Genomic DNA, 60,948 nt, shown 5'->3' on the forward strand with positions numbered 1-60,948 from the left:
ATCCGGTCGGTTGGGCACTTCAAGTGAGAACAAGTTCACAGTAGAATGTCACTCGATCGGACAGCAGTTTGATCTGGTGGCATTCCCAGTGCATTGAAGATGTTGAAAAATCGATTAAGTGTTAAAGTTCAAATATCTCATGATCCGAAGAGTAATCCGATCGGATGGTAGTCCGATCGGACGGCAGTTCGTTCAATACTCAAACTTCAAGAAAAAGTAATTAAGTGTGGGACCCATAGTGCAAGCCGTTCGGCTGACCAGTCGATCGGGTGGCTGCTCGTTCGGACAGCAGTCCGATCGGACGACACCTCGTCCTGGTCGTCCTGTACGTCTTACGCTTTGGTTGTTTTGATTGTTTATCGTTTTATCAAGGCATTTAGATAACGTGTAAAACAACAGTAACTTTGTCACTACTTGATGCTCCTGATCGGACAGGAATCACCCAGATCCGGTCAGTTAACTTTTTGTGACGGTGTTCCATGTTTAACCCGAAATCGGTAAACCTCATGGCTAGAAACCAGATCTTGAGCCACACAACCACAAGAATGAGTTGTATGTCGATACAAGGTCCGATTCCACCGGTTTTGAGTGCATTGAGTGTAAAAGAGTTGAAAGAAAGTTGGAAAACCATCTTTCAATCCTTTTCCTTGTGAAAATGTTTAGATCTACTAGCGATCTTTGTTTGTTTATGTGGAAATCGGCTAGATCTAAGTTGTTCTTGGTGGATTGAGGTCAAAACATGAAGTTCTTCAAGAACACATGATGACATCATCCTAGAACACCTCAAATCGGGTGATTTCACGGTTACAAGTTAAGATTTAAAAGATAGAAAGGTGTAGGAGTGCGTGTAGATTAAGAAAGTACAAGATTTAGGGCGAGATCTTACCGGAATCGAGAGAAATCTGAGAAAAGGTGAGGAGGGCGTGCTGTTCGGTCAGAGAGTTTCCAGAAATGGAAAGTGTGAAAGTGACATGGGTATTTATAGGGTTCCAAAAGAGGAAAGGGCTGGCCGATCAGATGGCAGCTCGATCAGACAGCCTGTCGGATCGGACAGCAGTCCGAATGGACGGCTGGTCGATCGACTGGTTTCCTGATCGATCGGTCGCCTGTTTCGAGTGTTCGGTGCGATGAGTTTTGCTGTTTCGATTTCGATTCGCGAGCGTTGCGATGCGGTTGAGTTTCCTAGTCAAATTACTTTTAATCCCGACTACTCATATCGCGCGCTATCTCTTCTCCACTAATATCATACTATATCTACCTACAATCATCCTTAATTCGTATTCGTTTGCGTTTGCGATTCGATTGTGATGAGTTCGATTGCGTTTCGATTGTGATTCGATTGATTACCACACATAACATAAATAAGCATGCACAAGTAACACATAAGGCACACACACACACGTATAATAATCACCAAATTGCGTAGCTCGAGTTGCGAGCGCGATGTTGATTAGATTAGTTCGTTTAACGTTTAGTTAACTTTATCGCATTGTTACTTTCTATTATTCACAGTCGTAAAGCGATTCGTAATGATAAATATACTTCGATCACTACGATTATGCTTAATTACTCCACATAATACAACTAACATAAAACATAAAATAGACTATCTAGAGTCAAAGAAGTCAAAACAGGAATTGAGCAAGGAGAGATAGATTGCAATTAGCAATCTTTTCTTCCTTTAACTTCAATCTTGACTTTCGAAACACTGGGGTGTTACAAGTTATGATGGTGATTTGTGTTGGTTATGGTAATTAACGGTAGGTGATGTTTAGATGATGGTAAACGATAGGCGGTGTTCAAATGGTGGTAACTGATGGTGTTTGGATGGTGATGATTGTTTATTATGGTAAGGTTGCGGTGGTGGTGGTGCAAAGTGCAGCTCAACGGTTTCCATGGCATTTCATGGTTAGGATCAAGGTGGTGGACTTTTATTTGAGCACAGTGGTGACGGATGTGGTGAAGGTGTAGAGGGACGCAAAGTGTTAGGGGTTTTAATTTGGAGGGTTCAATGTGTTAAAGTTGCGAGATTACCAAAATACCTTTTGACCTAACGGTTAAACCAATGAGGACTTGACAGAAGGATGCAAGCTGAAGCGAAATGACAACCCCAAGTACACAAGTTTCCATTTTTTTTTCAAATAGGAACGCAAGTTGACTGATGATTACCATTGAGTGAACTAGCTGACACTAAGACCACACGATGTGGGCGTCGAAGCCACTCCACCGCAAGCTAACCACCCCATGTCGGGTGTGGAGCACGGCGTTGTGGTTGGGGCATAAGGATCTCCATCGGCGTGGGGGAAAATGTGTGGGTGAGATGGCGGCGTTTCATTGGTGGGTGGATTTTGGGTTTGTTTGATTGGTTAATGTTTAATATATTTTAATTTTTGTTTTTATAAAAACACCACTTTCTGCTCCTCCCTTTTTGCATCACGCCACTTTTTTAACGTATGCTGACATGAGTGTCACATGTTGCATAACGCCCTATTTTCATACCCCTCAACTTCGAATATTGTAATAAAGTAATAAGATTTCTTACAAGTTACAAATGTAGAATAGCTGGGGAAAAAATAAAATATGACAAATCATCATCAATTCATCAAACACTATGATGAAAATGACCATTTAAAGAAACAATATTTTCAAAATTAATATCGATCTTGACTGTCCAAAATGTCATATGAACTAGTTGGTGCCCCGCCCGCGTTGCGGGGCGATGACCGAATAATGAGCGAGTATTAGTCAGCTCATTGACACGGAAAACAATTAAATCGGGTCAACCAATTAAAACAAAACACTTCATAGTTTGTTTTGATAAAAAAAACTAAAACAATGGCAATATTGTAATTTTTAACTGAGGGAAAGTTGTATTTTTTTACTGAGGTAAAATCGTAATTTGGCAAAAGCTAAAGTAATGGCAGTACTGTAAATTTGAACCTGAGGCAAAATTGTAAATTTTTACAGGGGCAAATTCGTAATTTTTAACCTGGGGTAACAACGTAATATAAATTTGAACTAAGGGTACAATCATATGTTTAAGCTTGAGGCAAAAGCACAATTTTATTTTGAATCGAGGGAAAAATCGTAATTTTGACGTGGGGGCAAAAACATAATTTTATTTCGAACGGGGAAAAAACGTAATTTTGATTGAGGGCGAAATCATAATTTTTAAGTGGGGGCAAAAACAAAATTTTATTTTGAACCGGGGCCGAAAAGGTAATTCTGAGCTGAGGGCAAAACCACAATTTTATTTTGAGTGGAGGGAAAAATCGTAATTTTGAGCTGGGGACAAAAGCGTAATGTTATTTTGAGATGGGGGCAAAACCGTAATTTTAGAGAGGGACAAAAACGTGATTTTAGAATGGATATAAAATAATAAACTGGTTGGTCCAATGGGAGAGTGCAAGGCAAAGTCGTAAATATGAATTGAGGGCAAGATCGTAATTTTGAGATGAGGATATAAAGCGTAATTTTATTTTGAGCTGGGGGCAAAAACGTAATTTTAAATTGGATATAAAAGATTAAACGTGTTGGTCCAATGGGGGAGTGCCAAGCAGCTGCCTGGCACTATTCCCCCAATTGGTTTTTGTAGTAGTTAGAATAGAATAGAATTCAGTAACGCCAGCATCTGATTTTTAAAGAATTTAAATAAAAGTCCTCTAGTTTCACTGGGTTAATATATAACTACTATTTATTTATTTCTTTTTTTTTTCTTAGAGAACTTTTTTGGGTAAAATACCAAGTAAAAAAACAAATATATCAAGTTGAAGAAGTAGAAAGTTGTTAAAAACTAGAATCATTTTAGTTATATATAACTTTAATAAGCATATGTATAAAAATCTTTATAGAAGCCAAAGTTGTTTTAGACCTGACCGGCCATGCTTGATAAATGGTTTGCACAAAGAGGCACATTATATTTAACACAACTATCATGTTAGGAGGACTTCGTGAGCCTAAACACAACACATTTAACAAATTGTGTCATTTAATTACGGTAACACAAACATTCTTAATAAGCGGTTAGACGGTACAACACAACATGTGTAACACAATTTAATATAACTAGATCAATAACACAAATGACTTCGTAGTTGGTACTACATCACAAATAAATATAAAGCATTTCAATAAATGGAACTACATGAAACGTTTAACATGGCTATTGACATGATTTGCTTAACACAGTTAATAACTAATTAAGAAGACATTACTAACATGCTAAAATAAAGTTAACAAAAACTACGCCCGTCCTTCAAATTCTTAGCGAACTATGTTAGCCGATTAGTTGGCATAAATTATAAATCATATACTTAATTACTTATAAACTTATAAATATACATGTTAACATTCTAAATTCTCTTATATATTAAAAATACAAGGTTTTGAACAGTAAAGTTATAATAATAATAATAATAATATATATGATTTTTTAATAGTTTTATTATCTTCTTTACTTTTTAAGTTAGATAAGCTTTTGTCAACCGGTACTGGTATTAAAAATACAAGGTTTTGAACAGTAAAGTTATAATAATAATAATAATAATATATATATATATGGTTTTTTAATAGTTTTATTATCTTTTTTACTTTTTAAGTTAGATAATCTTTTGTCACCGGTACTGGTATCGAATACCAGTACGGTTATCGGTACATAAAGGTAAAAACCGACACCAGCCGGTTACAGAAAACACCAAAAGTCGGTTTCGAATTGATTTTGAAAATCTTTTAGTTCGGGAAATTCGGTACTGCTACCCGGTACCATTTGCTTATCCCTGATCACGGGTGTCGTTTGAAAAACAACGGTATCGTGCATGCAACTTTTTTTTCTTCAACTTCTAATGATTTCTTTTTTAGTTTCAGGGGTAGGGATGAGCTCGGTGCCAACCAATACCGAATCGGTACTGGTACCAAAAATACCAATTACGGTACCTGTATATGAAGGTAAAAAACGGTAGCGAACCGGTACCAGGAACGCCAAAAGTCGTACCGAATTGGTACTTAAGATCTTTCGGTTCGGGAAATTCGGTACCGGTACCCAATATCATTTGCTCTTCTCTAACCACAGGTTTCATACGAAGAACATTATTACCATACAACTTTTTTGGTGCGCAACGCGCTCGTAGTGATTTCAAAACACATGTAAACACAGACTAAATAACAAAAGACGTGTGCGGCGATAGTAAAAAACTAGTAGCGGCGATAGTAAAAAACTAGTAATCTTAAAACACAAGGTGGGTGGGGTTTCCCACCGGTAAACAAACCCCCTCAACTTTCATAAATGACAATTCTAACCCCAAGACTACTATTTCATTTTATAAATTTTACAAACTAACCCCTCCAGATTCTAATGCTCCAATTTTAACCCTATATCATATATAATATACGCTTTAAACCTATTAAAGTTTTTGCTAATTAAGTTTTTCTTCAATAACATTTGTTCGCTAATTTTATGTTTCGAAAAACTAATTTCTCGTTGTTTTTAATACTTTGTAAAATATCATTTTGATCCCCTCAAGTTTCTAAAGTTTCCAGATTACCTCTTTCGTTCCTTTACTCTAAAAAACTATTTTTTTATGTGCGTAATCTTATGGACATGTTGGTATAAATTTGAGTTTGTCTATGTTTCTACGTAAACTTATTTTCAAAATGAGTCAGGTCAAACATAATACGTTTTCGTAGTTATTCTATGTACGTTTCCAGTTAGTTTACATTTCGGTGTAAATTTTATTATGAACCGAGTGGGATAAAATATAATACCGTCTTATTCGATGGTATAAATTCGAGTTACTCTATGTTTTGACCCACCGCAATGCGCGACGGGTAAAATTTCACTTTCGAAACACTGATATTTACCCCCTGATGTGAATGTGTTTTCTGTTGTCCTTTTGCGGTTTCTTTTTTTTTTCTTTTCTTATAAGCTCTAATTAATCACTTTTAATTATACATGTCAATTTTTTTTCTTTATACACGTTTTTATGCTTCTTCTTTCTTTTGAGTACGTTTTCTATGTATCGCATATAAATATGTTATGACTATATCACACAATCACACAAATTCGATTTACTTTACGTTTTGATGCAACTGCAATGCTTAATAGGTTACATTGAGTTAAATGGATACGTTGAAACACGTGTTTTCATATGGTTAATGTATCACATAACGTTTGGACTAATCAATTCGATATTTACAACGAGCCCGCCGCGCATCACCCGCGGGTCACATTACTAGTATTTAACACAACTATCTAACCTAAACATAACACATTGAACTAAATGTGTCATTTACTCACACAGTAACACAAACATTTTTAATGAGTGGTTTAGATGGCACGACACCACAAACAAATATAAGCATTTCAATAACTGGAATGATACGACACATTTAACATGACTATTGACACAACTCACCTAGGCTGGAGGGATTAATTTCGTCAAAATCAAAAACTTCGTGTATGGAGGGACTAAAAGTGTTAACATGCCAAACTTGTGCCTATGATTGACCACACACGATGAATATATTCTTAAACGAGTAAATTATCGGACGTATGAAGCCATTTGTGAAAGTAATCGAAAGTTTACAAGATACAGGGGTTAAACGTGTCAACATGTTAATTCTTACCTCTGAGTGACCTTTTAACGAACTCGGGACTTCGTAATGTTTGATTATACTCTCAAGAATATATGATATCAAATTCACGAGGTTTCGATATCGTTATGTGTTATTTACGCAAATTCCCAAGAATAAGGGTTAAAAGCGTCAACGAGACGAAACTAGTGTTTTCAGTAATCGTTTAACGAAACCGGACCTAACGGTGTTTGGTTATACTCCCTAGATCATCTACAAACTAACTACAAGGGCCTATTGTGCTTAAAATGAAAGTTATTAAGCTTATAAAGGTGCAGGGACTGATTATGACAAGTTGGAAACTTGTTTGGCTGGTAACATAGGGGGTCGCGCTGCGCGAGCATGAACCACCTATGCCGTCGTGCGACGCGACGACTCATATTCGACAGAATTATGTTAACAGCTGCAGGTTCCATTACTTGTTCACCACACATACCACCTTCACTCTTAAATTCGAAAACAATGGATCTTAGCTGGTTTTTAACTCCTGGTTAGACACTTGGAATGATCTTAGAGGCTCTCTAACACATGGCATGATCCAAGGGACTCATGTTCATGTATAAATAGGAGCTCTTGGTGATCATTTTCCTTGCACCAAATTCATTTCCTTCTATCTTTCTCATATTGAGAGGATCCTGAGCAGTTGGGAACCTCTATTGGGTTCTTTTCAGTCCATAGGACCACTTGTAAGTGCTCCTTTCATGGCTAGTTATTTTGTTTGGCTTTTAAAGCCGAAAAGTCAAGCGTTTACGATAAACGCTTTGACTTTTAGTTAGACCATAAACGGTTAAGCCATAGTTCACAACGAACATGGCTGTGTGATTGTAATTAAGTAGGTGTTAATCCCTCAAAATGGCACCTCCTAAGAATCACGTTTGCTTGGTCAATTGACGAGTCAACGTAATGACACTTTAAAAAGTCAACGGGCCAGATTTTAAAATAATTATGTTTTATCACTTAAACAACTCGGTAATAATTATTAGAACATGTGTAAACATTTTCGGCTCGTCAATTCCAGTTTTAGGGTCGGTTCGCAACCGAAAGTCGCGAAGTTTGACTTCTGCTTTGACTTTCGTTTATGAACCGAATTAGAACTAGTATGCTATTGATTTAAGGTCCCGTTATGAGCGTATTATGATGTAGCATAATCCTCTGAGGTTATATTACATGATCATAATAGTAATCTGAGTTTTATGCGAGTTTCCATAAATATGCCATACTTTGACTATTTTGCCCTTTTATTTAAAAATGAGGTTTTAGACACCAATAAGCTATCAAACAACTTAGGTACTGATATGTTAACATGTTTAACATATTTCGATGTTACGAATCTGATCATAAACTGAGTTTGCGGATATCGTCGTAAATGCCATGAATTGACCAAAATGCCATTTAGGCGCATAGATCGGTTTTAAGCATAATTTATCACACCAAACTCATTGCCTACTGATGTAATATCATAATTAGATATTTTGGGATATCAATTCTGTTTATAGATTGAGTTTATGCACGAGTTCTTGAATTATGTCCTTAAATGACGATAATACCCTTTTCGCACCTAAAATGGTTTTGAAAGCATATTTTATATAAAATCTTTTTGACTACTGATATGTTATATTAATTAACATATATTGGATATATCTATACTTGATCATAACGTCATTTTTCCTAAAAGATCGCAAATATCATCATTTAATGACTTTAACGCCGTTTCGGCACGTAGTATGGTTTTAAACCATAACTACCAACTAAGACTTGTTACCTACTGATTTTATAAATCATTTTAAATATTTTTACAGTAGGTATATGTTATAAACTCATATTCCCAAGTTAGCCTTCGAAACTATGTGTGAAATTACCAAAATGCCACTACGGAGCATAGTTTAGTTTTAAATTATAAAACACACATATGTTTGTTATCATACTGATATTATATCATAAATAAAGTGTTTTCAAAGAATGTTTATGATCGTAACATCATATTGTACTCAAGTTCCTTTTATACGACGTAAAATGACCAAAACGCCCTTACGAGGCATAGTTTGATTTTAAAACCTAAACGGGCATACAAGTCGATATCTCACTGATATTATAACTTGTTTAAAGTATATTGGCATATGGAACTTGTTCATGACTCATCCGGTTACTCGTTATCGCTTGTACACGTACGGTTAGACTTACGTAACTAGTTTACGTAAGTTTGCTGAAACGGGTTTAACCTTATCGTTTTTACTTCAAAATCCAGAATGTACTTAATTTACCCAAATTATACAAGTCTTCGTACTTGTTGGGTCTAAATTACATTCTATTCCGGTCATCGATTAATCTAGCGAATCGTACCGTTTTAGATACTTTAAGCTAGCCGGTCTAAGTCTACGACTTAAATAAGACCGTTAGCATTCTGAATTGGTTATATATTACCATCATTCCGGACTAGAGCCATCCAGTAAAAGCTACCTGCATTTAGTTAGATTGGATGCGACTGAGTTATTTTGTTGTGAATCAAGTATTAGCTCAGGTAAATACTTTTAACTTATTTTCCTTTATACGGGCTTGGGATATGGTATAATAATAATACCGCTTGGTCGGGTATGGAATCATTTAATCGAATTGTGATTAATAAATCACATAACCCGTTTTAATCTTTATTGTTTGATAACATAAACATTGGGGGTTAATACGACCGTGTCCTGGATATCCTCGGATCATTTCATTTGAAAATGGCCACGACCTATGCACGGGGTGTAGGCATACACCTGACAGATGCAAATGCTAAATAACCCATATATTGGGAATAACTCCTTTGTGGGTTTTATAGCGGTGAGTCGGTTAATCATGACCGGCTTCCAAACCGGCCCCATATGTATGACAAACATGTAAATCTGTATACAAGATTTTAATAAAAATTGTCCCAAGTTATAAATGGTTTTGTGCCTTGTGCGCCTAAATCAATTTTCATAAACTCTTTTCAAAAGAGTCAGTTAATTGTATTTACCAGTGAAAACTAACGTATCTTTAAAAGACTAAGTGACGGGTACTACACGTAATAGGCTGGGAGCTGCTCGGTGTCGAAATAGAGGATCTTGCAAATCCTTAAAGATGCCTTAAAGTATGCTTAACTTCATTTTATACCTTCTGTAATGATCCCCCTGTGGAATTGATATTACAAGCTCGTCTATAATAAATAATTGTTATTATAAGACATTGGGATTGTAATAATATTTTATATTCCAAGACTTCCGCTGTGCTATTTTGTGTATGTTTGACCATGACGGTATCAATCTTACGTCACGTTAATCCCCACCGGGCTGAGCTGTAAATATCGGGGTGTGACACCACTCTCTTTAACTTGCATGCAATGATTTAAAGCCGCTCTAAAGCCCCCTATTAAACAAAATAAAAAAAAGAGAAGAGATTTGATTGGTTGAAAAGAATGGGCCCCACCTTCAAAGCCATTTTCTGGCGTTAGCGTGCTGGCGGAGGGTGGATAGCGCACCCTCTATGACGGTCGGGGGGGGGGGTGCTGATGGCCCCCCCGGGGCGCTATAGGTATCTAGGTGGCAAGGTGGCGTTAAGCCACACCCTGTGGCCTTAACATGGTTGTACCAAGAACATGACTATTGACATAACTCACTTGACATGGTCATACCAAGAAGTCATTACTAGCACAATAAAATAAAAATTAACAAAAATTACGGTTGTTAAAATTCTTAGCGAACTACTTTAGCCTATCACGGGACATAATTTAAATATCATATACTTGATTAGTTATAAAATTATAAATCAACGTCGTTTCGATAAAGTAATCTTAATTAGACGTGTCACAACGACATGTTAACCCAATTAACACAATTAGCTCATGTCATAAACAGATTATACGGGCTAAACATGTTCATATACTTATATTATCATGTACTTCACGTGTCAATCAATATATGACCAATCCAATCATAGAATGTTTATCATCAATGTAGGGTTAAAGAGACATGTATTAAATTCCTAATATAAATAGTATTAAATTTGATCTTCCAACTTGTTAAACATCGTATCAAACAATGTAGGGTTAAAGAGACAAGTATTAAATTTCGACTAAGAAATAGTATTAGTTTTGATCTTCCAACTTTTAGGCCACGTAATATTTAATCTGAGTGGCTATAAGATCCCATAATTTATGTGATGGTTGTTTTCTTATCAAATAAAAGAAAAATCAAATACAAACACATATGACATCAAATAAAAGAAAAATCAAATACAAACACATATGACATATTTCTCTGGCAGGATCGTTACACGTACTATACGGATCTCAAGAGTATTTATTGACGCCAAGGATCACACACTTACATCACTAACTTTGACAGATTCATACGCTATATATTCTATATGTAAATGACAATTTCTTTTTATTGACAGATTCATACGCTATATATTCTGTATGTAAATGTAAATGACAATTGCTTTTTAAAAAGGCTTATTGTATTTTCACACTCCTAAATTCTTATTCTCATATCTTTTTTATTCTTAGAATAGAAAATATTGTTAGCGAGATTAAAGCTCTAGGTTTTCTTTGGTTCGACAATAGATCGAAGTATAAAGGGGTAGTGTGGGAAGATTGGTGCTCCTTTGTAAATATGTAAGTTTGTTGTCTCTTATTGGCCGGCCCGGTTTGGGTCGGCTGATTTGCTGTTAATGAAAGTTACTGTTCAAAAAAAATATCTTTTTTACTCTCTCTCTTTTTCTCTATAGAGAGAGATAGTGAAGAGGTATGGTCCCAATTCCCTGCCTACATGGCAGGGACCACACCACTTTTGTGCACACAAGGCACCCATGTCACCAGAACCTTCTAGAAGCTTCCAGAAGACATCTAGGCGGTTCACAGCTGGCATCAAAGATGCTTTGCCCAACATAAAGGACAACACGTGTCACCATTAACAGAAGGCCACGTAGGCCTGCGACAATCCAGGGAGCAGGGCTGACGCGACCAGTACGAGGTACCCAGCACAAGCGAATACAAGGACGCCACGTGTACCACTACACCCTTCGCGACAGAGCAGACCAAGAGGATATTCCCCTTGGTCGGACAGCTGGCGCACACCCACAGCTGGCACAACTGCTTCCTCCTTCTTCACCCTCCGGCTATAAATAGGACCCTTCATCATTCAGGTTGATCATCTTGGCTCTCTTTACTCACTCCATACACACACTGTTTTATTCATCTCAGAGCAGTACTTATTCTCACGTCGGAGCCTGGTTAAGAGGGAAAACCCCCTTCCCCCCTCTTAACGAGACTAACGGTGTTTACTGTTTTGCAGATCTCAGGCCACTGATACGAGCAAGAGAAGAGGTTGAACCCCATAAGTGAAATGACCCTCTTGGTTATCCTTGTGTTAACCATTGTTTCAACATTGGCGCCATCCGCTTTTTTGCATAACCACTCTCACCTCTTTTTCTCTTCTAAAAAACACTCGTGAAAATGGCAGACCAGAATCATTCACACCCAGCTGACGGAGAAGTCTCTTCCTTCGAACTCGTTTCGGACACGGCACACGTCCAACGAAGTCAAAGGAACGAGACCATCCAAGAAGGTCAGCTGAACAACGAGTTTCCATCCATTTTTGGAAGTGCGTCCAGGGCTGTTAGCCAAACCACAACTGGACCCATCTTCCAAACACCAGCAAGAATCATCACCCAAACCACAAACGGAGCTGCTCTCCAATCTCCAACGGGGATATTACATCAAACACCGCCGCCGATGCAGACTGTAAGCCATGGACCAGGCCCCTCTGTTCCATCGGAGCAAGCACAACTCAACTACTCTGCACTTTTAGGGCTACCCGAAGGAAAAACTCTGGCTTCCTGGTACGCCGAACAAATGGCGTCCATAAACCTCGTTTATGCGCAGCTCAGCGCACAACAAGCCTTGCTCCAAGCACAGGCTAACCAATCAGCATTCGTAACTCCACAACCAAGGTCTCTGAGCACACACACGGCTCAGCAGACAAACGCGTGGAACTTACGATCAGAAAGAGAACCAGTGCAGCATGTCAGAAGACCCAGCATACAAGACACGCGCGATACTTATGCTGAAACAGAGAGCAACTTCGTTCAAACCTCCAATTTACAACGAAGGCCGATCCAAACACGTTTGGGCGCGCGCAACATGAATACGGAATGGGAAGAGGAGGAAGACGACCCAACTTACAAAGGGGAGTCCACAGTGTTCAGCAGACTTCCTCCAGAACACGAAGCATACAAACCAACCAAGCGCGCGGGGTACAACCCCATAGCAGAGCATGATTACACCTTGAGCTATCGTCCTGAGGACATGGCTGAAAATTCAAAATTCATTCGAGAAATCGCGTGCGCGGCCATTGACAAAACGAAATTACCACACAACGTGGGTAAATACAACGGGTTGACGGACCCAGACGATCACCTCCAGGTGTTCAAAGGTGCAGGAGCAACAGGCGGATGGAATTTACCAACATGGTGCCACCTGTTTGCTCAGACATTCGTTGGCGCGGCGCGCATTTGGTTCGACAACTTACCGGCTGGCAAAATCAAATCATGGGTCGATTTTCGAGAGAAGTTCCTAGCACACTTCTCTCAGCAACGAAGACAAGCCAGAGATCCGGGTGATTGTCTGAACATATGGAGGAAAGACTATGAAAGCGTAGAAGACTTCATTACAAGGTACAACAAAGAATGTCTAGAGATCGGAGACATACCAGAGAAAATGATGCGCGCACACTTCATGCGAGCGGTCAAGTGCGACGATCTAGTTAAAAGAATCAAAGGGCGAGATGGAGGACCCAAAGACTGGGAAACCTTCATTGAAGCGGCCAAGACCATTGCGCAGACAGACAGGCAACTGACCGGTGACGATCACCGTCAGCGCGCACACAACCATAACGATCGAAACAACAGAAGGGGCAGAAATCAACCCTGGAGAGCTTCTGGGAACAGAGAAAGAAGCCCCCCACGAGACGACGCACGCCATACGATCAATCAGATAGCCCATCGAAAAGAAGTAAAGCGCGAAAATAGAGAAAAGCAGTGGACTCCACTAACCAAAACACCTTCTGAAGTTTTAGCCACAGAGAACCATCAGTTCAAACCACCCTTGCAGATGCGCAACAAAAGGGGTCAAGACCCAAATCTCTTGTGTGAATTCCACAAAGATACGGGCCACTTGACTGATGACTGCTTTAGCTTAAAGCAAGAAATCGAAAGAGCTCTAAGAGACGGAAAGCTCGGTCACTTAGTCAAAGGAGGAAAGCGCGATTACCGCCAGATACAACGAAGAGATGAAGGCCCAGACAACAAGAAGCTCAGAAAGCTAGAAACTCATATGGTGCAAGGAGGTCCACGGCGACCAAGAAAAAACTACAACAAGCGCGCGCAGGATGATTCATGGCGCGAGAAGCAAGTGGTGTTCCCAGTTGTCAGGGGAGGTCCAAGAGAAAAGCGGCCAATAGTCATCCCAGGGGTGATCGGCCACTACCAAACAGATTACATCTTTATCGATCCTGGGAGCACCGCAGACATCATATATGAACAGTGCTTCAATCAATTCGACCAAGAGGATAAGGCGCGCCTAGAACCAGTCGATTACCCACTAACTGGTTTCTGCAACGAGGCCGTCTTTCCCCTAGGACAAATATCATTCCCAGTATTGCTTTCTGATGGGAGAAATTCAAGAACCGAAGAAGTCACATTCATGGTGCTACCGGCACATTCAAGACATGACATCCTCTTAGGAAGAGAATCCCAAGGAGATTTCAGCATGATCTGTTCCGCACCACATTCTGCCATAGGCTTTCCAACCGAAACAGGCATTGCGTTGATATACGCAAGCAAAGAAGTGCTAACAACAGATGAAATCAGGCCGGCAAAAGCAAGCAAACAGGCACCGCGCATAGAAGCAGAGAAATGGGTATTGAACAGCGCATACCCAGAACAAACAGTCACTCTGGGACCCGCAATGTCTGATCTAACGCGCGCGGCGCTAAAGAAATTACTGCATGACAACATGGACGTGTTCGCCTGGACACCGGCTGATATGGTTGGTGTTCCACGGCATATAGCAGAACACCGGCTAAATGTCTCAGAGGATGCAAAGCCAGTAGTGCATGCTAAACGACACCTGGGAGACATCAAACATGATGCAATGAAAGAACAAGTGTTGGAACTGCTAAACGCAGGAATCATCAGGGAAGTCCGGTACCAAACATGGGTAGCAAGCCCAGTAATGGTAAAGAAACCGAATGGTAGTTGGAGAATGTGTGTCGACTACAAAGATCTGAACAAAGCATGTCCCCGTGACTGCTACGCTTTACCAGACATAGACGAGAAAATAGATTCCCTGGCAACGTTTCGATGGAAATGTTTTCTGGATTGCTACAAAGGATACCACCAGGTCCAGATGGCTGTTCAAGACGAAGATAAAACCGCATTCCGCACGCCAACGGGGTTATACTGCTACACCAAGATGCCGTTCGGCTTAAAGAATGCAGGTCTACGTACCAACGGTTGATGAACGAAACATTCAGTGACGCCATCGGTAAATACATAGAAGTATACATGGACGATCTGGTAATCATGAGCAAGGAGGAGAGCGCGATGCTGGCAAATATTCAGAAGACCTTCAACACGCTGCGCAGCGTGAGCATCAAACTGAATCCAGCAAAGTGCTCATTCGGAATGGAGGAAGGAAAGTTTTTGGGCTTCATAGTCACTAAAGATGGTTTTAAGGTGAACCCAGAAAAGGTCCAGGCCATAGAGAGGATGCCTTCACCAGCAAACGTCAAAGACATGCAAAAGCTCGCAGGACGATTGGCAGCACTCAATCGGTTCCTAGCTAACCACGCAGCAAAATCCTTCCCATTCATCAAGACCTTGCGCAACTGCATGAAGAAAAACCAATTCCAATGGACTCCGGAAGCAGAAAATGCGTTCCGCGAGATGAAAGACTGTCTCATCAAGCTGCCAACTCTAACCGCACCAAACAAAGGAGAGCCTTTGGTCCTGTACCTCTCAGCTTCCGACAAGGCCGTTGGAGCCGTATTGCTGGTTGATCGACAAGGTGTCCAAACACCTGTGTATTATGTGTCCAGAACCTTAACCGACCCAGAAACCAGATACGCAATCATGGAAAAGCTTGTCCTTGCACTGATTCACGCGTCAAGAAGGCTGCGCCGATATTTCGCCAATCACGTCATCCACGTGCTAACAAATTACAATATTGGGAATATCCTAGCAAGGCCAGAAGTATCCGGAAGGTTGGCCAAATGGGCAATAGAGCTAGGGGGACACAACGTAGTCTTCAGACCACGACCGTCGATCAAAGGCCAAGTTTTGGCAGACTTCATGACGGAAGTCCCGGAAGACAAAGACAGAGAGTGTAAGGCGATGGAGAAAGCGGAGAAAAAACAAACCGAAGAGCCATGGCTGCTGTATACAGACGGTGCATCCAACGAAGATGGGGCAGGCGCGGGGCTACGGCTTGTAAGCCCTGACAAACACGAGTTCACTTACGCCATACGCCTAGACTTCAAGAGCACAAATAACGAAGCAGAGTACGAAGCCTTTCTGGCCGGCTTGCGTTTGGCAATCAAAATGGGAGTCCAACACATCGAAGCACATGTGGACTCCATGTTAGTAGCAGGCCAAATCAATGGTCAATACGAAGCCAAGGGCGACATAATGGCACTCTATCTCAACCAAGCAAAGACGTTGCTGCAAACCTTCTATTCTTACAAGGTGCACCACATAAACCGCAGTGAAAACAAGCCGGCAGACGTCTTAAGCAAGCTTGCGTCAACAAGCTTCCAGCACCTAGCCAAAGACGTGCGCATAGAAGTTTTAAGCAACCCATCTGTTCCACTCAGAGAAGTCAACGTCATCCAAACAGGAACCACGTCCTGGATGACACCCATAATCATGTACTTACAGTCCGGGATAGTTCCAGAAAATAAAGCTGAGGCGCGGAAAATCCAGTATAAATCAGAACATTATCAGATGGCAGACGGGATATTGTACCGAAAGTCATATCTCGGCCCGCTGCTAAGATGTGTTGACGCCGACGACGCAAATTATCTGATCCGGGAAGTACATGAAGGCATCTGCGGTATCCACGCCGGGCCGCGCATGGTAGTGGCAAAAGTAATGAACGCCGGTTACTACTGGCCCGGAATGCACCTCGATGCCGTGAAGGAATTAAGGAAGTGCAGCGGCTGCCAACGGCATGCACCAAAAACCATGCGTCCAAAAAACGAATTGGTACCAGTAACAACCACATGGCCCTTTCAGCAATGGGGCATAGACATGGTGGGCCCTTTCCCAGAAGCTCCGGGGGCAGTCAAGTTCATCATCGTCGCGGTCGATTACTTGACCAAGTGGGTGGAAGCAAAAGCACTTGCGTCAACCACATCGGCAGTCGTTAAACGATTCATCTGGGAACAAATCATATGCCGGTTCGGCCTGCCACTCCGAATCATCACCGACAATGGTACAAACTTTGCAGCAGATGATCTCGAACGATGGTTCAAGGAACTAAACATTGAACATACCTTCTCGTCGGTCGCACATCCGCAAGGGAATGGTCAAGTTGAAGCGGTCAACAAGAGCATCGTCGATGGCATCAAAGCGAGGCTCGGTGAAAAAAGACGAGGGTGGGTCGATGAGCTACCAAGCATATTATGGGCCCATAGAACAATGCCCAAAACAAGCAATGGAGAAACACCTTTCAGCTTGGTCTATGGGTCCGAGGCTGTGATCCCAGCAGAAATCGGGCTTCCATCTCCGAGAATGCTCTCCATGAATCTGATCAATAACGAAGAAGAAAGGAGGATCGACCTAGATCTCCTAGAGGAACGGAGGGAGATGGCAGCAATCAATGAAGCCAAATACAAATCAAAGCTTGAAAAGTATTACAACTCCCGAGTCCGGATCTGCACCTTCAACCCAGGCGATTATGTCTTAAGGGACAATGAAGCGTCCAACGCAGAAAAACCAGGGAAACTGGCTCCCAAATGGGAAGGCCCGTACATCATTGATGAGGTCCTCGGCAAGGGGGCATACAAGCTACGCACCATGAACGACAAAGAGGTTCCACGAACCTGGAATGCCCAACAGTTACGAAAATGCTACATATAATGCAAACATGTAATCGTATAGGGCGAATCGCCGACACATTTACTTAATACAAGAAGTGTTTGGCTACCTTTATTTCATGCAAATTTTTTGTCACAACTGCATTTATTACTTCGGGCGTACACGAAAACATCAATGGCTCGACCATAGGAAACGTTGTAGACCTCCAAGGCTCGTTACAACCAAGTGAACAGCCGGGTAAGAAACACAACCAAAGCCTACAAAACGCCAAAAAACATAACTTCGTGCCCACATAAACACGAAAATATCGGTAGCAAGGTAACTAAACATTGTAATGCTCCCAAGGCTGTGATCCCAGCTGAGCTCACACAATAACCTGCAACTCGATCACTTCGTACGTCACATACAAGCGCGCATACTTAAACGACAGAATAAAAACGTTGTAATAACACAACATCACCTGTCAGCGCCATCATTCATTCGTGACACCTAATCAAAGTAATTAAACATGCACATATTATGACAATTTCAAAATTCGCATAGCCATAATCAAAGTAACGACAGATCTGTCAAATACACAACACCACAGGTAAGAAATTTCAAATTGTCTCAAAAACAACCATTACAAGCCCATTCAGGGCTATACACGGCACACAGGCCGGAAACTTCTAATCAAGAATGGTTAGAACCAGCACCTCCTGCACCACCATCGCCATCATCTCCCAAAGCTTTCTTCAGTAAAGCTACTCCATCCGCTTTATGAGCCAACTTCCCAGCGGCTCGAACAACAGCAAAATCAAGCATCGAAAATTCTTGGCGCTTAGCAGCATAAGCACCCTCACAATCCTCTTTAAACAACTCAAAGTGGTAATCCTTCTCATTGTTTACAGCGGCACACCTGCCTTCAGCATACCCATACTTGCGCCCACTATTATAGCCTGCCCCACCCAACTCAAACATATAGCGGGCAAGCTCAGGAGAATGCAAGATACGATCAGCAAGCTGCATGAAAAACAAGGTCGAGCAAGATAGCAGAAATGAATACACAAAAGCAAAAATAAAAAGAAAGAAAGCAACAGAGCAAGCAAAGAACATTACCAATGGAACGCCACGGGATAGCAACCACCTACTATCAGCTGAGGCTTCCTCAGCAAGCAGCTCAGACGCACGGCACTCAGCCGTCTTCTCATCAAGAAGACGCTGAGCAGCCTCACATTCCGAAGCCTTCTCCTGCACAAGAAGCTCCAGCTTATCGATCCGCGCAATATACTCCTTCTCTTTCTTCTCCGCAGCAAGACGCGCCTGATGAGCCTCTTCAGCAAGGGCCGTCTTCTCACCAGACAGCCGCACAATAGCATCACGCTGCGACTGCATCTCCGTATTCGTACGAGCACATGCGGATTCCCAATCCTTTTGTTTTTGCTCATTCAACTGCTTCTGCTCTTCGAGCTTCCGCTCAGCCTCAGCAACCCGCCATTGCAAACCTTTTTGCTCTGCGTTAAATTTTTCTCTCTCTTCAGAAAACGCCTTCTTAGCCTCTTCAAACTCCAGAGTTTCTTCTCCCATAGATCGCCATTCGCGAAGAATCTCCTGAGAAGTGGCAAAGAAGTTAACCCCAGCCCTAACATGATCATCTAAAAGGGCAAAGCGGCTGCGGTTTTTCTGAAACATTCTCTCTGCAGGCGGAAGAGACAAAGAGAAAAACTCATGACAATTCTTCAAATCTTCCATGCGAGAACCCTGAGTCAGGCTCCAGCGGGGAACGTGAGGCATATCATCACAAGCTGGATTGCCCCATGAATCATCAGGAACATGTTCAAAGTGCGAGTCCCGCACGGTGCCAGATGTGGCCCCACCCCCACCAGGAGGACGCTTTGTGTAAACGGTTTGTTGCGGAGTAGTCTCACTAGACTCCATCTCCACTTCAACACCTTTACCCTTGTCACCCCCAGCAACATCACCTCCGGCACCGTCACCTCCAGCAACATCACCTCCAGCAGCATCACCTCCCTCAAGTGTACCTCCAACAAACCCTTCACCACCCTCCACATTCGCACCAACACTGTCTCGTGGAGGGGTCAAGCCAACAGTCCTCGAGGGAGGAGAAGTAGGTGGAGTAATCTGAGAAATATCCACCGGCCGAGGTTTCTTGCTTGTCTTGAACACTGCAATACGACAACAATTAATGAAAAGACCCAACGAAAAGATACCAGAAACATACAATGAAACTAAGTTACCAGGGCGGGGAGCAGAGGCAGCAAATATCTCCTCCAACAAGTTCCCTCGACCCCCACTAAACACACCCAAATCAACTTCAGATTCAGAAGGTGCTGGGGGGGCATCCTTTTGAAGTTTGGCCCTCTTGGCCGCAAGAAGGGCAGCAGCTTGTTCATCAAGATGACGCTTATGATCATCAAGAGCCTTCTTCTTCATATGCTCAGTCAAAGTGGCCTTATCGTCAGGATCCGACCCCTGACGCACCTCCCTAGGGCCTAGGCCAGACAATGTATCAGACACTACCACATAATCTAGATATGGAAGAGTAGAAGGTTGCTTACGAGAAGATCCAGCAGCTCCGCTTTCCTTCTTCTCTTCCCTCCTTCCAGACCTATCAGTCCGTGCCTTCTTTCTCATCTCCAACTGGGAAGACGGATCAACAGAGGCTTCCGCATCATCATCATCCTCAACAAATTCATGTACCGGCTCAGCAGCACCACCAGGCGCGGTACCTGCACGCGCGGAATGAGATATTAGATCTTCAACATCCCGGTCAGAACTTCCACTAGAAAGGATAATGACTTCCTCTCGACCAGAGTCGACAAAGTCATCCCAATCATCCTCACCAAGAACTTCATTCGCGTATCTGCTCAAACTAGCGTCGGTAGGATGCAGAAAACGGTCCCTTATCTGTTCCAACCACGTCGGATTCCCATCAGCCTGGATAGCTTCAACCATGGCACCCGCTGATTTAGGGTCCAAGGCATTTAACAAACTATAACCAACTGCAAAATGGCAACAAAATAAGGACACATAGTAAACATAGAGGGAAATAATCAAAGGGTAAGACACGAAAGAACAATACATTTGCCCTTATGGCTATACGCAGGCTGACCCAGCGGATGTTTGGGCACCCACAGTAAACTCATCCCTGCACCAACTAAAGCCATCTCATCCAGTTGAGAAATCGCAGTCGGCTTCGCAGTTATCTTCCCATACCATTCTTGAGCAGCATAATCCGGCTGCACATCCACTTTAGGGATCCCTTGACCCACCTGCCTATATGACATATCCGTCGGAATCACACCTCGGCGGATATAAAAAAACTTCTGTTTCCAATCATGAATGCCCTTTATCGGAACCGAACACACCTGAGCAACTCCCACCCTAGCCTGAAAAGAGTAAAACCCGCTGGCATACGTAACGCTGTAGAGAGCGTTGAACATCTCAAACGTAGGCTCAACGCGGTAAGACCTACAGACAAATTCGAAATGGGTAATCCGAGGGAGCCCAATCGCATTTATCTGAGAAATATGGAGCCCATAACCCCTCAAAACAGCAACAGTGAACTTCGTAATCGGCAACCTAAAATTGCCTTCCCGGAAAAAAGCAGCGTATAACGTGATAAAACCCGGAGGGGCATCCAAGGCAGTAGATCCAGAAGGAGGGTACCGAGCCCCCCACTCAGGACGAAAGTTATGCCCCCTAACGAGGTTATGAAACTCTTCCTCCTTCCAGTTAATAACAGCTTGGTCTGGACCAGGAGGAGCCCTACCCCTATGCTTCCTTTTCTTTTGAGTTGGATTCTTCTCAGCCATGATAAAGGTCAAGAAGAAGATGATTTGAGAATGTGAAAGATAGAACAAACAAGAAGAAGATAGAGAGAAATCACACTTAGAATTCGAAAATGAGGGAAGAAAGAGATAACCGCCCCATATTTATACCCATCGCATTTAATGCGATGGGTAGTGGAACGTCAGGGAACAGGAAAGGCGCCCAATAGATGACTGACACGTCACAGGAGAGAGAAGACGTCGGCTCGTTTTTCGGGAAGCATGGGCGACAGGGTCTGCTGATGTGACAGAAAGTCACTGCAAAAGCAACTGTTCGCCTCCGAAAAGACAGGGACGTCAGACGGTCACACCAAACACTTCCCCATAACCACCAAACTTCCAACAGAAGGAAGCACAAGAGAGCCAAAACCCATGCGGCATGCATCCATTTGGCTCACTTTTTCAAGAGAGTCAAAACCCATGCGGCATGCGTCCATTTGGCTCACTTTTTCAAAGAGCCAATAACCACGCGGCATGCGTCCATTTGGCTCACTTTTTCAAGAGAGTCAAAAACCATGCGGCATGCGTCCATTTGGCCCACTTTTTCAAGAGAGTCAAAACCCATGCGGCATGCGTCCATTTGGCTCACTTTTTCAAAGGGCCAAAACCCATGCGGCATGCGCCCATTTGGCTCACTTTTTTTAAAAAAGGACAAAACCCATGCGGCATGCGTCCGTTTGGCTCACTTTTTCAAAGAGCCAATAACCATGCGGCATGCGCCCATTTGGCTCACTTTTTCAAAAAGACAAAACCCATGCGGCATGCGTCCGTTTGGCTCACTTTTTCAAAGAGCCAATAACCATACGGCATGCGTCCACTTGGCTCACTTTATATTCACCAACTTCAACGTGATGCATAGAAATCACAACTCTCATAAGTCCAGAATCCCTCCTAGACGATCAACTCAACTAGAAGGCACACTGGACTGGGGGGACTTGAAGAGGTATGGTCCCAATTCCCTGCCTACATGGCAGGGACCACACCACTTTTGTGCACACAAGGCACCCATGTCACCAGAACCTTCTAGAAGCTTCCAGAAGACATCTAGGCGGTTCACAGCTGGCATCAAAGATGCTTTGCCCAACATAAAGGACAACACGTGTCACCATTAACAGAAGGCCACGTAGGCCTGCGACAATCCAGGGAGCAGGGCTGACGCGACCAGTACGAGGTACCCAGCACAAGCGAATACAAGGACGCCACGTGTACCACTACACCCTTCGCGACAGAGCAGACCAAGAGGATATTCCCCTTGGTCGGACAGCTGGCGCACACCCACAGCTGGCACAACTGCTTCCTCCTTCTTCACCCTCCGGCTATAAATAGGACCCTTCATCATTCAGGTTGATCATCTTGGCTCTCTTTACTCACTCTATACACACACTGTTTTATTCATCTCAGAGCAGTACTTATTCTCACGCCGGAGCCTGGTTAAGAGGGAAAACCCCCTTCCCCCTCTTAACGAGACTAACGGTGTTTACTGTTTTGCAGATCTCAGGCCATTGATACGAGCAAGAGAAGAGGTTGAACCCCATAAGTGAAACGACCCTCTTGGTTATCCTTGTGTTAACCATTGTTTCAACAGATAGAGAGGAGGAGTTTGTAAATATTAACACCCAACTTTTAATCTTTTATCATTCATAGTATATAAGAATTGGTCCATTCACGATTCAAGTCTGATTTAATTTGGTGTTGAGCTAAAATAGGGTTATTTTTAAACAATCATTTTTAAATGAGTTTCGAGACACGAGATATTCACTAGACCCTAGCTATTTAACGGTCTCAACTTTAACTTCACATTATAATTCTATGGTAACAAAACTCACAAATTATTAGTCACCTAGATTTCATTATTGTTATTTATTATTTATTTAAGAGCATCTCCAACACCATATATATATATATATATATATATAGGATAATGTTATATAAAAAACCCTTGAATTTTAGAAAACCTTGCAAACCCAATGCATGGTCCACATTTATCCACGTGTCCCAGCCATCTTCATTTCTTTTTTTGCTTTTGAGGGCACATTGGTCTTTTTATATTTTCACTTGTCTCCTCTTGTCAAATCACCAACTCTCTATTTGTCATTTGTAGAGCATCAAAAAGATCAAACTCTCTCTTTCTTATTTCACTTTCTTATCCATGTTTTTTGTATCATTTTTCCTGATGAAGAAATCCAACATTTTACCAATCAAATTTAGACCGAAATGAAGAACAAAAATCAGATCGATCAATCCCTGATGAAGAACGTGGTTTTGTGATGAAGATGTTAATATATGAAGTCAGATCCACGTGAAAACCCCTTCCAGATCTTGTTCCATTCCCGTTTAGATCTCGTTTGTCCACATGTTTCATAATGTTGTTATAGATCTGGATATTTGTGAGTTTTTACACTTTTTTAGTTTATATAAAATATGATTTGTATATGTTGTTTCAGATCTTGATATTTGTGAGTTTTTACACTCTTTTAGTTTTATGCAACATATGTTTTCATATATGTTTGATTCTGGGTATTTCCTATGGATTTTTCTGATTTTGTGGAGTTTATGTTAGTTGATAACTTGAGCATGTAGGTATGAACTTTTGAAAGATGATTATAATTTACGGTTTTATTATTTTACACTTAAATATTTGAACCAATAAAATATTGAATTTAAAAATGATATAGGTATGGACTTTATAAGATGATATTCAACGTCTGGCTCCATTTTTTACACTTAAAATATTAAAAAATATTCATAAAACCTGGTTGTTAATAGGTTTTCGTGTAATGGTTGTTTTTATAGATGAAACATGATTTTTTTTTTGTTAAAATGGTTCTTAAAAGGGGTAAATGTTTATGTAATTTGCAGGTTTTTATTTTTGTGTTAAAAAGTTATGCTTGGTTTGGTTGCTTGTTTGGGCTTTTGATCTGAATAGTAACTGTTTTTTGTTGGTTTGGTTGCTTTGTTTGGGGCTTTTGATCTGAATAGTAACTGTTTTTGTGATGTTGTTTGGGGCTATGAATGTGTTAATATTTATGTCTGGTTAATGACTTAACGGTTATCTTATCTTTTTGTTATTAGACGGTGATGGATACAAGGGAAATAAGATCCAATTCTCGGGACCGTTGGTTTCGTTAAACGTGGATCAGATGCTCAAAGATCATGACCATGTTTATGTTACAGCATAACATAACTAACACGTGTTATAGTTTGAACTTCTCGGACTTGCATGTGTTACATGTGACATGAAACCCATGTACAACGTAACACCTGTTACGTGAGACATGAAAACAAATTTTTTTAACTTCCCTGGCATACGCACACCCACATGTTTACAAACTGTTTCAAGACCGACCCAAACAATAAAGCAAGGGTAGGCGCTAAAAAGCTAAGGCAACAAAGGTAGCCGCTGAAAAGCTAAGGCAGACTGTCAAAGGAAGCTCCACCATTTTTCTTAGTGCTATGTATTTTCGTTTACGAGTAATATGTAATTTGAGACTCTTATTGTTTTGTCTAGTACATGATGTTAAAACGGTATGGACTTAACACATTCTGGAAGTCTTAACACACGTTATAAAAGAGGCTTAATACAAGTTATATCAGGTATACTATGTTGTTATTAAGTTACTATTGGAGTTTATGCATCCATTTTGGAAGTCTTAACACACGTTATAATAGACGCTTAACACACGTTATACATGTCAGGCGCATAACACATGTTACAGTATGTATATACAAATCATGGTGTTTTGGAAACCACTAGCTTATACATGACATCATGTTGGGTTAAACCAAGATTATAATTGAGGCTTAACACATGTTATCCCAGGTATACGGTGTTACAATATTAACTTGTATGTTCCATATACGGTGTTACAATATTAACTTGTTTGTTCCATATTAACTTGTACACATATTAACTTGCAAACCACTTTCATATACATGAATACAAGTCGGGTTATAATGGATGCTTACATGTTATCATATGTATACATGTGGGGTTACAACAAGATTACGATATTAACTAAAGATTATAACAGAAGCTTAACACATGTTATACATTCCAAAATGTGCAAAACAAATGACCCGTTTCATATTATATATTCCAAAATTACCGGTACATGTGTTACCATAAATGGCTCGTTTCATATTACACGTTACATACTAACTTGTACATTTATTACTTGTACAAGTTTTACACTCAGTATCCACATTATCGGATATTTTAAACATCAACAAAAATAAAATAGATATTACTTGTTTTTTTTAATTAACAAAAGGTTAACACACGTTATATATCATTCTAACATGGGGCTTAACACATGTCAGGTTACATCATGGTGTTCTGTTACAGCATGAACCACTAACACATGTTATGAATGAACGAACAGTTCTTTCCCAAAGGATGTGACTTATTCAATGTCCCCGCATTAACGTCGCCTACATCCATCCAGCTTGTCAATTGAATATCTTTTATGGATCTGTTTCTGTAAACCAACACACGTTATATAACAGTCTAACAGGGGGCTTAACACATGTTATGGGTCTGAGTCTGTGAATCAAACAACCCAACAAAAAAACACTTACTGTTCAGATCAAAAACCCAAACAAGCAACCCAAACCAACAAAAAATCAGCTACTGTTAAGATCAAAAGCCCCTAACAAGCAACCAAACCAACAAAAAATCCCGTTCAAAATCTCATCCTAAAGTTTTTTGATTTATTCAAGAACACTTACCGGATCTAGAACCGTCCGATGAACACGAAGAAGATCTTCAAACCCTCTTCTCACACACACACTCGTGCGTGTGTCTTTGTGATAAAGATTGTTGTTTCTCTATCTAAAATATCAACTTTCTCTCTCTAAAAACATTCATCTTGTCATCGTTCTCTCTCTAAAACAACATACTTCAAACTTCTTCTCTCTCACACACTTGTATGTGTGTTCTTGGTGTTATAGATGAACATGATGAAGATTGTTGTTTCTCTCTCTAAAACAAAAAATTCATCTCTCTAAAACTTTTGTCCTGCCATCATTCTCTCTCTAAAAGATCTGGGATTAGTGTTTGTTGAAATCACTTTTAGATCTTGGATATTTGAATTCTGAAATTAGATCATCTTCTTCTTGTTCTTCTTCACGTTTGTGGGGTGGGGGAGGAAAGAGAAGGAGGAAAGAGAAAGAGGTAAGAGAAAGAGAAAAAGTTGGTGATTTGATGGTTCTGGAAAGTCACTTTCAATTTTCAATAAAGCACAAAAAAGTATCTTTTTTCACTACCCAAATTGCCCTTTAGTTGTACTAGAAAGTAATATAAGAATTATTTAAAAACTAATATTTACCTAAAAATAGGAGAACCATTGATCTACTTAGATGAAACATAATCAATGGTTCATATTGGGTTTTCATAGTTTTTTAAAAAAGATGGGGTTTTTCATATAGCCCTTCCCTATATATATATATATATATATATATATGAAACGTTTTTGCGCCTATATTGCGTCCTAGCTTGTTTATATAGTGTTTTCTACTAACGACTTTTGTGGGTCATGAATATTCTTAGAGCAATCCCAATAAAATGTTTTCTGGTGTGTTTTCTAGAGTGTCACATGACATATGTTCACAAATCAGATTATTTAGTACTTACAATCCCTTTTAAAAATTAGTTCTCTCTCTTGATGACTCAGTTTTACAAAAACTAACTCACACCTTCACTCCTCTACATCATACCATCTCTCATCAGTCTCGTCATCTCTCTCCTAAAGAACATCTTTAAAACACTTTATTGGGGCTCTCTTATAAGCGGACATGGTTGAACAAGATGGGTGGGGGCCGTGGAGCCACGTTGGGTTTTAGTTTTTTTTTTATTTTATTTTTTCTTTTAGGGCATGTTTGGGATTGATTTTTGAAACAATTTACTAACTTATTGACTTTTTCAAAAAGTCAATAACGAGAAATATGTGTTGTTTGTTTTTTTAGAGATAAAATGTCCGTAGTCTACGAACCACATCTGCAAACATTTGTAGCAGAAGAAGTGGATCAAACCTCTGCAGTCTGCAAGAAGAAGACTGTTTCTTTTGTAATGAACACCATAACCATATATTCAAATAATCTTGTAATGAACATCAAGCAATAATCATAACCATTTAAGAACAATGAACACCTTAATTCAACAATTTAAATATTAATCTGAAAAAAATAATTGAAAGATAATCTGAAAAAAAAACAACAATTTATCTTGTAATGAACAATGAACACCTTAATTCAACAATGAACAATCAACACCTTAATTCAACAATGAACATTAATTGAAACATAATCTAAAAAAACAACAATTTATCAAAAAAAAAAAGACTTAAATCTATGAATGGGTCGACGGCTGATGTAGCGACGGAGGAGGTGGTTGTCGAGGCAGCAGGGTTCGACGACGGCAGCAGTGGTCGACGACGACGGCAGCAGTGGTCGACGACGACGGCAGCAGGTGGCGTAGGAGGTGGAGGTGACGGAGATGTGGTGGTGGCGGGGGAGGTGGAGGTGGTGGCGGAGGAGGTGGAGGTGTCGGCTGGGAGGAGGAACATGCTAGGGTTTGTTGTGTTTTGAAAGAGCAGAGGAGGAGAAGAGCTTTTAAGACGTGAGTCCGATCTGCATGTGGAAGAGGTCTAGAAGACCTTTTTTAATGAAATCACTTCCAAAAAACAAACAAACTGCAAACTCAAACGTCTGTGTGGGGCAGACATAAGAGGTCCAGAAGTATTTTTCATAAAAAAACAAACACCCCCATAGTGTTTGGATATGTGAAAAGTACATTTAGATACAACTTTTTGTATAAGGGGGAAAAGTCATTTTAAAAAGTTAGGAAATCCTTGCTTTTTAAAACTTCTTTTAACTTTTGAAGAAACAATTACAAAAATACCCTAACCTAACCCTTTTACATGAATAAGCTAAGCGAAACACGTTTTATAAAACAAGTTATTGATTTTTCCTACCACATAAGCTAATCTAAACACTTTTTTAAAAACTCCTTTTGAATAAATCATAACTCATAAGTCAATAAGTTCTTTTGCCAAAAAGTCTTTTTTGAGTTAAATAAGCAATCCCAATCCCAAATACCCCCTTAGTTGATCTATAATATTGGGAGGGGAGGGGGAGGGTGATGACGACTAACCGACTAAGGTAGAGTATTTTTTACCAATGGGGTGGTGGTATATTGGCAAAAACAAACTCTTTAAACACCTAGGTTTGGAAGGGAAGATATAGGTTTTTTCTTATTTTTTCTAAAGTAAGTTATGTGTGTATATGTTTTTAAAAGATAGAGTAAACTGCCATTTTGGTCCCTGTGGTTTGGTCACTTTTGCCACTTTAGTTCAAAACTCAAACTTTTTGCATCTGGGTCCCTGTGGTTTCAGTTTTATTGCCATTTTGGTCCAAAAATGAAACCATATCATATTTGTCTTATAAAATCTTGCAATTTTGTCATTTTCCTCAGGGGCAAATCAGGTCATATTTGTCTTATAAAATATGGTATTTATTTATAAAAAAGAAATGATCATTTTGCACTTGCGGGAAATGACAAAATAGCAGGATTTTATAAGATAAATATGACCTGATTTCATTTTTGGACCAAAATGGCAATAAAACTGAAACCATAGGGACCCAGATGCAAAAAGTTTGAGTTTTGGACTAAAGTGGCAAAAGTGACCAAACCATAGGGACCAAAATGGCAGTTTACTCTAAAAGATATCTAGTTTTTTTTTTTAGAAAGAGTAAACTGCCATTTTGATCCCTGTGGTTTGGACACTTTTGCCATTTTAGTCCAAATCTCAAACCTTTTAAATCTGGGTCCCTGTGGTTTCAATTTTATTGTCATTTTAGTCCAAAATTCAAAAAACCCCTTATTTGACTGTTGCAAGCTGTCTATTTTGTCTTTTTGTTCAGGGGCAATTTTGTCCATCTGATTTTAATATAACATATTAATAATTAATAAACTAAATTAATTATATATAATTCCTTTATACCCTTAATTCTCATTTCACCACCTCCACTATCGCAGTCTCAAAACCAAACCCTACACACTTGCAACCCACTGCAATGGCCGTCGCCGCCCGCCCACTCGTCTCCGTCCAGCCACTCAAATCCGACATGGCCACCGACGGACACCGGATCGAGACTGTTCTAGAGCTGCTGTTGGTGATTAGTGATACCGTTGAAGGTGTTGAGAAGACGAAGAGTGCGATCAACGTGTTGAAGCATATTGGAGCTTATTCTGATGCTGAAAAAGCTAAGGACTCTTCTAGAAGTCGTCCTGGAAAGGGGAAGATGGGGAACAGGAGGTATATTAACCGAAAAGGACCGTTGATTGTGTGCGGAACTGAAGGTGCTAAGTCAGTTAAGGCTTTTAGGAACAATCCTAGAGTTGAGATTTGCAACGTTGAGAGGTTGAATTTGCTGAAATTGGCTCCTGGAGGTCATCTTGGAAGGTTTGTGATCTGGACGAAATCGGCGTTTGAGAAGTTGGATTCGATTTATGGATCGTTTGAAAATAAGAGTGAGAAGAAGAAGGGTTATGTGTTGCCCAGGGCTAAGATGGTGAATGCTGATTTGGCTAGGATTATTAATTCAGATGAGGTACAGTCGGTTGTGAGTCCGATTAAGATGGAGGTGAAGAGGGCTCCGATGAAGAATAATCCTTTGAAGAATTTGAACATTATATATAATTAATTTAGTTTATTAATTATTAATATGTTATATTAAAATCAGATGGACAAAATTGCCCTTGAACACAAAGACAAAATAGGCAGCTTGCAACAGTCAAATAATGGGAGTTTTGAATTTTGGACTAAAATGACAATAAAAGTGAAACCACAGGGACCCAGATTTAAAAAGTTTGAGATTTGGACTAAAATGGCAAAAGTATCCAAACCACATGGACCAAAATGACAGTTTACTCTTTTAGAAAAAATGAAAACACTTATAATATGTGTATAGGTTTTGAAAAGACATCTAGTTTTTTTTTTAGAAAAAATGAAACACTTGTAATATGTTTGTTTATTTTTTTTTTCTACATATAATGATAAATTGGCCAAATAATTTTTTTTCCCTTCACTACCTATAAATACTTAGCCGGCTTACCCCATGCTTATCTTCCTCCGACAATGGAACCTCAAAAGTTCTCAATTGCAGTGGACTCCGATCACAAAGCCACCGAATTCCGGCCACTTTCCCTCTCCTCACCGCACATGCGGGCGTTCCACCTTGCATGGCTCTCTCTCTTCACCTGCTTCTTCTCCACCTTCTCCATCCCTCCCCTCCTCCCCATCATCCGTCAAGACCTTCATCTCTCCCCTTCCGACGTCGGCACCGCCGGAATTGCTGCTTTCGCTGGCTCGATCATTTCCCGCCTCGCCATGGGCCCCGCCTGCGACGTGTTCGGCCCGCGCCTCGCCTCCGCCACTCTCTCTCTCGCCACCGCCCCCATCCTCCTCTCCGCCACATTCATCTCCACTCCATTACACTTCATCTTACTTCGTTTCTTCGTCGGGTTCTCCCTGGCGAACTTTGTCGCGAACCAGTTCTGGATGAGCTCTATGTTTTCCAGATGCACCGTTGGACTGGCCAACGGTGTAGCTGCTGGGTGGGCCAATGTGGGGTCGGGCCTCAGCCAGTTAGTTATGCCCTTTATCTTTTCAGTACTAAATACATATTTTGATCTAACGCAGTCTGTCAGCTGGCGGACTGCATTAGTAGTTCCAGCTGTATTTCAGGCAATGATGGCAATTATGGTCTTGGCCTACGGTCAGGAACTACCGGATGGCAGCTATAGAAATATTAAAAAGCGTGAAAAAAACTCGAAAGATGATACCATCGACTCGAAAGATGATGCTATCGGTGTGTTTCTCAACGGGATAAAGAATTATAGAGGTAGCATTAACCGAGTTTATTATCTATTTATTTCTAGCCACGTTTGCAGTATGCAAATATAATGTATATATGTGTGGACGCTTGGGGACCAAAAGTGAAAGTGCACTAATTTTAACGTTATTTTATTAATTTCGTGAAAATAGCGCTAAAAGAGAGGATGGTTAATCATGAATCATGTGGTGGCGTTGTTAGCCGAAAGACAAAAGGGTACATGCTCTAATCGGCCTTTGTCCCGATTGTTGAGTGTTATGTGTCTTGTATCCAAGGCTTGATGCAAAATTACTATCGAGTTGCAGGTCTCACCGGAAGCAACCTCTTTATTCCTACGAGGTAGAGATAAAGTTGTCTACATCTAACCGTCCTCATACCCTATCTTAGCTTTGCTAATGATGGGATTTATTGAGTATGATGATGATTACATATTATATTTATTATTGTTATTATTATGATTATTTTATTTGATTTATCCTTCGGTTATTGACTTTTTGTCATTATTATTATTATTATTATTATTATTATTATTATTATTATTATTATTATTATTATTAATCGGTCAGTTTTATTATTATGTTTTTTATAGATTTGCTTTTCAGTTATTCAATACAAAGAAAAATATTATTCATCAATACAGCTCGTTTGAATTTATTTCAGGTTGGGTTTTGGGTTTAACGTATGGATACTGTTTCGGAGTGGAGCTCACCATGGATAACATAATCGCGGAGTATTTTTACGATAGATTTGGAGTAAACTTGGAGACCGCTGGGGTGATAGCGGCGAGCTTCGGGTTTGCAAATTGGGTGTCACGGCCGACAGGAGGGATTGTTTCGGACAAGTTAGGGAAGAGGTTTGGGATGAGAGGGAGGTTGTGGGGGTTGTGGGTGGTGCAAACGGTGGCTGGGGTGATGTGTTTATGGTTGGGTGAAGTTAAGTCCTTGTGGGGTTCGATTGCGGTGATGTGTGGTTTCTCATTTTTTGTTCAAGCAGCGTCGGGCCTTACGTTTGGGGTTGTCCCATTTGTTTCCAAAAGGTAATTAATTCTTACGTGACGTATATATGGTTCATACGTGCTATATATGAAAGAGAAGTCTGATTAAAGTCATAGACTGACATGTTTGGAATCTTTTTGTAAGCATGTTCACCTTTGTAGTTAGTTAAGTCTTTAAATAATTTCACTAAGATTGCGTAACTAAATATAACAAGTGGTGGGGATAAAGAAACTAAAAAGCGAGTAGTTACATAGGTGACAAATAGTGAGTTGTTGAATATCGATGTCTAAATGCTATAACGGTTTATGTATGTGTGTAACTATGTATTTGTTATGTATTTGTATAAAAGTGTTCGATTAAATACATAAATATGTTTGACCGGTGAAAACCGTTTAATATTATACATATAACTTAGCTTATATTATTAGAGTAAAGATCAAATATAAAGTATTTTATCGTACAAAAAGTACGAATGACATGGAAGTAAAAACACACTGGTATTTTCGTAATTATTTTAATTGTTATTACCCTACAAGATCAAAATTACCTTACAAGATCGTTTATAGAGTAATTATGATACCCTACAAAATTACCTAACAATATCAAAATTACCCTATAAGATTATTTTACAAAATGAGCCTACAAGATCATTTGTAGAGTAATTTTGATAATTATCCCATGAGTAAAATAATTATGAAATAGTCAGTGCGTTTTTTACCTTTTCAACTTCATTCATACGTTTTGTACGATAAAATAGTTTGATTTTGATCTTTTGTCTATATTCTTATGCCACCAAAAACAAATAAAGAAAAGGTAGTGTTGTATCAAATACTTCAACTCGAACTGCGTGGCCTAACAACACTATTTTTTTCTTCCCTACTCTTTCGTGTACGCATGATGCACCCTAGCATATATTTGATTTTGTTATATGCAAAATTTAATTGGTTACTGAAAAATTGTTTAAAAATAATATAAAAGAGATAATTTATTAAGAATTACTAATAACAATACAACAGTTCTCAAATACGTCACAATGGTGTATTTGTTAATAAAAACCAAAAAATATTTATTAATAAAATTATTACAACAGATTTAGCGCTTCTCATTTGGACTTTCTGTCTCACACACACACAAAGATCGGATCAAATTGAAAGTGTTTTTTTACAGGCAAAGCATAAAAAGTGTTTTGGGTCATTGATCTCCTTATTTAAATCAAGTTCTATATATTTTTTTAAACTTTTATATATTTTACCATTTAAAAAAAACAATTATACCATAATACGAGATTTTAGTACAATAATATTGCTATATTTAAAAAAAAGAGTTAATTACTGTTTTAGTCCCTGTGGTTTGTCAAAAATCACTATTTTAGTCCATTAGTTTAAAAATTGCGATTTCAGTCCCTGTGGTTTCACTTTCGTAACCATTTCAGTCCCTGTGGTTTCACTTTCGTAACCATTTCAATCCATTATTCTGTTAAGTACAGGGACTGAAATGGTTACAAGGTGGACTGAAATGGTTATGAAAGTGAAACCACGGGGACTGAAATCGCAATTTTTAAACTAATCGATTGAAATAGTGATTTTTAACAAACCACAGGGACTAAAACTGTAATTAAATCTAAAAATAACGATGTATATTGGGTGTTCATAACTTCATATAACATTACAATAATGTTACAACGATGTTCAAGTAGTCGAGCTCTGACGTATAAAGGAACATACATTTATAATGGGGCATTCAAACCATTACAATGATATCTTTAAAAGCACTTGTAATGTAACTAAAGAGTATGTTTGGCCCTAAAATGCATGTCATATTTTGTATACATGTATTAATGGTTGTTCACTTATTCATTTTGACATGAGCATATTATAAATTTATAACCAATTACTTGTAAAGTAACTAAAGAGTATGTTTGGCCCTAAAATGCATGTCATATTTTGTATACATGTATTAATGGTTGTTCACTTATTCATTTTGACATGAGCATATTATTAATTTATAACCAATATTTTCAAGAACAAATCCACAGAATTGAACATGTGCATGTTTAATTGCTGATGCAGATCAATGGGAGTGATATCAGGAATGACTGGGAGTGGAGGTACAGTGGGAGCTGTGGTGACACAATTGCTACTATTTTCAGGGTCCACCAAATTTTCAACCCAAACTGGAATTTCACTCATGGGTGTCATGATGATTACATCAACTCTTTCACTTACCACCATCTACTTCCCTCAATGGGGTGGCATGTTATGTGGCCCTTCTTCTGAACACCAACATTGCCAATTGCTCGCCTGAGATCCCTTGCCTAACCATAATCGGCTCAGTCAATACAAGTATACAACCAATTGGCAAACGTAAAGTTTCCACAAATCGACACGAGTTGGCGGAGTTTAGTATAAAAACATGGAAGGAAGAACAATGACAACCTTATAGGAAATAGGTAGAATTTGTATGGTTTTAGATATATTCTTATAATGATATCAGATTTGGTTGCTCAAGTAATTCTTGAGATAATTCTTTTTAGTTGTTCAAGTAACATTTTTTATTTTCACAACGGTGATAAAATAATTATAAAAAATGCAGGAAATTAGTGATAATAAAAGTTAAGTAGCTACATAAAAACAAAAAAAATGTAAAAAGAGTCACTAAATTTTGTTAAAAAATATTTCCGTTGCCGGGACTTGAACCCGGGTCTCTCGGGTGAGAGCCGAGTATCCTAACCAACTAGACTACAACGGAATGGCTGTAAGGCACCTTTGTAATATTTACTTATCCGCATATGAGTATTATAATTTAGAACACATCAAGCTGTTTTTGATATCTGAGTTTAGTCTTTATCAAAGAAGACTGTAAAGATTTCAATAACCCATGTGTACGATCAGTGGCATTTGAGAGTGGTGCAAATTACATCGCACCCATGGAGATTCACGAAGATGGTTTGTAGTTTTAAAACCACGCCTATGCAAGGTTGTATTCATGGACCACTGAACCATAGCTGTATTCATATGTCATTTCACACATTAATTGTATGAAGATACAAATTGTCAAGTGTCAACCAACTCACCCTTAAACAAATTCAAGGACAATCAGACTCGTTAAAGTGCCAATCAACACTTTGTAGTGAATACCATCACATATTTAATCTCATCGACGGTATTGAAAAAGAAAGAAGAGAACTTAAATGACAAATAAGGGGCTAACCAAGGTTTTTTAATCAATAAAAGAACAAAATAAGACTCTAAAAGGTTCCAAGTACAAAACAATTACAAAAAAATGTCCCAGTTTCAACAACAAAAAGTATAGCCGAGCCGCTGAAATCCAAGTGGCTTCTACACTGCTGCAGCTTGCAGCAACCACCGGTCAAGATTATGATTCTCCGGCATAGGGTATTCAACTGAAAATGTCAAACGGGTGACTATTATACACATTTTCATGCATAATCGTTCAACAACACATCTCAAGCAATGAAAGTACAAGGTTCTGATTAAGATAAGTAATATTTAAATTTATTTAAAGGTTGTTTAATAGATGTAGACACGATTATCCCAAACTCAAGAACTAAAACAAGATCAAGTAATTGCTAAACTTGACATACCATTTGTCTCGCTGTACATCTCTGACAATTAAGCCATCCTCAACAAATCAAAACAAGGTTTACTAGCGACAAAAAACAATTTAACTCGCGTTGTTACTTTCATCTGTTTCCATCAATACTAATTCTTTTTCAACGTCCTTCTGTTCAAGCTTTTCAGCTTCTTCATCTCCAGATTTCTGAGAATCGGTTTTCGGGATTTCAACCACAGGCTCAACAGAAGCATCTGAATTTCCTTTAGGAGTAGATGGAGTTTCACCATTTTTACCATGGTTACTAGATTTTAACCATGAAAACTGTAAGTTGTGACCATTCAAACATTTACCATTTGAAAATGCCTTTTCAGCTGATTGTCGGGTTGTGAAGTATACATAAGCTGAATATTTAACGTTTCCAGAGTCATTTTTGCTATCGGCAGGCTCTAGATCATCTAATTCCACCTTAGAAAGATCACCGAACTGTGAAAAGTGTTCCTTCAAAACTGCAACCTGAATAACCGCATACATGAACATAAGCAATCCAACAAAAAAAACTGGGTCAAAAGATTAGGGTTGGGTTCATTTCAGAACTCTAAATAATTACAGAACTTTTAGAATTCCTAATAAACAATCTTTTTATTTATATAATTTATATTTAGGGTACTTTTATCATTCATTATATGTATTTTTATGATTACATACATGTTAAAGAGTAGTTTTATACTTTTTATATGTAATTTTATGAATACACATATGTAAACTAGATTTTTTTACATATATGTAATTAGTTATTACACACATATGTATATATAATTTGGTTATTGCTTATTACACATATGTAAATTACTCTTAACATGTATGTAATCATAAAAATACACGTAATAAATGACAAAAGTACCCTAAATATAAAAAAATATATATATATAAATGATTGTTTGTTAGGAATTCTGAAAGTTCTGCAATTATTTAGAGTTCTGAAATGATTCCAACCCTAAAAGATAATAGTAATAACAATAACAATAATATGCTTACATTGGCAAGATCAACTGGCAGAGATGAAATTATCTTAAATGCAGTGGGACGATTGTCGAGTTTGAACCGATTGGTAGCAACTGACGGACCAACATGTGGCAATGGGCGTAGTGATGGTTTCAACGCTGGTGCTTCTTGTACTACAACCACAGCCGTCGATTTGGATCTTTGTGGCACAGCAGATTCCATAGATTTTTTACCATTACCTATCACTTCAGCTCCCGGTGAAGATAAAATGGTTTCAGCTTTTACAGAATCAGCTACAATTCCTACTTTCTGTTTTTTCGCCACCTGTTCAGGTTCTACGTCTCCTTTTGAAGCTGTAGCCTGCAGACAAAAGAAATTATGCATTTAGGGTTGCAAACAAACTGAATGAACACGAACAAGGCCTTATTCGTGTTCGTTCATTAAGAAATGAACATGTTCATGAACGGTTCACGAACGCTTACCAAACGGGATTTCTTGTTCATGTTCGTTCATTAAGCAAATGAACATGTTCATGATCAATTGATGAACGTAAACGAACGCAAATGAATACAAAAATGTTCATGAACATAAATGAACACGAACAAATGTTATATACACATTTTTAAAATAAAATATGCATTTTTATCAGAAAGATTACGTAGAATCCACCAAATAAATATCTACTTAACATAACTATTTGAACATAGTTGACGTAATTATCATAAACCTAATCAACGCAAAAATTAAGAAGTTTGTCAAGCTTTAACACAAACTTAAAATGAAATGGTCAAATAAGGGATGTTGGCGGAGGCGTATGGTATAACTATGATTTCAAATTTATAAAATAAAATATAACATAAAAAACCTTTAAATGAACGGACACAAATGAACAAAAACGAGCGAACATAAATGAACACATTACGGAACGTTCACAAACATAAACGAACGAACACAGCCTTCATTCATGTTCGTTTGTTTAACTTATCAAACGAAATTTCTTGTTCGTGTTTGTTTATTTAATTAACGAACGAACATAAACGAACTTCCCGCTGAACAGTTCACAAACTGTTCACTGAACATTCGGTTCGTTTACAACCCTATATGCATTGCTTCATAAAGTGATTCATTAATACAAGACAAAATAGGTGTTTACCTGTTTCGCAAGTTTGTCTAACTTGCGGCGAAAGTCATTTCTCTTCTGATCAAGCATTTCTTGTTTTTTGCGAAGCTCTTCCTTCAAAACCTCTAAATTCTCAAGCTTCTTTTGTGAAGGTGGAGGTGGTTTTGGAGTTTTGGCAACCACGGGCTTTGGGTGATCAGAAGCAGGGGCAATTATGTCATTATGTGAAGATGAAACTGGCGTGCCACGTGGTGGCACAGGTGGTATGTTATAGCCACTGATTGTTCCGTTAACTGGAATGTTATCACGATTAGCCCAAAATAGTTTAATAAAGCGATTACCCATCACAGCATCAGGTGCCGTTAAAGCAGCTTCTGCTTCTTCTCTTTTGGAAAACTGAACAAAAGCTCGTTCACTATTTAAAGGAATACGGATATCAATCACTTCACCAAACTTGTGAAAATGTGAAATTAGGGTTTCCCTTCGGTTCTGTTGTAGTGGAACACCGTTCACAAATAACGTACATTGTGCCTTTTGAGATGGCTTACGCACAATTTTTTCATTTCCACTTTGCATTTTCAGAGATGAGTTTGCATTGTCTTGTTTATTATTTAATGCCCCCTGTTTTTCAATTAAAGAACTTGCTTTAGAAACCATATTTCCTCGCATTTCGGTTTTGCCTTTTGTACTGTTAATGTTAACTCTTCCTGTTGCGGTCCGATCACTTTTGACCACATGTTCATCAGAGTCATCAAGTGGGCCAACACGATGATCTGCAGATGGGATCGGATCCAACAAAGACCCACTTTCCTTTATGTTAGACTGACTTGTCGATTGCAATGCAGGTGCTGTTTGAGAATTATTGCCCCATAGAGGCTGGTCAGGATCATAAAAGTCAGAACCGATACCGTCAGCTGAACCAATGAATGCTTCATTTAAACCTGACCCACTAGAACCCACTCCACGTTTGCCAGTTTTTCCATGTGATGGTTTGAATGAATTCGTTGAGGTACCAGAAGCAGGTAAAGGTACCGGTGGTACTGCGGACGTATTTGCATTTTGAAGTGATACCGGGAGATTAAACTGTGAAAGGCTCTGTAAGTTGTGAAATAACCAAAGAAATAACAAAAAAATCAGATATGATTTTTAAAAAGATAATATTTCATTTTGAGTAAAATGCCATTTTCGTCCCTGACGTTTGGCCAGTTTTGCGACTTTTCATCCAAAGGTTTGTTTTTTCACATCTGGATCCAAAAGGATTAAAATCTTTTCCCTTTTCATCCGGCCCGTTAACTCCATCCATATTTCTCCGTTAAGTCAGGGGTATTTTCGCCTTTTTTGTTAACTTAAAGGGCAATTCAGTCTTTTGAATACTTGTACATTATGCTAAATGCTTGTACGTAAGATGAAAAAGACTGAATTGCCCTTAAAATTAACAAAAAAGACGATAATACCCCTGAATTAATGGAGAAAAAAGGATGGAGTTAACGAACCGGATGGAAACGGCAAGATTTCAAACCTTTTGGATCCAGATGCGAAAAACAAACATTTGGACGAAAGTCGCAAAACCGGACAAACTCAAGGACGAAAATGGCATTTTACAATTTCATTTTTTTCAATCTATGCATTTGGAATGTATCATACCTGAACATCTTCAACAACAATACGGTTAACACCATGCTCCATCGGACACATGTCACCTCTAAGACAAAAACCTTGTTCCTCAAAATCTCTACATCGCTGACGTGGAAGTCCCATACCCATATTCATAGAAGGATTAAGAGATCTATAAGCTCCTTGTAAACCAAGAGGATGTAACGGGTCCAGACCACCATTTGGTAACCCTGGAACCATCGCAAACGCACCCCAGGATGGACCATACGCATTCGAAACAGTTGGTAAACCGCGCCCACCAAACATACCAGGACCGGGACCCATCTGAGAAGCAATATCATGTTGGTTCCAAACACCTCTACCCCTGATTGAACCAAAGTCCCCCCTAATCCTTTGGTTCAAATCCGAATGTCTTCTGTTGTTTTTCCATGGTTCACTGGACTGAGAGCCAGATTCCTTGTAAATATGGCCGTTTTCGAAAGATCTGTTTCCCCGTTTATATGGTTTAGCATATACTTGTTCAGCAGCTTCTCTTTCTTGTGATTGAGATCTTGCATCGTCTCTTCTACGGTGTTTATGGTTGCGATCGTCATCGTCATCATCACTGATTTCTTTCTCATCGGGATTGCTTTCAGATATGGAAGGTAAGTGAGCTGGTTCTTGATCTGAAGCTTTAAGCTCCATTTACTAATTATGATGAAGGAAAGTTGAAGATACTTTATGGCTGGCAAGTTGTAATAGTTACTAGTAGAACCTGAAATATTTTAAAGGACACCATAATTGTTCATTATATTCAGAAGTGGCAAATCATAAGGAAGTTATGCCTGAAGTTGAATGGGCCGTTGAGAATAAAATGTTTCCTACGAAGCTTGTTGAATTGTTGATTTGACAAACAATATGTATGTGAAGTAATAACTCGAATAGAAGCATGTGACAATGAGAATAACGAATTCGTTATTTTATTCATATCTTTTATTACAGAGCGCTATAGCAAATAGTGTAGCACTCATGTGTCGCTATTTGATCTTGGTATAAAATAGCAGGATTTTAGTTTTTTTTTGTTTTTTTTGCTTTAATATAAGTAGCAGGGTTTTATAGGTATAAAATAGCAGGATTTTAGGTTTTTTGTTAAGCATACATATAAAACAGCGTATAAAACAGCTTATTTGGATATAATATACATATAAAATATTTCTCAATTTTCTCCTAGTGTGTCGCTAAACATAGAATAGTGCCCGCTATTTCATCGATATCGCTACGTGGCATGTAGGTAGCTTGTCGCAATCTTCCGCTATTAATAACTACGATTGAATGTAACTGAGTATTATGATGATGAGATAAGTAGTTAGATATCTTAAAGTTGATTTTGTAAATAAAGAAAATTGGGAAGTGTGGAAGTTTCTAATGGTGTTTCTTGTTTACTATAAAATGCATGAAGAAGACCAACGAAATAGTAGAAACGTTTCTTCTTGGATCAATTTAATAATTTATGTTGGGTCATAGCACAGTTGCATTTTCTCTTGATTTCCTTGAAGAGGGTTAAGGCCCAAGCTTCACAACAAAAGGAAAAAAAAAAAAAAAAAAAAACAATGGTCAACAGTGTTTGATTTGTATTGAGTTAACTTTTAGAAACTAAATTAAAGTAATAAATCTTGTTTAACAACTTAATTTTTTTTCCTTCAACAAAAAGACCAACTGGTCTGCTTATGTACAAAAATTGTTTTATGATTTTACTCATAAGAAAATCTAAATGATTTAAAAAAACACTCGAATGGATTATTTTAGTTAGGGATTGGTATAAAAGTGTGATGTGTAGCCAATAAACTGAATTGACTGTTCGGATGCTATAAAGATATGGATTTGGCTAAACAAGTAGTTTTATAAGTATAATCTCATAAGTCAAATAACACAAAAAAATATTTATACATTTGGAAAGTGTGAATACTCATAATAAATTATGCACGAAAACTTCATGTTATTTGATTGAACTAACATGTGAAGATTTCTATACCACAAGTTATGGTTCGTAAATTGTGGCACGTGTAAAATTCAGCCAATCAACTAGGATCCCTGTATAGAAAACACTACTATATAGTATATTGTATAGAAATTGATCGTCAAATGTCATGGTTATAGGATTTTTAAATACTATAAAACTCAGAAAACTTATATTTACCAATTAACATAAGAAAACATTTATATATATAATATATGGAACGTGTAAATACTCATAATTAAATTGCACGAACATTTAACTGATGAACTAAAATGTGAGATTTCTATATGCCAAGTTATGGTTCATTAATGAACTAACACGTGTTAGAAACTCAACCATTCGATTAGGATCTCTATATAGAAAACATTAGTGTGTTGTATGAAAATGATAGTAAAATGTTACGGTTATATGATGTGTGAAAGGTAAAGAGCTAACAACTGATAGAGTAAAGGACTTACATAGAAGAGGACTAACAGTTCCCAATGAGAAAAAAAGTTTAAGGTTAGGGTTGAAATACATGCTCCCGTGTCATGTTAGATATTTAATAATTGTTCATACCTAAAAAAATTCAAATAATAAAGATATGAATGTTTATAGAACTTAATTGATTGTATATATGCTTATAGATTTTTGTAAGCCACTAATGTTATCAGCACAAAGCAAGGCATAAGTCGGGCAAAGAAAGTTTCCACGTTCAGGCAAAATAAGTTTCCACGTTTGGGTAAAGTACGCCCCTGTGTTTGGCCAAAGCAAGTCCCCGTGCCGCTTATGTGGCAAAACATAAAACATTATAAAGGTTATGATTGCTTTATTATGATAATTGTCCGTTTTAAATAAATACAATTGGCATGCTATTTTGAAAGTGGAAACTTTGTGTACGATTAAAACTATAGACTTGCCAACGTAAGATGACCTCAAGAGTGTACGTGACCTCTAGGAGCAAGGGTAAGGATTTGAAACATTAGAGGCATCGAGAGGCTTTTCTAAAGAGAAAAGTTTAAGAGATTTCCTTTATAGTTAAAGTTAAACTCACTTGTTTTAAGAGGTAACTTTCTAGTGAAAATTAGCGACAGATGTATAGAGTCTTGTGTGATAGTATTAGCTTACTGGAGTTAGGAGATAACTTTCTATTGGACTACTGTGAGACCTAAATATTTTAAGAACTAAAAAGTGAGATTTACATTGTAGCAAGCTGTGCAAGTTGAGGAGGATATGTGCCTATGTGAACATGTGAAGGACTAGATTTAAAAAAAAAAAAAAAAAAAAAAACTGGAGACATTTGTGATAATATTAGGGTCTCTAAACAAACAATAAAATAATTTAACAGCAACATTTAAGCCAGAACATCTCTAACATACATTTCGAGTTACGACCAGAGAGAATAGGATGCAACTAACATAAGAAAATAATCTGTGAGAATTTAGGAAATTGGAACTTGGCTAAGCAAATAGTTCAGTCAAAAAACATCAAAGGACGCTATCCGTATACGATAACCTTGAATCTGTGATTGTATCATCTCTTTGTCAATTTCTGGTTCCAAATTTCAACATAATTTAGGATCTTGCTCTCCATCATCAGATGGTATTATACAATATTAACATTACGAAATTCCATTAAGTTCCTAGGTTCAAAACTCTCTAGAGGGAGAGAAAGAGGTAGAACAATACTCATGGAAGACAAATGATAGCATGAAAAAAATTTCGGTCTCTTCTTCAATAACTATCTACAAACTTAATTTCCGAACATTAAACACGAAAAGGAAGCCCTAAACAGTTCTCAAAGAGATCAAACAGTAGAAGCAAATACACATAGCCAACTGCTGTGTCATCACACTCTATAAAAAACATCATCGATGAAGCAGATAAGTCATATCACACAGTCTACATTGAAATATTTCGGTCTACACGATGTTCAGCAATATTACACAACCAAAAACTAACAAACTACAAAGCATCTTATGCGGCAATTTCAATCAATACGATCAAATCAACGGATCGCATAGGGTTCCAAATCAATCAACAATCATGTATATTAACCGTAACAATTTTAACCTAATAACATGAAATTAACAGAAGTTGAAAGAGACTAACCTCGGTCTAACGATTTCGCTAATTAGGGTTACGATTCTGTGCGTGATTGATATATATTAAAGCGTTCTGAGCTCCAGTTTGTGTAAAATTGTCGAAGCTATTGTTGTTAAAGTTGTGTATGTATATCGTCTTCTCTCCTCGCCAAATTCTGCAGTTTCTCTCTCTAGGACGGAGGAGGAAAGGTTTTACAGATATGAAAGGGAAAGGAAGAGAAGGCTAAAATGAAATGAGCACTTCAAGCCCTCGTACTTTGTAGTATGTACGTTTCTGGTATCAACGTTGGGAAATTGTACTTTGACCCCTCTTACTTTGCAATATATTTGTTTTATCTCTGAAATTTAACGTAATTACAGATTTGGTCCCGTTTGTCACATTTATGTTTTCTGTTTTATATAAAAGAGAAACCCGAAGCTAGAAACTAGAAAGTATCATCAATCAAAGCATCAGGTTCCTAAGGGGACATCCTAATGGTATACTTCACAATAGGGATGAGCTCGGTACCGAAAGTACAGATCTTTAAAATGGTCAAAAATGGTTACATGTACCTGTACCTGTATAGAAAGTGCTCGGTACGGTACGGTACAATACAATATTTGAAGGTAAATCAAGCCAAAATATTGGTATCGTACCGAACCTAAAGTTCCAATCCCGAAAAAGCGCCAAAAGTGGGTATTGAATTGGTACCGGAAATGTCTCGGTAAAGTACGGTTCAGTACCTGGTACCAAATGCTCGTCCTTACTCTACAACCAAAAAAATTGAAAATTTAAATTCTATAACGTGCGGGTTGTGTCGTGGTTATCTAAGAACGAAATATTTGTTCTAGAAAATATAAATAGTATATTTGTATTAAAAATCTAGGAATTGTTATTGTTGTTAAAAAGTGAAAACATAAAACGGGTCATCATAGATCTAGCTGGCCCATTGTTATTGTTGTTAAAAAGTGAAAACATAAAACGGGTCATCATAGATCTAGCTGGCCCATATAAAAGGACCATGAGGTTAATCGGCGTCAGATCTTTTAAGCCCAACTTACGTGTTTTGGCCCACTTTATTAGTCCATTTAAAGACTTCTGCTCTGGTTAACGATACCATGTAGTTTTGAGCCCAACTCGACATGTATTTGGCCCACTCTCCAAGTCCATTTAAACACCTATGCTCCAACGATACCATGTCAGCTTTATGCGGTAGTCATAATTAAAAAATTGTAATACATATATATAATTTTTTAAAACAGCAAACTTCACACCCACTAATTTTACTTATAAATCTACACTAATGCTAAAAACCCTTTTATAATTAAAACATTTTGGTATAAAAGATATGTATATAGCTCAAGCCTTCTTTTATCATCCTTCCAACACTTGCTTTGAATACTAGTAACTAGTAAGATAACAAATCATATAGTTTTCAAATCATGCAGTTTTATTTTTAAAAATATAAACTTCTATCGGCAAGTTTTATCTTCTTAAAAACATTTTATTTACTGTATATTGTATATTTGTAAAGAAAAACTAGTTAATAAAATCAATTAAAGAGCGACTGGTTTACCCCACGACCCACACATCTCATATTCTCGTTAAGTTATTCTATGAATGAAAATTCAGCTTACTTTTGTTAGTTCAATTCATAAATTTTTAAGTTGTAAAGTGACCAAAAGTTGTGTGATTAAAAAAAGGTACATTTTTGGTGGGTTGTTCTGGTTTTGCGAAGTACAAGATTGTGAGAAGACTATATATAGCATATTCATTCATTCATTCAATATCTACAAACCAGATGAGCGTAATAGTGGTTGCCGTGTATTGGATTAAATGGGCGGCAGAGGGAATAGTGTAAGGCAGCTGTCTGTCACTCCCCTATTGGTCCAACAAATTTACGATTTTATCTCGCTTTAAAATTACGATTTTGCATTCAGTTCAAAATTATGCTTTTGTCGCCACTTAAAAATAAATTTACGCTTTTACTCCCAGTTAAATATTTCAATTTTGCCCCCGGTTTAAAATTACGATTTTGCCCCGTTCAATTTACAGTTTTCCATTAGTTTTTTCCCCTTAAAATTACGATTTTGACATCAGTTCAAAATTATGTTTTTTACCCCCACTTAAAAATAAATTTACGCTTTTGCTCCCAGCTAAAAATTTCAATTTTGCCATCGGTTCAAAATTACGATTTTGGCCCATATAAATTTATAGTTTTGCCATTAGTTTTTTTTTCTCACAGCCAAGTTACGATTTTGCGTTCAACTTAAATTTACATTTTGTCCATCGTTTTTGTTTGTTTTGCTGGTGAAATTACAATTTTGCCCCCAGTGTAAAATTACAGTCATGCCGGCAGCTGCCTGGCACTCCCCCGTTGGTCCATTTAATTTAAGATTTTATCCCTGAATTAAAATTATGATTCGCCCTCAGTTAAAAATTACGTTTTCCCCGTCGTTTTTGTTTTTTTACAGTTTTGCCCTGAGCCCAAAATTACGGTCTTACCATCGTTTTTTTTTTCCTAACAAAATTATAGTAGTCTTTTTTTAATTGACTGAGAATTATTCAACCATCGCCCCGCAACGCGGGCGGGGCATCAACTAATAAATAATACATATATGATATATCGATCTATAAGACCACGTAGTGGTAAGGGTGAATAATGTCCCCACCCTTAGGCGTTTTCTGTCATGTGGGAGTATAGTGAGCAAGGAGCATTATTGGACGTTTTTCTAAAATGAGTGTAGTGGGGATGTGGGTATTATGTTAAAAGGGTGTAAACAATTAAATAAAATAAAAAACTAACAAAAAAAGTATTGGTCAAACCCTAAAGAAGATAGCTCTGATTGGCCTAAACATTGTCCCCATAGCGTTATTTAAACAACGCCAAAACAACAAATTCATCCAAACACGCCCTAGGGGGTGGTGGGGCGACGTATTTAGGCGTTTTCTGGCGAAAAAAAACTCCCCATTGGGCACGACTACGGGTGGCCTAATATATGTAGATCTTTAATAACTACATTAAACATAAAAACAACAAAATTTAAATTCTTATATCTGCAATAATGTAAATAAATTCTTAAATCTATAAGAAAATATAAACAAGATTATACTGAAATTAACTTCAAAAAATCTGTAATTCCTAGTACTTCTGACTACTAAAATTGCAAAATAAAATAATACTAGTTTTTTTGACGTCACGCGTTGTGGTGAAACCGAATAAATGATAATGTAAAACAAACGTGATTTGAAAATACAACATTTTGTTTAGAAAGTCAAACCATTAGAACGATTTAGTTTATTATCGTACCGTTTTATGACACCAAATAAATACTTTATTTAGAGTACAACTTCGTTTTTAACAAACAAAATTTCAGAGAGAAATCAAACACAACTACGTACTTAAGTTTTTAGAAAAAAATTATAAATGTAAATTATTAAAGAAGTACCAAATTAATCAATAAATTAATATACGTTCTAAAAAAATAATTATTAAAAAAATGGTATAGGAAATATATGATTTTCAAAAGAGAAAAAATTTAAAATATGTTATTAAAAGTAAATATAATAACAAACTATTATAAATATATTAAATAAAAGATCAACAAAAAACTATATATTGTTATAAAAATAAAATTATTATTCATCGTACTTCGTCAACAGATACCAAATAAATACTTTATTTATAGTACAACTTCGTTTTTAACAAAAAGAATGACAGATCAAGCAAAACTACATGTAGTTAAGTTCTTAGAAAAAAATATTATAAATGTAAAATACGTGTAGTTAAGTTCTTAGAAAAAAATATTATAAATGTAAATTATTAAAGAAGTAACAAATTAATCGATAAATTAATATATTTTTTAAAAAAATAATTAAAAAATAATATAAGAAATATATGGTTTAAAAAAATCAAAAATATGTATTAAAAGTAAATATAATAACAAACTATTATAATATATTAAATATTATTATAAAAATAAAGTTACATATATTATTAAAAATTATTAAAAAAATAAGGTTACTATCTTATATATTTCTGTTGAAACAATGGTTAACACCAAGGATAACCAAGGGGGTCGTTTCACTTATGGGGTTCAACCTCTTCTCTTGCTCGTATCAAAGGCCCGAGATCTGCAAACAGTAAACACCGTTAGTCTCGTTAAGAGGGGAAAGGGAGGTTTTCCCTCTTAACCAGGCTCCGGCGTGAGAATAAGTACTGTTCCGAGATGAATAAAACAGTGTGTGTATAGAGTGAGTAAAGAGAGCCAAGATCCTTAACCTGAATGATGAAGGGTTCTATTTATAGCCGGAGGGTGAAGAAGGAGGAAGCAGCTGTGCCAGCTGTGGGTGTGCGCCAGCTGTCCGACCAAGGGGAATATCCTCTTGGTCTGCTCTGTCAGGGACGACGTAGTGGTACACGTGGCGTCCCTGCATTCGACGGTGTTGGGCACCTCGTACTGGTCATGTCAGTCCTGCTCCCTGGATTGTCGCAGACCCATGTGGCTTCCAGTGTATGGTGCCACGTATTGTCCTTGATGTTGGGCGAGGCATCTTTGGTGCCAGCCGGGTCTTATCCGGGTGTCTTCTGGAAGCTTCTAGAAGATCCAGATGGTGTGGATGCCTTGTGTGCACAAAAAGTGGTGTGGTCCCTGCCATGTAGGCAGGGAATTGGGACCATACCTCTTCAAGTCCCCCCAGTCCAGTGTGCCTTCTAGTTGAGTTGATCGTCTAGGAGGGATTCTGGACTTATGAGAGTTGTGGTTTTCATGCATCGCGTTGGAGTTGGTGAATATAAATTGAGCCGAGTTGACGCATGCTGCGTGGGTCTTGGCTTTTGAAAAAAGTGAGCCAAATGGACGCATGCCGCATGGGTTTTGGCCTTTTGAAAAAAGTGAGCCAAATGGACGCATGCCGCATGGGTTTTGGCCCTTTGAAAAAAGTGAGCCAAATGGACGCATGCCGCATGGGTTTTGGCCCTTTGAAAAAAGTGAGCCAAATGGACGCATGCCGCATGGGTTTTGGCCCTTTGAAAAAAGTGAGCCAAATGGACGCATGCCGCATGGGTTTTGGCCCTTTGAAAAAAGTGAGCCAAATGGACGCATGCCGCATGGGTTTTGGCCCTTTGAAAAAAGTGAGCCAAATGGACGCATGCCGCATGGGTTTTGGCCCTTTGAAAAAAGTGAGCCAAATGGACGCATGCCGCATGGGTTTTGGCCCTTTGAAAAAAGTGAGCCAAATGGACGCATGCCGCATGGGTTTTGGCCCTTTGAAAAAAGTGAGCCAAATGGACGCATGCCGCATGGGTTTTGGCCCTTTGAAAAAAGTGAGCCAAATGGACGCATGCCGCATGGGTTTTGGCCCTTTGAAAAAAGTGAGCCAAATGGACGCATGCCGCATGGGTTTTGGCCCTTTGAAAAAAGTGAGCCAAATGGACGCATGCCGCATGGGTTTTGGCCCTTTGAAAAAAGTGAGCCAAATGGACGCATGCCGCATGGGTTTTGGCCCTTTGCTTTCTTCTGTTGGAAGTTTGGTGGTTATGGGGAAACGTTTGGTGTGACCGTCTGACGTCCCTGTCTTTTCGGAGGTGAACAGTTGCTTTTGCAGTGACTTTCTGTCACATCAGCAGACCCTGTAGCCCATGCTTCCCGAAAAATGAGGCGGCGTCTTCTCTTTCTTCTGACGTGTCGGCCATCTATTGGTTACTTTTCCTGCCTCCTGACGTTCCACTATCTCTCGCATTTAATGCGATGAGTATAAATAGCAGAGCGGTTATTCACTTCCTCTTATCCTCGAAATTTCTAAGTGTGATTCTCTCTTTTTCTTCCTCCTTTGCTCTATCTTTCACCTTTTTTCAAGTCGTTTTCTTCTTGATTTTTATCATGGCCGATAAGAATCCTACTCAAAAGAAGAGGAAACATAAGAGTAGAGCGCCTCCTGGTCCTGACCAGGCCCAGATTAACTGGAAAGAGGATGAATTCCAGAACCTCGTTAGAGGACATAACTTTCGACCAGAGTGGGGGGCTCGATATCCTTCGTCTGGATCTACTGCACTGGATGCCCCCCCTGGTTTTATCACTTTATATGCTGCTTTTTTCCGGGAAGGCAATTTTAGGTTGCCCATTACTAAGTTTGTTGCTGACGTTCTGAGAGGTTATGGTCTTCATATTTCTCAGATAAATGCTATTGGGCTTCCCCGGATTACTCACTTCGAGTTTGTTTGCCGGTCTTATCGAGTTGAACCGACGTTTCCAATGTTCAACACTTTTTACAGTGTTTCGTATTCCAGTGGGTTCTACTCTTTCCAGGCTAGGATGGGGGTTGCTCAGGTGTGTTCGGTGCCAATAAAGGGCATTCATGATTGGAAACAAAAGTTTTTCTACATTCGTCGTGGTGTGATTCCGACGGATATGTCGTATAGGCATGTGGAACAAGGGGTCCCCAGGGTGGATGTTCTTCCCAACTATGGCGATCAAGACTGGTTTAAGAAGATAACTGCGAAGCCGACGGCTATTTCTCAACTGGATGAGATGGCTTTGGTTGGTGCAGGGATGAGCTTGTTGTGGGTTCCCAAACATCCGCTGGGTCAGCCTGCGTATAGCCATAAGGGCAAATGTATTGTTCTTTCATGTCTCGTCATTTGATTATTTCTCTTTATGCTTATTATGTGTCCTCATTTTTGTTTCCACTTTGCAGTTGGTTATAGTTTGTTGAATGCCTTGGATCCGAAATCAGCGGGTGCCATGGTTGAAGCTATCCAGGCTGATGGGAATCCAACATGGTTGGAGCAAATACATGACCGTTTTCTGCATCCTACCGATGCTAGTCTGAATGGATACGCCAATGAAGTTCTTGGTGAGGATGATGAGAACGATTTGATCGACTCTGGTCGAGAGGAAGTCGTTATCCTTTCTAGTGGGAGTTCTGACCGGGATGTTGAAGATCTAATATCTCATTCCGCGCGTGCAGGTACCGCGCCCGGTGGTGTTGCTGAGCCGGTACATGGGTTTGCTGAGGACGATGACGATGCGGAGGCATCTGTTGATCCGTCTGCCCAGTTGGAGACGAGGAAGAGGGCAAGGACGGAGAAATCTGTAAGAAGGGAAGGGAAGAAGGAGGGCGGAGCTGCTGGATCTTCTCGTAAGCAACCTTCTACTCTTCCTTATCTAGATTATGTGGTAGTGTCTGATACATTGTCTGGCCTAGGCCCTGGGGAGGTGCGTCAGGGGTCAGATCCTGATGATACAGCCACTTTAACTGAGCATATGAAGAAGAAGGCTCTTGATGATCATAAGCGTCATCTTGATGAACAAGCTGCTGCCCTTCTTGCGGCCAAGAAGGCCAAGCTTCAAAAGGATGCCCCCCCAGCCCCTTCTGAATCTGAGGTTGATTTGGGTGTATTTAGTGGAGGTCGAGGGAATTTGTTGGAGAAGATATTTGAGGCTTCTGCTTCCCGTCCTGGTAACTTAGTTTCTGTGTATGTTTTTGTCATCTTTCATTTTGTCTTTTTTGCTGATTGTAGTTTTATGGCAGAATCTAAGACTAGCACGAAACCGCGGCCAGTGGATATTTCTCAGATTACTCCACCTACCTCTCCTCCTTCGAGGACTGTTGGCTTGACCCCTCCTCGAGATGATGTTGATGTGACTGTGAAGGGCGGGGAAGGGTTTGAAGGTATATTTGAGGGAGGCGACGCTGCTGGTGGTGATGTTGGTGGTGATGCTGGTGGAGTTGATAAGGGTAAAGGTGTTGAAGTGGAGATGGAGTCTAGTGAGACTACTCCGCAACAAACCATTTACACAAAACGTCCTCCCGTTGAAGGTGGAGCCACTTCTGGCTTTGTGCGGAGTCCGCACTTTGAACAAAATCCTGGTGATTCCTGGGGTAACCCAGCTTGTGATAATATGCCGCACGTCCCCCGTTGGGGCCTTACTCAGGGCTCCCGCATGAATGATTTACAGAATTGTCAGGAGTTCTTCTCATTATCCCTTCCTCCTGCCGAGAGGATGTTTCAGAAAAACTGCAGTCGCTTTGCCCTTATAGATGATCATGTTACGGCTGGGGTTAACTTCTTTGCCACCTCTCAGGAGATTATTCGCGAGTGGCGTTCTATGGGAGAAGAAACTATGGCGTTTGAGGAGGCCAAGAAGGCATTTGCTGAAGAGAAGGAAAAATTTAACGCAGAGCAGAAGGGTCTGCAATGGCGGGTTACTGAGGCTGAGCGGAAATTTGAAGAGCAGAAACAGTTAAACGAGCAAAAACAAAAGGATTGGGAGTCGGCATGTGCTCGTACGAACGCGGAGATGCAGTCGCAGCGTGATGCTATTGTGCGGCTGTCCGGTGAAAAGACGGCTCTTGCGGAAGAGGCTCATCAAGCGCGTCTTGCTGCGGAGAAGAAGGAGAAGGAGTATATTGCGCGGATAGATAAGCTGGAGCTTCTTGTGCAAGGGAAGGCTTCGGAATGTGAGGCTGCTCAGCGTCTTCTTGATGAGAAGACGGCTGAGTGCCGTGCGTCTGAGCTCCTTGCTGAGGAAGCTTCAGCTGATAGTAGGTGGCTGCTATCTCGCGGTGTTCCATTGGTAATGTTCTTTGTCTGTTCTACTTCTGTCTTCCTTTATTTCTACTTTTGTGTAGTTATTTCTGCTATCTTATTCGACCTTGTTTTTCGTGCAGCTTGCTGATCGTATCTTGAATTCTCCTGAGCTTGCCCAATACATGTTTGAGTTGGGTGGGGCAGGCTATAATAGTGGCCGCAAGAATGGGTATGCTGAAGGCAGGTGTGCTGCTGCAAACAATGAGAAGGATTACAAGTTTGAGTTGTATAAGGCTGATTGCGATAATGCGTATGCGAAGAAACGGCGAGAGTTTGCAATGCTTGATTTTGCCGTAGTTAAGGCTGCTGGTAAGTTGGCCCTCAAAGCGGATGGGGTTGCTCTGTTGAAGAAGGCATTGGGAGAAGATGATGCTAGCGGTGCGGGTGGTGCTGGTCCCAGCCGCACTTAATTTGGGATTTCCGGCCTGCGTGCCGTGTACAGCCTTGTATGGGCTTGTAATGATGTTTCAAGACAATTTCTTACTTTGCACTTCTAGTGTTATGTACTTTGACGAATGTTTGTTATTCTGATTATGTTTATGCAGATTTTGAAATCGTCATAATATGTGCATGTTTTAATTACTTTGATTAGGTGTCACGAATGAATGATGGCGCTGACAGGTGATGTTGTGTTACTACAACGTTTTTATTCTGTCGTTTAAGTATGCGCGCTTGCATGTGATATACGAAGTGATCGAGTTGCAAGTTATTGTGTGAGCTCGGCTGGGATTGCAGCCTTGGGAGCATTACAATGTTTAGTTGCCTTGCTATCGATGTTTTCGTGTTTATGTGGGCACGAAGTTATGTTTTTTGGCGTTTTGTAGGCTTTGGTTGTGTTTCTGACCCGACTGTTCACTTGGTTGTGACGAGCCTTGGAGGTCTACAACGTTTCCTATGGTCGAGCCATTGATGTTTTCGTGTACGCCCAAAGTAATAAATGCAGTTGTGACAAAAAATTTGCATGAAATAAAGGTAGCCAAACACTTCTTGTATTAAGTAAATGTGTCGGCGATTCGCCCTATACGATTACATGTTTATATGTAGCATTTTCGTAACTGTTGGGCATTCCAGGTTCGTGGAACCTCTTTGTCGTTCATGGTGCGTAGCTTGTATGCTCCCTTGCCGAGGACCGCATCAATGATGTATGGGCCTTCCCATTTGGGAGCCAGTTTCCCTGGTTTTTCTGCGTTGGACGCTTCATTGTCCCTTAAGACATAATCGCCTGGGTTGAAGGTGCAGATCCGGACTCGGGAGTTGTAATATTTTTCAAGCTTTGATTTGTACTTGGCTTCATTGATTGCAGCCAGCTCCCTTCGTTCTTCTAGGAGGTCCAGGTCGATCCTCCTTTCTTCTTCGTTATTGATCAGATTCATGGAGAGCATTCTTGGAGATGGAAGCCCGATTTCTGCTGGGATCACAGCTTCGGACCCATAGACCAAGCTGAAGGGTGTTTCTCCATTGCTTGTTTTGGGCATTGTTCTATGGGCCCATAATATGCTTGGTAGCTCGTCGACCCACCCTCGTCTTTTTTCACCGAGCCTTGCTTTGATGCCATCGACGATGCTCTTGTTGACCGCTTCAACTTGACCATTCCCTTGCGGATGTGCGACCGACGAGAAGGTGTGTTCGATGTTTAGTTCCTTGAACCATCGTTCGAGATCATCTGCTGCAAAGTTTGTACCATTGTCGGTGATGATTCGGAGTGGCAGGCCGAAACGGCATATGATTTGTTCCCAGATAAATCGTTTAACGACTGCCGACGTGGTTGACGCAAGTGCTTTTGCTTCTACCCACTTGGTGAAGTAATCGACCGCGACGATGATAAACTTGACTGCCCCCGGAGCTTCTGGGAAGGGGCCCACCATGTCTATGCCCCATTGCTGAAAGGGCCATGCGGTTGTTACAGGCACCAACTCGTTTTTTGGACGCATGGTTTTTGGTGCATGCCGTTGGCAGCCGCTGCATTTCCTTAATTCTTTTACGGCATCGAGGTGCATTCCGGGCCAGTAGTACCCGGCGTTCATTACTTTAGCCACTACCATGCGTGGCCCGGCGTGGATGCCGCAGATGCCCTCATGTACTTCCCGGATCAGATAATTTGCGTCGTCGGCGTCAACACATCTCAGCAGAGGACCGAGATATGACTTTCGGTACAATATCCCATCCGCCATTTGATAATGTTCTGATTTATACTGGATTTTCCGTGCCTCGGCTTTATTTTCTGGGAGTATCCCGGACTGTAAGTACATGATGATGGGTGTCATCCATGACGTGGTTCCTGTTTGGATGACGCTGACTTCTCGGAGTGGCACAGACGGGTTACTTAAAACTTCTATTCGTACGTCTTTGGCTAGGTGCTGAAAACTTGTTGACGCAAGCTTGCTTAAGGCGTCTGCCGGCTTATTTTCGCTGCGGTTTATGTGGTGCACCTTGTAAGAATAGAAAGTTTGCAGCAACGTCTTTGCCTGGTTGAGATAGAGTGCCATTATGTCGCCCTTGGCTTCGTATTGACCGTTGATTTGGCCTGCCACTAGCATGGAGTCCACATGTGCCTCAATATGTCGGACTCCCATTTTGATTGCTAAGCGCAAGCCGGCCAGAAAGGCTTCATACTCTGCCTCGTTATTTGTGCTCTTGAAGTCTAGACGTATGGCGTAGGTGAACTCGTTTTTGTCTGGGCTCACTAGCCGCAGCCCCGCACCTGCCCCATCTTCGTTGGACGCGCCGTCAGTATACAGCATCCATGGTTCTTCGATTTGTTTTTTCTCTGCTTTCTCCATCGCCTTACACTCTCTGTCTTTGTCATCGGGGACTTCCGTCATGAAGTCTGCCAAAACTTGGCCTTTTATCGACGGTCGTGGTCTGAAGACTACGTTGAGTCCCCCTAGCTCTATCGCCCATTTGGCCAACCTTCCTGATATTTCCGGCCTTGCTAGGATATTCCCAATATTGTAATTTGTTAACACGTGGATGACGTGATTGGCGAAATATCGGCGTAGCCTTCTCGACGCGTGAATCAGTGCAAGGACCAGCTTTTCCATGATTGCGTATCTTGTTTCTGGGTCGGTTAGGGTTCTGGACACATAATACACAGGTGTTTGGACACCTTGTCGATCAACCAGCAATACGGCACCGACGGCCCTGTCGGAAGCTGAGAGGTACAAAACCAAAGGTTCTCCTTTGTTTGGTGCGGTTAGAGTTGGCAGCTTGATGAGACAGTCTTTCATCTCGCGGAACGCACTTTCTGCTTCCGGAGTCCATTGGAATTGGGTTTTCTTCATGCAGTTTCGTAAGGTCTTGATGAATGGGAAGGATTTTGCCGCGTGATTTGCTAGGAATCGATTGAGGGCTGCCAATCGTCCTGCGAGCTTTTGCATATCTTTGATGCTTGCTGGTGAAGGCATCCTCTCTATGGCCTGGACCTTTTCTGGGTTCACCTTAAAACCATCTTTGGTGACTATGAAGCCCAGGAACTTTCCTTCCTCCATTCCAAATGAGCACTTTGCTGGATTCAGTTTGATGCTCACGCTGCGCAGCGTGTTGAAGGTTTTCTGAATATTTACCAGCATTGCGCTCTCCTCCCTGCTCATGATTACCAGATCGTCCATGTATACCTCGATGTATTTACCGATGGCGTCACTAAATGTTTCGTTCATCAACCGTTGATACGTAGCACCGGCATTCTTTAAGCCGAACGGCATCTTGGTGTAGCAGTATAGCCCCGTTGGCGTGCGGAATGCGGTTTTATCCTCGTCTTAAACGGCCATCTGGACCTGGTGGTATCCCTTGTAGCAATCCAGAAAACATTTCCACCGAAACGTTGCCAAAGAATCTATTTTCTCGTCTATGTCTGGCAACGCATAGCAGTCACGGGGGCATGCTTTGTTCAGATCCTTGTAGTCAACGCACATTCGCCAACTACCATTCGGTTTCTTCACCATAACTGGGCTTGCCACCCACGTTTGGTACCGGACTTCCCTGATGATTCCTGCGTTTAGCAGTTCTAACACTTGTTCCTTCATCGCATCATGTTTGATGTCCCCCAGGTGTCGTTTGGCATGCACTACTGGCTTCGCATCTTCTGCGACGTTTAACCGGTGCTCCGCTATATGCCGTGGAACACCAACCATATCGGCCGGTGTCCAGGCGAACACGTCCATGTTGTCATGCAGTAGTTTCTTTAGCGCCGCACGCGTTAGGTCAGACATTGCGGGTCCCAGAGTGACCGTTTGTTCCGGGTATGCGCTATTCAGTACCCATTTTTCTGCTTCTCTGCGCGGTGCGGGCTTGCTTGCTTTTGCCGGCCTGATTTCGTCTGTTGCTAGCACTTCCTTGCTTGCGTATATCAACGCAACGCCTGTTTCGGTTGGAAAGCCTATGGCAGAATGTGGTGCGGAACAGATCATGCTGAAATCTCCTTGGGATTCTCGTCCTAAGAGGATGTCATGTCTTGAATGTGCCGGTAGCACCATAAATGTGACTTCTTCAGTTCTTGAATTTCTCCCATCGGAAAGTAATACTGGGAAAGATATTTGTCCTAGGGGAAAGACGGCCTCATTGCAGAATCCGGTTAATGGGTAGTCAACCGGTTCCAGGCGCGCCTTATCCTCTTGGTCGAATTGATTGAAGCACTGTTCATATATGATGTCTGCGGTGCTTCCGGGATCAATAAAGATGTAATCTGTTTGGTAGTGGCCGATCACCCCTGGAATGACTATTGGCCGCTTTTCTCTTGGACCTCCCCTGACAACTGGGAATACTACTTGCTTCTCGCGCCATGAATCATCCTGCGCGCGTTTGTTGTAGTTTTTTCTTGGTCGCCGTGGTCCTCCTTGCACCATATGGGTTTCTAGCTTTCTGAGCTTCTTGTTGTCTGGACCTTCGTCTCTTCGTTGTATCTGGCGGTAATCGCGCTTTCCTCCTTTGACTAAGTGACCGAGCTTTCCGTCTCTTAGAGCTCTTTCGATTTCTTGTTTTAAGCTGAAGCAATCATCGGTCAAGTGGCCCGTGTCTTTGTGGAATTCACAGAAGAGATTTGGGTCCTGACCCCTTTTGTTGCGCATCTGCAAAGGTGGTTTGAATTGATGGTTCTCTGTAGATAAAATTTCAGAAGGTGTTTTGGTTAGTGGAGTCCACTGCTTTTCTCTGTTTTCGCGCTTTACTTCTTTTCGATGTGCTATTTGATTGATCGTATAGCGTGCGTCGTCCCGTGGGGGGCTTCTTTCTCTGTTCCCAGAGGCCCTCCAGGGTTGATTTCTACCCCTTCTGTTGTTTCGATCGTGATGGTTGTGTGCGCGTTGACGGTGATCGTCACCGGTCAGTTGCCTATCGGTCTGCGCAATGGTTTTGGCTGCTTCAATGAAGGTTTCCCAGTCTTTGGGTCCTCCATCGCGCCCTTTGATTCTTTTAACCAGATCGTCGCATTTGACTGCTCGCATGAAGTGTGCGCGCATCATCTTTTCCGGTATGTCTCCAATTTCCAAACATTCTTTGTTGTACCTCGTAATAAAATCCTCTACGCTTTCGTAGTCTTTTCGGTATATGTTCAGACAATCACCTGGGTCTCTGGCGTGTCTTCGCTGTTGAGAAAAGTGTGCTAAGAATTTTTCTCGGAAGTCGACCCATGATTTGATTTTTCCAGCTGGTAAATTGTCGAACCAGATGCGTGCCGCACCAACGAAAGTTTGAGCGAACAAATGACACCATGTTGGTAGGTTCCAACCACCTGTTGCTCCCGCGCCTTTGAACACCTGGAGGTGATCATCTGGGTCCGTCAACCCATTGTATTTACCTACGTTGTGTGGTAACTTTGTTTTGTCGACGGCCGCGCACGCGATTTCTGGAATAAATTTTGAATTTTCAGCCATGTCCTCAGGACGATAGCTCAAAGTGAAGTCATGTTCTGCTTTGGAGTTGTACCCCGCGCGCTTGGTTGGTTTGTAAGCCTCGTGCTCTGGAGGAAGTCTGCTAAACACTGTGGACTCTGCCTTGTACGTTGGGTCGTCTTCCTCCTCTTCCCATTCCGTGTTCATGTTTCGTGCGCCCAAACGGGTTTGGATCGGCCTTCGTTGTTGATTGGAAGTTTGGACGAAGTTGCTCTCTGTTTCAGCATAGGTATCGCGCGTGTCTTGCATGCTGGGTCTTCTGACCTGTTGCACTGGTTCTCTTTCTGGTCGTAAGTTCCACGCGTTTGTCTGCTGAGCCGTGTGTGTACTCAGAGACCTTGGTTGTGGAGTTACGAATGCTGATTGGTTAGCCTGTGCTTGGAGCAAGGCTTGTTGTGCGCTGAGCTGCGTATAAACAAGGTTTATAGACGCCATCTGTTCGGCATACCAGGAAGCCAGAGTTTTTCCTTCGGGTAGCCCTAGAAGTGCAGAATAGTTGAGTTGTGCTTGTTCCGATGGCGCCGAAGGGCCTGGCCCATGGCTTACAGTCTGCATCGGTGGTGGGGTTTGATGTAACATCCCCGTTGGAGGTTGGAGAGCAGCCCCGTTTGTGGTTTGAGTGATGATTCTTGTTGGTGTTTGGAAAATGGGTCCAGTTGTGGTCTGGCTAGCAGCCCTGGACGCACTTCTAAAAATGGACGGAAACTCGTTGTTCAGCTGGCTTTCTTGGATGGTCTCGTTCCTTTGACCGCGTTGGACGTGTGCCGTGTCCGAAACGAGTTCAAAAGAAGAGATTTCTCCGTCAGCTGGGTGTGAATGATTCTGGTCTGCCATTTTCACGAGTGTTTTCTAAAAGAGAAAAAGAGGTGAGAGTGGTCTTGCAAAAAAGCGGATGGCGCCAATGTTGAAACAATGGTTAACACCAAGGATAACCAAGGGGGTCGTTTCACTTATGGGGTTCAACCTCTTCTCTTGCTCGTATCAAAGGCCCGAGATCTGCAAACAGTAAACACCGTTAGTCTCGTTAAGAGGGGAAAGGGAGGTTTTCCCTCTTAACCAGGCTCCGGCGTGAGAATAAGTACTGTTCCGAGATGAATAAAACAGTGTGTGTATAGAGTGAGTAAAGAGAGCCAAGATCCTTAACCTGAATGATGAAGGGTTCTATTTATAGCCGGAGGGTGAAGAAGGAGGAAGCAGCTGTGCCAGCTGTGGGTGTGCGCCAGCTGTCCGACCAAGGGGAATATCCTCTTGGTCTGCTCTGTCAGGGACGACGTAGTGGTACACGTGGCGTCCCTGCATTCGACGGTGTTGGGCACCTCGTACTGGTCATGTCAGTCCTGCTCCCTGGATTGTCGCAGACCCATGTGGCTTCCAGTGTATGGTGCCACGTATTGTCCTTGATGTTGGGCGAGGCATCTTTGGTGCCAGCCGGGTCTTATCCGGGTGTCTTCTGGAAGCTTCTAGAAGATCCAGATGGTGTGGATGCCTTGTGTGCACAAAAAGTGGTGTGGTCCCTGCCATGTAGGCAGGAAATTGGGACCATACCTCTTCAATTTCCTTTTTTACTTTCCAAGGAATATCATTCAACTTAAAATCACACTTCATACGATAATTTTCAAAAAGTTGATGCACAAACATTAAAAGGAACAAAACTTAGATCCGAAGTCGATAACAAGACACACTTAACACACAACCCAAACACAAACGAAAACTCACATTCATAAACTTAAAAGCTTCATAATCATAACTACATTAAAATTAAAAAACACACACATATTCATCATTCAACTCCACACAACTCTTCAATCAAGCCTTGGTACCACGTCCTTCCTTCGCACCACCAACCGCACTGCCCGCATGAACCGCACCCTCCGGTCCGATATCATGAGCCTTATCCTGAATAGTCTGACCCACATCCTTAGTCTTCTGTCCAGTATACTCCACCAAATCCTGCAACCTTCTTTTCGCCGAGTCGACCTGCTCTGGCACCGTCCCGGTTATCTGCCTCAAACTATTCACCAAATACGACAACGAGCTCAGCCCGGTGAGCCCGAAAGTACCGGATGTTAAAAACCCGGCCACCGCAAGCCCTATCATCAGGACCGCAGGGACCAGGATCGGGCTGAAGATGACGAAAAGCGGGGTCGCAACAGCCAGCCCGATCATGGTCCCAACAAGGGTGATTCCAGCGAGCCCCAGAAGGGCTCCACCGACTGGCAGCAAGGCCATGACTGCCAACACTTTGCTCTTTGATGGGCCTTGTTGGTTTTGGTAGTGGGAGCGGTCGCCGAACCGGTCGATGCGTTGGTCATGGACGGTGTGAACTTGGACCTGCTGGGGGTGTCGGTCACGATCGTAAGTAGCCATGGATGAAGGTATTAGTGATCAACAACAGATGAGAGAGAGAGATGGTGAGATTTTGAGGGGTGTAACGGTGGTGTTAATAAAGAAGAAGAGGGTAGTGCATGGTGATGACACGTATGTGTGTACGTGGAGGAAATTGGGTTGCATGACGCACAAGTTTCATTGCTTTTGTTTCTGTATGTATATTTGAGAGAAAGGGGTGTCCCATGGGTTCTTCTCATCTCAGCATTTTTTTTATTAAATGAATTATTGTATTATTTATTATTGGGTTTTT

The 60,948-nt window shown here is 40.3% G+C and overlaps 4 protein-coding genes and 1 non-coding gene across 6 annotated transcripts; 2 read left to right on the plus strand and 3 right to left on the minus strand.

Moving 5' to 3' along the window:
• The first annotated feature begins 29,645 nt into the window (after positions 1 to 29,645).
• Positions 29,646 to 30,275, plus strand: LOC110907503 (60S ribosomal protein L4). The gene has a single exon (XM_022152478.1). The coding sequence runs from the start codon at positions 29,646 to 29,648 to the stop codon at positions 30,273 to 30,275; it is 630 nt and encodes a 209-aa protein (XP_022008170.1).
• A 403-nt stretch (positions 30,276 to 30,678) lies between these two features.
• LOC110904069 (high affinity nitrate transporter 2.7) lies at positions 30,679 to 34,993 on the plus strand. The gene is made up of 3 exons (XM_022149873.2): positions 30,679 to 31,475; positions 32,127 to 32,502; positions 34,531 to 34,993. The coding sequence occupies exons 1-3, from the start codon at positions 30,710 to 30,712 to the stop codon at positions 34,763 to 34,765; spliced, it is 1,377 nt and encodes a 458-aa protein (XP_022005565.1). The 5' UTR covers positions 30,679 to 30,709; the 3' UTR covers positions 34,766 to 34,993.
• Positions 34,994 to 35,136: 143 nt separating this feature from the next.
• On the minus strand, positions 35,137 to 35,209 carry TRNAE-CUC. Its single transcript has one exon. It is a non-coding gene; the product is annotated as a tRNA-Glu (tRNA).
• Positions 35,210 to 35,652: 443 nt separating this feature from the next.
• LOC110904070 (zinc finger CCCH domain-containing protein 41) lies at positions 35,653 to 44,067 on the minus strand. 2 transcript variants are annotated; one of them, XM_022149875.2, is made up of 7 exons: positions 43,860 to 44,067; positions 42,228 to 42,327; positions 39,804 to 40,527; positions 38,193 to 39,254; positions 37,073 to 37,399; positions 36,066 to 36,550; positions 35,653 to 35,864 (listed from the first exon to the last, which is right to left on the minus strand). In XM_022149875.2, the coding sequence occupies exons 3-6, from the start codon at positions 40,455 to 40,457 to the stop codon at positions 36,146 to 36,148; spliced, it is 2,448 nt and encodes an 815-aa protein (XP_022005567.1). In that variant the 5' UTR covers positions 40,458 to 40,527; positions 42,228 to 42,327; positions 43,860 to 44,067; the 3' UTR covers positions 35,653 to 35,864; positions 36,066 to 36,145. The 2 variants fall into 2 exon arrangements, with proteins under 2 accessions (XP_022005567.1, XP_022005566.1); XM_022149874.2 differs by lacking the exon at positions 42,228 to 42,327.
• Positions 44,068 to 59,992: 15,925 nt separating this feature from the next.
• On the minus strand, positions 59,993 to 60,733 carry LOC110904071 (oleosin 16.4 kDa). Its single transcript, XM_022149876.2, has one exon. It carries the CDS (start codon positions 60,675 to 60,677, stop codon positions 60,117 to 60,119), a length of 561 nt encoding a protein of 186 aa, XP_022005568.1. The 5' UTR covers positions 60,678 to 60,733; the 3' UTR covers positions 59,993 to 60,116.
• Positions 60,734 to 60,948: the final 215 nt, after the last annotated feature.

This window comes from Helianthus annuus, chromosome 14 (genome assembly GCF_002127325.2).
Source record: "Helianthus annuus cultivar XRQ/B chromosome 14, HanXRQr2.0-SUNRISE, whole genome shotgun sequence".
Lineage (NCBI taxonomy): Eukaryota > Viridiplantae > Streptophyta > Magnoliopsida > Asterales > Asteraceae > Helianthus > Helianthus annuus.

What these genes read in the sequence shown, in the direction of transcription:
- LOC110907503 (XM_022152478.1), top strand. Translation starts at nt 29,646, where the DNA reads ATGGCCGTCGCCGCCCGCCCACTCGTCTCCGTCCAGCCACTCAAATCC.
- LOC110904071 (XM_022149876.2), bottom strand. Translation starts at nt 60,677, where the DNA reads ATGGCTACTTACGATCGTGACCGACACCCCCAGCAGGTCCAAGTTCAC.
- LOC110904070 (XM_022149874.2), bottom strand. Translation starts at nt 40,457, where the DNA reads ATGGAGCTTAAAGCTTCAGATCAAGAACCAGCTCACTTACCTTCCATA. An exon ending in TTGTTGTTGAAGATGTTCAG is followed by an intron (nt 39,255 to 39,803) that starts GTATGATACATT and finishes CACAACTTACAG; the next exon opens with AGCCTTTCACAGTTTAATCT. An exon ending in TGCCAGTTGATCTTGCCAAT is followed by an intron (nt 36,551 to 37,072) that starts GTAAGCATATTA and finishes GCGGTTATTCAG; the next exon opens with GTTGCAGTTTTGAAGGAACA.
- LOC110904069 (XM_022149873.2), top strand. Translation starts at nt 30,710, where the DNA reads ATGGAACCTCAAAAGTTCTCAATTGCAGTGGACTCCGATCACAAAGCC. An exon ending in CGGGATAAAGAATTATAGAG is followed by an intron (nt 31,476 to 32,126) that starts GTAGCATTAACC and finishes AATTTATTTCAG; the next exon opens with GTTGGGTTTTGGGTTTAACG. An exon ending in GTCCCATTTGTTTCCAAAAG is followed by an intron (nt 32,503 to 34,530) that starts GTAATTAATTCT and finishes TTGCTGATGCAG; the next exon opens with ATCAATGGGAGTGATATCAG.